The sequence below is a fragment of the Cupressus sempervirens genome, chromosome 4 (assembly GCF_028749045.1).
Source record: "Cupressus sempervirens isolate cs-2001-9-10 chromosome 4, ASM2874904v1, whole genome shotgun sequence".
Taxonomy (NCBI): domain Eukaryota; kingdom Viridiplantae; phylum Streptophyta; class Pinopsida; order Cupressales; family Cupressaceae; genus Cupressus; species Cupressus sempervirens.
In genome coordinates, this window is record NC_143121.1 from 463,212,107 (window position 1) to 463,284,195 (window position 72,089).

General features: G+C 34.3%; 1 pseudogene; it reads left to right on the forward strand.

Moving 5' to 3' along the window:
- Positions 1-12,894: 12,894 nt before the first annotated feature.
- On the forward strand, positions 12,895-41,615 carry LOC149561987 (CBL-interacting protein kinase 2-like; annotated as a pseudogene).
- The last annotated feature ends 30,474 nt before the right edge of the window (positions 41,616-72,089 follow it).

Sequence of the window (72,089 nt, forward strand, 5' to 3'; positions counted from 1 at the left end):
GTCTCAAAATATCACACCAAAAGAACAATATTTTTGTATTTTCTATTTTTCAATGAATGCAACTCTAACAATGTAGCTAATATGAGGTCCTACTCTAACAGGGGGGTTAGGAAAGCAAATAATGAAACTAAAAGAAAATAACATGAAATCAAATAACTTGAAAGTGAAATTCCTAAACGGACATATGCCACAAAACATAACACGCTACAAGTTAAACCTTTGAAGAAATTGATAGGAAACCAATGAAAAAAGGAGTAGCACTTCCTAGAATCCACTGATGCAATCATCGGTGAGAATCTTTAACAAATCAAATGATGTTTCACTTTTCATCAAATCGCAAGGCCACAAAAAGTGCGCTCATGCGAGACAAAAAGCTATGTAGACACAATCGGGTGATCTCTTCTCAAGCTCGTTATGTCAATAGAATTCATATATCTGTAGCAAACACCAGAACTAAAAGATCACACAACCAGAAACAACGCAATAAACCTTTGGCTCAATCACAATTTCATGAATAAAATCAATAAAACAATGACACATCCAGGCAAGAATAACTACACTCCGAATGCTAGCACCAAAAGCATAATTTTATTACATAATAATAGTGACCCATTTTACATTTTACAATGGGGTATTTATAAGAAATCGTCTCCTCAATTTTTGTTGAGAGTGAGAGATATCTTAATGCAATAAAATGCTTTTTAAAAGATTAAAACAAACTAAATATATACAAACTGGTAATCTAACTAGTGCTTACAGGGACTCCATCCATATTTTATTCATTAATTGGATGCATGAGCCCTTTACATGTCAAAAACAATGAAAGTATGAGAGAAAAAGTAGGAGGAAGCCATCAGTCGAAGTAGAAGTGCATGGAGACACCCAAAATAGAAGTTGGCCCTTCACTGGATGTGTGTCAGAGTTAACTTGCCATCAAAATGTGTTTCCATTGCATGGAAAGTGCTATTTTTGAAATTGGTAGTCAACTATTGGTGCACCTCTAAATTACAAAGCTTCATGAAAATGTGGAGCTACAGAGCTGCAGAGCTGCGGACCTCGACTAAGTCAAAAACCTCAAAAAATTTCTAAGTGTCAAAATTGAAATTCTGGCATCTGAGTTTTGTTCATCTTCATCCTACAGATATGTTTGGATATTTTCCCTTGAATTTCTCTATAATCTCAGTAATCTTAGTAGCATCGAGAAGATCCAAAGCCTCATACTTATCTTTATCCTTATGTCTTTAGTTGTCCACCTCAATTCGAGTTTTTGCAAAATCCCCAAGTTTGGTATCCAACTCTAACAATGCTTCTTCTGTCCTGAAGGCTTGTTTGATGTCTTCATCACTGGATGCTTCCTCTAATGTCTTTCTAAAGTTCTCTACAACTACCTCAACTGATAAAAGCTTCTCTCGTTCTTCATCTTCAAAAATATCCAAGCATGCATCACTATATTACTTTTCTGCTTCCAAAATTTGCTCTCGAGCTTGGTCCTTGAGCCAATGTATCTCATCATGCAATGTTTCCATCACTTTATTTCCTTCTGCAATCTTTTCTATCCAATCATCTATCATGTCTAGTTCTTTTCCAATATATACATCAATCAAAATGTGGTACCTTTGTCCTTTTATGGCCTATAGAATTTATAAATCCTTGCTCCAAACCCATACCTCATCCATAATGCTAAAGTCCTACCTCAAAATTTCCACGATCTTATCAACATTGTCTTGTGTAGCATGCAATAATTTCAAACTTCCTATAATTATAGTGATACCCCTATCCTCAAGGTTTTCTTACCAATCCTGACAAGCTCTCAAAAATGGATTGAGCCATACACCTTCCCCTTCTTTAAGAATGGTAGTCAAAGTCTCCTCGAGGCATTCAGAATCAAGAGGAATAATAACTTTAGCTAGATATCCTTTCAAGATCTCAACTTGCCTTCGAAGTGCTCTGATTTCAATCTCATCATGCTCCATGTGGTTAAGAACCTCTTTGACTCCCATAGTCATCATTTTTCAAGAATTATCCCATGTAGGTTTCCCTAACGTGATATCCTTTACTTCATAGTCCCGAAGGCTAACAGCTTCTTCATCTGTACCTTTTGGGGGATGAGCCACTTGTGCAAATAGGTATCGATTCTGAGTAGTAATAATGAATGCAAATGGTGTTGCATCCTATAATGGAGAGTCAGGCTTGCTCAAAATCTTTTCAATGTCACAGATATCATCCTCTGAAACAAGGAATTGATGCTTAACACTTCTCATTATTTCCTACCAGAACCATCTCGGGATATGTCTTTCTTCAACCTTAGCTCTAGATGATGAAGGGATGTGTTCAGCTACCTCCTTCCCTTTGTCAATTTTGCTTGGAGTTTCCTATTGTGAGGGTTCTTCTTCTATAGTCTCAATTTTTGTAGACCCTGTAGTTTGATCCTCAATTTCTTGGGAAGGTTGTTGTATACATTCCGTTACCTGTGCCTCTTTTGGTGGCTCATTAGTCCTTGGTTCTGGTTCTCCTTGTAATGATGATTCTTTTTGAACATGTTCCTATAAACTTAGAGGTGGAGCTGTCACTAAAACCTTATCTACCATCATAGACTGAGGTGAAGATGGGGGCGTTGGATGAGGATCTTGTGTCTCAGGTACTATCTGCGTCCAATCTTGCTGTTGAAATTCACCTGTAGGAGTATCTCTAATCTTATCTCCAACCAATTATGTACCTACTGGCATGAAATAAAAATCTAGAATGGATAGAATATCATCACCTAGCTCTCTTTGCTCATTCACCCATCGTTGTACTTTGTCTTCCGACGAAGAGAACTCTACTATTTCAACTTGGGTGGGTGGTGGGGTATTTGTGACATTCTTCTTTCTTTCCAATTCTGTAGCTTTGGCAAGTTAGGTTCTCCCTTGTAGAGGCACTTGCTCTTCCTCCCCATCTAACTCTATTTCATCCTCATCTAATTCTTCCTCGAGAATGGTTTCAGGAACAAATGGATTAGGCACTAATCTTTTATGAACTCTCTACCTCTTGTTCATTCTAACCTTGACCCTCCTTTTCTTCTGTGGAACCATAGGAGAAACGATCTCTTGATGCATTAGAGGAATAGATGTCTCTAGAATCTCTCCCTCCTCTTGTTGGCTTGACAAAATAGGAGGTAATGGAACATCAACCTGGATATGAGAAATCCTAGTGTCGTGGGGGTCCTGGGGAGTAGATTCACGTTGCTGCAAAGGGGCCTGTTCTTCAACATGCTTTGTCTGGATCCTCTGAGGAGAGGCTCTCTTCCTCTTTTCTTTCTTCTTCTTTGGTGGATGGTAATATCCCACTAGACGATCAAGCTGGTAGACCATTTTTGGCCTGATAGGAGACTGGAGCACAAAGATAGGAACTGTGACTTTCCTCCCCTTTACCTTTTCTGGGCAAGCATGTATATGGAATATCACTGTATTCAAAATTGGATCAAGTGGAAAGGGTTTCTTGATCAAACTCTTTGTCATTCTGATGACATGTCTTGCTCGATGATCAATATCATCTGCTTCCTCTCTATCAATTTTTGCATTCAGAATGGGCCTCTCGCCAACTTTATCTTTATTGAATAAGGGATCTAGTAGCTCCTGTGAATCTTGTAGCCTTATCTCATCTGGGATGGTCAAATGGAGAGCCTTCTCTTCTAAATACAAAGTCATTCTACAATAGTCCTTGATACAGACATCATAGTCATTTGTGGCATTCATCCAATGATCTTCAATGGCATCCTCGTGGTAGAACTCTTTTCCTGCCAAATTTTTCACTTTACCAACACTGTCAAAGAATGGTCGGGGAGAGTTATATTCCTCAAGAGGATAGTTCTCCCACTCTCACTCAAAAGTTGAGATATCCTACTTTCTTTTTACTTGGTATGCCCCTATTACAAAAGGCCAGTCCCAACAAGGCCTTTGTTGTTTCTTGATCCTCTCATAGGCTAACTCAATCTATCAAGAAATTTCCATCAGAACCAACTTGTCACTTGGGTACCTTGGGAGCTTCTTTGGATGGATAGATGCACCACCAATTTGAATGTATGTGAATGTCTAGAACTGGATAAAATATGCACTAAGAGCTGTGGTATGTGCCTTGGCCTCATCAGACAATCTCTTTCCATAGTCACCTTCGATGAATCAAATGATGGTAAAGATAAAGGCATCATTCATAATCTTGTACTCTTTGCTTTGCGGTGAGAGATTTTTCTTAAGTAGTTGAGGATAAACTATATATGGCCATGCGTTAGGATCCTACATACTACCCTTTTTGTACAACTCAAGATAGTCGATGGCTCTTGCTGCAAGTAGATATATCACATAAGAAGTCATATAGAACTTCTTCTTATCCTTTATTGTCTGCAACTGATCACACAAGTTCTCACTAAATGTGGTATCCCAATCCAGTGGCATCTTTGCATGTTTGATGGTTTCAATGAAGTTAACCATGAATGGAGCGAGATGACCTGCTGCAGGCAATCCGATAACTCTGCTAATGAGAATGATTGAATATCCAATGTCATCCCTCATATATCCTCGAGCCATATATACTTTGCTGATTTTCTTTCCTCGAGATGGCTTCTCAATGAAGTATGAGGAATATATGATGTCCATGGCCTCTTGGTGATGATCCTTATGCCACCTCTTAGTTGCTTCATATGAAAGCCTGATAAATTGATCAGCTCTAGCTAAGTGAAAGACTCTCTCGATATTATCAAGTCATAGATCCAACACTACTTTCCCAGTGACACTCTTTACCACCCTTTCCTCGAGAACAAAATGTCAGGATAAGGTCATAATCAATTCAACTGACTGAACAGTCCCAGGATGTGATGCTGCATTTACCAATCCAGACCGTATTAAGGTGAATCTCAAAGAAGATCTTTCAGTTGGGTTGTTACAAACCCTCAAAATTTCTTCCAAGTCTGTGTGTCCAAGTTCTGTGTCTTTGATCTCAGAGTGTTCATCGTGCAATTGTGACTTCGGGGTTACACCTTGGAACTTGTATACGACTAGATTTCTTATTGATCTGGATGTGGATGCCATTTGATTGTATTACCTACACGTCACAAAAAAAAGAAAAAACAATTAATTGTTGGATACATAAAACACATTAAAAAAATGATACTCAAAAACTAATTTTATTTTGCTTATGATTTTTTAATCTTTTTTTCTTTTTTTTTTTAATTTTTTTTTTTAAACTGATTTAAACGAGAATTTCTCCTTCTTTCAATTTTTGAACTATGAGCCCAGGAGTCGGAAGAAAGTAGGGGGTCCCCATTCCTAGTGAGGAATGGGGCATGTGTTGTGGATACCACAACAAATAGCCCCAAAAAAAGGAAGAAATGACCAAGGCATTTCTTCATCAGCAAACATTCTTTCACTGTGTGTCAAACACCAACCGAGTTTCGAACATCCCAAGCATCTTTTGGATGACTTTCTTAGTCCAAATCTCAAAACTGGAAACCTTCCAGCTCAGTGTGTGCATTGTGTATTCATTCCTTTTGATGTGTTAGGCTGCAGTCAATCAAAGTTTTTTAACAACTTGAAACAATCTTCCACTCATCCCAGCTCATTCATTTGGAATCTCCATGAAGACTCTTTATCAATCAATTGCTTACCAGATGAGAGAATTAGTTCGAGGGCTCTTAGCAGGATGTCATGTTCTTTTAATTTATGGCCTTTTGCATAATTGCTCCATGTCATTCAACATGTTACTTTTGATGAAACAGTACTTTTGAATATGAGACACTTTATTTTGCAACGTATTTTTAGCCATTTCAGATCTTTAGAATCCTTCAGTCTTAACACTGTCTTTTCTTTCTTTCTTTCTTTCTTTTCTAAATTTTTTTGAATTCTGTATCCTGACTATGCTTAGACTATCTAGCCAGAACATCAGTGTCATTTCTTGGATTCGATCTCTTATGAACATCCCTTGCATTCCTCTTTTAGAACTTTTTAGGAAACTCTCACGCCAAAAAATGATCTTAGTAACCTATCGAGGAGACCCCTCTTGCTTGAACTAGTCAGAGTTTGGATCATTTCTCGTCATCTTCGACTTGAAATTGAACAACATCTAACACACTCAAATCTTTAAATTTGCAAAGTGTTGAGAACTTGTTGGTCCAAACTTTTGATTTCCAGACTGAAAGTCCCCTATTTCCACAAGAAATGTCAGTTTCTCGGTTGGTATAAGACACATAATCATCCAAATGTTTTGACAAAGAAATACCTCTTCTTGAAATCAGAACCAAAGAGTGGTTAGTAAAGTCTTGAGAAAAATCCCAAGTACACCTTACCCCCTAGGGCAGACCTAACTTTAAAAGAAAACACATGACTGAAAGCAAACACACAACTTGAAAAAATGAAACACACTTGCAAAATTAAACACTCTCACCGAAATGAAAATTTAATCTACATGCGGAAATGAAACTTAACTAATTTTTTTTTCTCTTTTTTTTTTTTTTTTTTTCTAGGCTTCAAAATAATGTTTCAGAAATTTCCCATTTACAGGAAAAGGTAGAAACTACCCCTATAAGGAACTTAGCCTAAATGTGTTTTCTCTAAGAATTTTTGCAATCTGATATGGGCCTGTCCACAAGCATTGAAACTTAGTATGGCTTCCCGGCTTTTCTTTCGCCTTATCCCAAAGTAGGACTAGGTTAGAAATCCTAAAAGATTTTATGGTGGTCCTCTTGTCAAACCATCTCTTGACAATGGCTTGATGTTTAGCCATGTGTTCTAATGCAGTTGTTCATTTCTCCTCCATTTCCAAAAGATTCATCAATTGGATTTGTACTCTGTCAGTTTCATCTGCATGCCCACTCATGAATTTTAAAATAGGAATCTTAAGATTGAGCAGGAATACCAGTCCTTGCCTGTAAACAAGTAGATAGGGAGAAGTACCCAAGGCCTTTTTTACTCTAACCTGATCTATACACAAGGCGTATTTCAATTGTGTATGCCAATCCCTAGGGTTCTCCTTTAGCAGTCATTTTATCATAGTGATCAAATTTTTGTTCGTAGACTCTACTACCCCATTTCCTTGTGAGTAGTAATTTGAAGAGAATTTGATGATGACTTTGTTTTCAAATGCCCATTGTGTCAAAAATGCAAATGCAAATGCAGATCCATTGTTGCATACAAGAGAAAATGACATTCCAAATCTGGTAACAATATGTTCTTCCAAAAAGCCTGTCACCACCTTAGCAGTGCAATTTCTAAAAGTCTTAGCCTCCATCCATCATGTGCAGTAATCAGTAGCTATAAGGATGAATGTGTGTCTAGTTGATGATGGTGGCTTTACTGGACCAATAAAATCCAGTCCCCACTTTGCGAAAGGGTGCACCTCCGTATACTGGTTGGAGTGGCATTCTTGGGTGCCTCTCTTTGTTAGCACTAGTCTGGCATGTATGAAAAGAATGCACATGTTTGAAAGTATCCTTGAATATTGAAGGCCAAAAATAACCCGATCTTAAAATCATGTATGCTGTGGCTTCTGCTGAACTGTGTCTCGTACCATACTTATCATGAAACTGTTCCAGGACATCCTTAGCTTCTTTACATCCTAAGCATTTCAAATAAATCCCCTCATAGTTCCTTTTATACAACTTATTACCAAGTAACTTGTAAGACTTGCATTTCATCTTAAGTCCCCTACATTGCGAACTGTTCATCCACTTGGGGCATTGGTGTTGTAGGAGATAATAGACAATATCCTAGTACCACACATCTGTCACCACACCTTGATTGATATCAACTTGTGATACAACCATCTTCTTTTGATCATCTTCATCAGTTTCATAATCAAATTTTAATTCTATTTGACTTCCTTCTTGGTTGTCAGCGATCATTTTGGATAATCCTTGGCCTCTAACTAATCGCATAGGTTGAATCTCTAGATTGAATTCTTGAAGTATTGCCATCCACTTTCCTCTTCTTTCACCAAGTTCATTCTGCATCAAAAGCATTTTTACTACTGGGTTAGGTACAATTGCATACACCTTACTTCTAAGTATGTAGTGATGGAACTTCTTTACTGCCTTGATTAACACAAAGGACTATTTATCAAGATTTGAATATTTTAACTCAGTGTTCTTTAGAGGAGTGTAGACACCTAAAATTTTCCAAATCACGTGTCTTGACCAATTAAATAAATATTTATTATTTATTTAATTCCCTTACCTTTAATTAAATAAATTTTACATTTATTTAATTATGTTCACCTTTTCTTGATTTAAACAAACTAAGGTTTATTTAAATCCTAACACATCCCCTTTAATTAAGTATGTCATTTACTTAATTAATTCCCTCCTAATCCCACTAGGAATTAAACATTGCATTTAATCATATTTGAGCACATGGCTCCTACCTTTAACCCTCACCTAACCTCACTTCCCTAACCTAACCCATCCTTCTAACTTAGGTCAATCCACTTATCCACTAATTAAACCTAGTTTCCCATCTAATCACATCATTAATCATTTGCACAATCCTAATCAAAGGATTAGCAAACCCTAGCCACATGTGACATGTGACTCTTACATCTCTTACAACCTTGTCCCCCTTCACATGTGAATCAAGGTGTCTCACACATGTGTGAGAAACTTTGAGCCCCAACCCTCTTACACATGCCATTGACCCATCACTTTCAAAGGTGTCTCACACATGTGTGAGGAAACATGATCGTACACACCTCTTACACCTGTCATTGACATGTCACCATCAAAGGTTGCTCACACATGTGTGAGCATATTTCCCCCTTTGAATGGTCAAAACCCTAATCCACATGGAGTCTACTTGGCCTCCACCTCATGGACACCTCATTGATCCTGAGAGATCCTAGCCATCCATCTTGCATTCAATCTTAGCCATCCATTGCTTCCATTTTCCTATAAAAGGAGAGCCCTCTTCTCATTTTCACAAGCACTATCTACCTCATTGTTATGCTGCTAGATTTGTGAGCAACCACATCCCACAACAATGAAATCATCTACACTTGATGATTTCATGAGGTTTACATTAGTAGTTTGAGTCATTGTAATTTCATGTTGTCTTTATGTTACATGTTTATCTTCCATATTTTGAGGTTTGTATGATAATGTAGGAATGTGCATTAGTTGCTTAGTGTTATTTCCTTAGTTACATTTTTATGCAACACATTTTTGGCACGATACAAATGATTTTAAATGATTTTTGAAAAACAAAAATGCACAACTACAATAAAATAAAATAACTCCCACTTCTCTCTTTTTTTCAAACAATTTATATATTAACAAAAGGGGAGCATTTTTTTTCTCTTTTAGTTGTGCGTTTTTGTTTTTCAAAAATTATTTAAAATCATTTGTATTTATCAATTTTTTTTTTTTAAAAAACAAGAGGAGGGCTTAGCATTTGTAATACATAAAATTATTTGTTAGCATTTTTGTATATAAAATATCAAAAAAATTTAAAACAAAAAAAAATTAAAATTAAAAAAAAAAAAAAACAAGAGAGCTTAGCATTTGTAATACATAAAATTATTTGTTAGCATTTTTGTATATAAAATATCAAAAAAATTAAAAACAAAAAAGAAAAATTTAAAAAGAAAAAAAATATGCTCCCCTTTTGTTAATATATAAATTGTTTGGAAAAAAAAAGAAAAAAGTGGGAGTTATTTTATTTTATTGTAGTTGTGCATTTTTGTTTTTCAAAAATCATTTAAAATCATTTCTATTTATCAAATTTTAAAAAAAAAAAAAAATTGGAGGAAGAACTTTGGGTGATTGGCTCTCTTTATTTTGTATTTTACATTTAGCCAATAATGATGAGAAAAACCCCTTACAAGGTCGGGATGATGTTTTTGGAGGAATAGGATGAGGATCGTGGGAAGGTGTAACTATGGTTAAGGGATTGCATGGAGGGTGGGGGTTGGATGGGACATGAGGACTATGATCTTCGAAACATGGGGGAAGAGGACACATGGCATGGAAGGCGGCCTCTTGTTGTTGGCTTGCCAAGAGATAATTCTTTAATTGTTCCATTTCCATGGCAAGGTCATTTGTGTTGGAGGAAGTGTGTGGGCTATGAATGGAAGCATATGTGGATGAAGGATAATGAGGTGGATTTCCCTTGTCAAAGGTAGAAGAATAATGAACATGAGATGGATTAGATTTGGATATGAAGTGTGAAGGGTGGATTTGATATGTAGGTTGAACGGGAGGTATAACTCCATATTGTCTTTGAAGATTGTCAACCATTTGATTAAGAAAATTCAAATCCATAGATGCTAGAAGAAGAGTGATGAAAGATTTGATGATGGAAGAAAATATGAACCTAGGACTAGGAGCTTTGGACTTTGCGTTGATTTGAATTGGATTTGAATTTGACTCGATATTGATTGGATTTGATTTGATATTGAATTTTATTTGATATGATTGGATGAGGGTTTGTTTTGATTTGATAAAAACCCTATGATATGGAAAACAAGTGAATGTTGGATTTGAATTAAAGTCCAATGTTAATGATAATGCTTCTATGACCAAAGTAGAAAATGTGATGCAAATTTGAATTAGAAGAAGGCTTGAATGAAATTAGGAAGATGGATGATGGAGGAATATGTAAATGGATTAAATTAGAAATTGATTAGAAATGAATGAATTTGACAAGGGATTGGATTAGAAGAATGATGACGTGAAGGATTGAATTATGAATGCATTATGAGATTGGTGGAGGAAATTGGATCTAGATGATGATGAAGCATGACTAGGATGAAGATTATGGAATTAGATTGAATGACAAGGAAATGATGTGGTCAAATGGAGATGATTAATATGTGGAGGAATGATGTGAATGATGAAGACAAGAGATGTATGAGGGTGATGAATGTGATGGAAGGAAGAAGTGACGTGGAAGTGATGTGGATAGATTGACAAAGAGGACCTAAACCAAGACTTTCTTTTGTTGTTTTTGAGATTTTTGATTTTTTTTTTTTTTGGATTTTTGAAGTTTTATGATTTTTTTGGATTTTTATGTTTTATGATGTTTTTGGATTTTTATGTTTTATGGTGTTTTTGGGTTTTTATGTTTTAAGATGCAAAATATATACAATGAAATATGTACAAGGCAAGTGTGTTTCAAACACTCAAGAACGTCAAACACACCAACAAACCTATAAGGTTGCAACTAGGCTGTACAAGGATCAACTAGAGGGTGTCCTCGATATATGCAAGGTACGTGAGGCCCAAATCTGTAGATGAAAGAAAATATTGCCACACAGCCGGGGGGAGACAGTAACCCAAATCTCCTCCTTCACTTCCCAAAGGTATAAATTTCTTTGGGGCTTAGCCAAGAGTGACAATATTTTGCTTCTAAGAGAGGTGTCTTTCGATTCACCTCCCAATTTTTATACTCCACCAGAACGCTGGAGTTGAGGTCGTCCCAAGGGGTGATGAAATCTCCAAGCAAGCCTCCTAAAAAGAAAACAAGACCACTTATTTCTAGATCACCTGAAGGCGCAAGGGAAGAGAATACGTAAGTGGCCTTGGGGTTCAAAAAGACGCGTTATTTTCCAATGAAGCTTTAAGTTATGTAATCTACTTGAAGACACACATCTTTATAACATACAAGATTCTTTCCAATTTGAAATAGTGCCAACATAAATGAAAAAGCGAATTCGTCAACAAGAAAGTAAATCGAGCGTGTACATAAGCAAAATTGCTGAAAATGAAATCAATTTCCCTTAAGGCATTCAAGATTGTGTAAGTTTGTTTTAAGCACCAATTCTAAATTTTTGCTAGCCTAACATACATTTCCATTCCCTTAAGGCATTCAAGATTGAATTTGATTATTTTAGCGTGTAACCATGCATTCAAAGATGAATGTTTATGCATACAAGCTCATTTCAAAAATAAAATTAAGGCAAAATTTGCAAGAAATATGATTAGTGATAAGATATCCCTGCAAAAACATAAGTTAATACAGCAAAAATGTAGGAAAAACATGAAACAACCCTGCAATGAAAAGGTTAGCACAAAGTTTGAATTTTGATAGAAAAAATAGAGACCTAAACTGCATCAAAATTTCATGAAACCAAGATCATCATGATGGGCTCAGAATCATCTTTTCGGCAATATTTCATTTTGCAAAAACAGAGTTTGTATGCTCAAGTTATGAGCAAAAACGTGAAGGCTACTCCTTATGGCTTAGAAAGGCATGAAATGCTGATGCAGTGCTGACATCAGCGACCTACAAGAAAAAAATTTGACCGTTAGGAGAAAGTCAAGCAAAATTTTTTTTTTTTTTGAATTGTTGTGTTTTTGGTTGTTTGGTCTTGAGTTTTTAATCATGAAAAATAATAAAATGAAATCTCTTTTTTTAAAAAAATGAAAAAAGGAAATGGGTGGCAGAGGGATGGCGGAGGAGGGTTTGAGTGGCATGAGGGTTTGAAGTGGTGGAAGAGATGTGCAGGGAATGGAGGCGTAAGCCGCGGGCGGAGGCGGCGGTTGCTTGGGCGGCAGAGGCTGCACGTGGGCCGAGCGAGGCTGCGAATGTGACGTTGATGATGGTAGTTACGAGTCGCGGTGGGAAGATCTTGCGAGGTGCAGTGGAGGGAAGTCGAGCGAAGACTGCAGGGAGGGGCAGAGGAAGTCACGGCCGCGAGAGGAATGGAGGAAGTCGGCACCGCGCAGGGTTTGAGCTGCGACCGTGGTTGGGAGGAGGTGGCGATGTTTTGGCTACAGGAAGGTAGTGGCAGAGGGTTTTGAATCAGAAGCAGGCACGGGAGGAAGCATAGGAAAGGCTAGGAGATGCAGAGCAGCCGCGACAAGAATTGCAAAGTGTTTCGGTGATGACTGCGCCGCTTGCGGGTGGCGCCCCACTGGGTTAGGGTTGGTCGGCAATGGTAGAATTACGGCAGGGATGGGTGGCAGTGGTGGAGGAAGGGGGAGCTGCCAGAGGAAGAAGGAGAGCTGAGGGGGCCGCAGCAGCGGGTGCGCCACTCGCGGGTGCTGCCGCGGGTGGTGCAGTGGCGGCCGCCACCCTACGGTTTAAAAAAGGAAAAGAAAACACTTGTTAAAACGCTTTCTTTTTTCTTTTTTTCATGATATTTTATATACAAAAATGCTAACAAATAATTTTATGTATTACAAATGCTAAGCCCTCCTTTTTGACCTACAAGCTTGAACACTCACAAAACACTCAAAAACACATTAGATCATTAGTTCGAACCCGTGAAGTGGGTCTCACCGGGCGTGCCAAAAATGTGTTGCATAAAAATGTAACTAAGGAAATAACACTAAGCAACTAATGCACATTCCTACATTATCATGCAAACCTCAAAATATGGAAGATAAACATGTAACATAAAGACAACATGAAATTACAATGACTCAAACTACTAACGCAAACCTCATGAAATCATCAAGTGTAGATGATTTCTTTGTTTTGGGATGTGGTTGCTCACAAATCCAATAGCATAACAATGAGGTAGATAGTGCTTGTGAAAATAAAGAGAGGGCTCTCCTTTTATAGGAAAATGGATGCAATGAATGGCTAAGATTGAATGCAAGATGGATGGCTAGGATCTCTCAGGATCAATGAGGTGTCCATGAGGTAGAGGCCAAGTAGACTCCATGTGGATTAGGGTTTTGACCATTCAAAGGGGGCAATATTCTCACACATGTGTGAGAAACCTTTGATGGTAACATGTCAATGACAGGTGTAAGAGGTGTGTAAGATCATGTTTCCTCACACGTGTGAGACACCTTTGAAAGTGATGGGTCAATGGCATGTGTAAGAGGGTTGGGGCTCAAGGTTTCTCACACATGTGTGAGACACCTTGATTCACATGTGAAGGGGGACAAGGTTGTAAGAGATGTAAGAGCCACATAAAGCATGTCACTATAGATTCCTCTTCTCCTCTAGATCCGAGCATTTATCCATCCCATCCTTCTCCTGTCCCTCAAGATCCATTTACCCTTCTTAGTCCATCTCATGATTCCCTTCCTAACCAAGATCAAGACATTCCATGTACCACGCACCTTACCAATTCCATGCCATCTCAAGAGTTAGCCTCCATAGATTCTCCACTTCATACTGAAGTTCCTTCCACTCCATCCACTGATATTCCTCCATGTCAAGATCAAATCACCCCATCTTGTGGTTCCATTCCCTCCACTCCATTCAATGATCTTATTCCATCTCATGATCCACACATTCCATTTCATGATCCTCTTCTAAGTCAAGATCAAATCTCCCCTTCATTTTCCTTTCATGAACCCACCCCATCCCAAGATCCTATTATCCCTCGTGATCCCCCTTGTGATCCTAATCCTCCATATGATCGTATCATGCCTATCCCATCCACTCATGTACCCCATCCACATGGACTCACATCTTGTGTCAAAAATGATAAATATCCCATTAATGAAAGAATGGCTCAAGATGTTGGTATACCTTCCACTTCTTCCAACTCCAAATTTCCTCCATCCACACCCAAAGCTTCCCATCATTCCTCTTCCAAGTCCATTTTGGGACCTTATATCCATCTTCCCATTCCTTCCTCACTTTCATCCATTCTAGGTCCTTATATTCCACTGCCAAACCTTCATCCCTTCCATCCATTTTGGGTCCCTATGTACATCCATCCACTTTATCCCCTCATGCTCCTAAAGATCAACAAAGGCACACATCCTTGACTTCCTTCCAATGTTCACCATCCATACGCTCTTCTTCATGCACCCATACCATATCCAATGGAAGAAAATTAGATGCCAAAGAAAATGCAAATGAAGCAAAAAATCCACAAAAATCAAAGGATCAACATGTCCCCTCTAAACGACATGTTCAAGAAAAGAAAAATTTAATCCAAAGCAAAATAAAAAAGCCACAAAGGCTCAAAATCAAAAATGAAAAAATTTTGTGGATACCAAAGATACTTAATGTAGCAATGAATCTCAAAGAAAAATTCCAAATGACATCCAATTTGGCTAATCCAAAGGCTTCCACATCCATTTTGGGTCCTTATATACCCATGTCCATCATTCCAAACCCATCATCTCCTTCATCTATTTTGGGTCCCTATATCCCAAAATTCAAACTTTCTCCTACCTATCCTCCACAATTTCCTCCTTTCCATCACCCTTTGAGGTGTGTGTCAATGAAGATCTTTTTGCTTCCCTCATGAATAAGGAATATGATCTTAGCATCCAGTAGTTTTTTGACTTCTTTCATAATCAGTGGTTCAATTATTGAATTTACCGTTCGTTGTCTTTGTCGAAAAGGTTTAGCATCTGGTTTCAACGGGATGTCATGTGCGATAATCTCAGGATCATAAGTTTTTAATTCTTCATAGCTCCAAGCAATGACATCTTTGTACTCGATGAGAAACTTGAGCATGTCTTCCTATTCCTTTTGGTTGCATGCTTTTCCTATTTGCACCATTTTTGGTTCTTCATCAGTGCCTAAATTGTATGAGTCACATTCTTCGATTCCTTTCTCTTGAGTTTCCCTTTTATGGAGTGGTGATTTGTCATGGTTGAAGATGTGTTCAAGTTCAATCATCCCTTTTAGAATGTTGTTGGTTTTCAAATTAAGGATTCCATCACCATCCTCAAGCTCATCATCTTCGAGCTTGTCTCCAAGTGTATCATCAATCTCTTGTCCTTGGAAATGGTGACTACACATAATAAACTTGAGTATATGTTGATCATCTTGAAAGACTTGAAAGTTCATGATATTGTCGAGAATGGCAGGAATGGGAACTAATTCAACTGAGAATCTTTTCAACTTTTTTCTTTCTACTGGTTGTAAAGCATTGGCTAAAATTGCAAGGGCATCTGCTACCACATTCTTTCTTCTTAGAATGGATTTGATGTTCAGAGATTCAAAGTCATCCATTATATCCCATACCCTTTTCCTGTAAGCGATTAATCTTTTGTCGTTGCATGAGTATATGGATTTTACTTGTCTTATCACTAGTTGAGAATCCCCTTCGACTATAAGAGAAGTAACTCCTTTTTCCAATGCAAAGAGAAGTCCTCGAATCAAGGCTTCATATTATGACCATTATTAGTACATCTAAACTGCAATTGATATGCGGCATAGAAAGACCTACCTTTTGGGTTGATTAGTTCAATACCTGCACTGACTCCTAATTTGCATCTAGACCCATCGAAGTGGAGTGTCCAAACTGTATTTTCCTTGGGTTTTTTGACTTTGTGCTTGTTTTCCCTTAACTTTTATTTTACTTGATCTTAGAATGACTGTTTCTTGGGCACCCATTGTAACTTTTCTTGTGTAGGGCTTGATGAATCTCCTTCATATCCCATGGATAGAGGAAGAGTGTTTTTTTCTTGCTTCTCCTAAATTTTCCCTATTAGCTGATTGATTTGTTCAACTTTAGGTTCAAGATGAATGACTACTGAAGTCTATCCTTTACCTTTGACATATCGTCGTCTTCTCTAAACTTTAATTATCCTAGGAGGAGGAGAAGATAAACCTCCACCATCTGAAGAGGTATTGTTGTATGATACATTTAGGTCTTCACTTTCCTCCTTAGTTTGTTCAATAAGGTTGGATGAATTTGCTAAATCTCGACTTTCAATAATTTCATCACTTGAGGTCTTTGTATTTTTGTTTTCGATTATTTGTGTCAAAACCTTTGCTACTGCTTCTTAGCATGCTAAACATTCAAAATCTGAATGACTAACTTTGTGCAACCGAAAAAATCCTGGAAGGAGGAGGATACTAGGGTCAGCTTCCTCTCCTAAACATTCTAGATTAGTCACCAAACTTTCTATGAATTGTGTCACGATCTCACTTTTGGGTACCGACACCTTAGGTTCTTCATTTTGATCTTGAGATTTCTTGTTTGAGACCATATTCAATAGCATCACTTTGTATGACCCCAAGTCAGATTGTAAGAATGCTAGCTCATTCAGGGCATTGTAATCTGTGATCATTGTTTTCAGTTTGGGCTCAACATTTATCTTGATTTGGTTTTTCAAACCTTTCCATGCCAACCATAATTGAGTGAAATCTATAGAGAACCATCCTCTCAGACATTTTTTCCATTCTTTGCTAAGGAGTAATCCATATGTCTCTGGGATGTCAACCACATGTATGTCAACAATATCCTAGATTCGAGGATCAACTGTTAGTTGTATCTGCACATCTTTCAATACTCCAATGACTTTTACCTTTGTTTTATCCAACTGTATTACCACTCAAATAGAGAGTTGAGGATTATCTCCTAGCCTTTGAGCTATTGATAATGGCATCACATTACAAGAAGCTCCCAAATCATTAAGACAATTGTGTAGATTCTTTCCATATATCCTTATGCTCAACAAAAATGGGGGTACCTCGACTTTGTCTTTGAACATAGTAGGCATTGCTTCTGCAGTATTTACTTGTTGTGGCACCATCTTTTGGGGAACATTATTCATATTATGGGAAACCTTTGTATTATCCAATGTCTTCATGAGTGCTTCTCTTTGTTGTGGACAATTCTACAACATGTCAAACATGGACATATTGACTTTTGTTTTCTTTAGGTCTTCAACTGCATTATATTTTTCAGTAGACCAAGTAGGGTTCCTCAGTATTGTCGGTATGTTTACTTGATTCTAATACTATGGTCCTCCTTGGGCTGGTCCTATCGGTGGTGGATTTTTTCTTGCTCTAGGATGAGGTGGGGTTGGTTGCAAACTAGGAGGAATTCCATCAGTCAAGGGATCCTTTTTGTTTCTGAGATTATATGTGTTTCGATTATCATTTCGAAAGGCAAACATCTCATCATGTTGAAGATCAAGTTCTTGACTAAGAGGGAACAAGAATTCTTCATTTTCTTGTTGTTCCACTTGTACATTCTGGGTAGAATCATAAGATTCTAATAGCATTGCGTTAAATTGAATAGGAGGCAGATTATCATTCATTAGTGGGTTTTGATTCACATCCTAATTACCATTGTAGTATGCACCATCATTGCTAGGCATATTTTGGCTATCATCATATTGATTAATGTCAGCATACTAAATGTTGTTGTTATCGGTAGGAATGCTTCCATTATTTGGTCTAGTGTTCCATTGTTGATTTTTTCTTTCGAAGCCATTGTTGCGATCAAGAGGATTGAAATTGTTTCCTCCCCCTTTGTTTCCTGCGTTGTTGTTGCCGTTATTGTTGAAGTTCCTGTTGTAATTTTGACCAAAATTGTTGTTGTAGGGGCCAACATTGTTTCTCTGGAAGTTGTTATTTTGTCCTTGAGACAATCTAAGATGCGTCAATTCGTTGTTCATTTGTGACATGGTTTTCTTCATCTGACCAACTTTCGACAGGAGATTGTTATCTTCTTCCACAGGAACCATCGCCTTTTTTTCAAAGAAGGCTATTTTTGGGGGCTCATACCCTGGATATGTTATCGCTTGAGTTTGTGGAGCTGGTACCTATTGTAATGGAATTGGGTTCATAGGTATGAACTGACTAGGTACAGTGGGTGTTCCCACAGGAACCGTTGGCATTGTAGGGTCTGCCTGTGTAGAAAGCATCATTCCTCCTCCATTAGGATTAGCTTTCTTTGTGAACATAATTGCTTCTGCAAAGACTTTGTCCAATGTGTCAATATTTTCTGTAGGGAGTCTCCTTAGAAAAATTGCAGTAAGATGATCCATGGCTTTGAAATAAACTTGGATGGAAGCTTCAAGTGGAATGGTGTACTGTGTCTCCAAATTGTAGTAGGCCATATGAAAATGATGATTGATGCGTGAAACCATTTCAGCTAGGTCCCTTTTTATTGATATGGATTGTTGATGTATCACTGTTGGATTGATGAATGTTTTGAATTATTCCAAAAATGATTTTTCAAAAGTGTCCCAGTCTCCAATACATCCTAGTGGTAGGTTTACATACCAATTGAAGGAAATTTCCCCCAGAGAGTAGGGAAATAAACAAAGAACCACATCTTCATTAGCAATTTGCTTTCGGTTGCAAATTTCCTTAAAAATCTTGACATGATCTTCGGCGGTTCTTGTTTCTCCATAAATAAACCTTGGACAAAATTTCTCAAGATTCTTAGGGAGGTCATGGAGGGAACCTCTCAAGATAAGGGGTGAATCAACTACATTTGCAAAAAAGGCCATTGGAGGATTTTGTGGACCTAAAGGTAGGTGGAAAGGTGATGGGAGTGTTGGAATATGTGGAGGTCCACCTGGTGGTTGAATGGGTGGTGGAGTAGAAGAAGATGATGAAATGTCAAATGGAAGTGGTTGAATTCAGGGTATTCCTCTGTCACTACGTGGCTTACGAAAATGAGTAAGCTCTAGAAATTCTTGGGCACTTGGTGAAGATCTCAATGCTCACTGGAATGGGGATCTAGGATCAATATCTTCCAGCTTGTATCAATCCTGGGAAAAGTGCACCTCTACAGAAGCACACTTCCTCAATTCTTCTGAATTTTGCGGACCACAAAATTTTGCAGAGCTGCGGACCTGAATTTCTGAAAATTTCAGAAGTGATTTCTAAACTTTTTATGTAGTGTAGAATTATTGCAAGGGTGCAAAATTTTTGAAACTTGATCAAATATTTCTTGTTTTCAATAGTATGTTCTTTTTAGGGGCCCTCCTTCTAGCGCCACTTCTGTTGGGCATTTGTTTTACATGAGGTCAATGTTAGGAATCCATAGTGTAATTCCTCTCTTGAAAAGAAAATCTTTTAAAGGATCCACTCCAAGGTTCAGTGTTTGTCTTGCGACGTACCAAAATTTGCTCAGTAGAAGATAAATGTGAATGTTCACGAGGAGGCCTTTGCTAGTTCCAAAAACTCTTTTACCTTGGAATCAAGTAAAATCTATTCGCTGTCTCAAAATATCACACCAAAAGAACAATATTTTTATATTTTCTATTTTTCAATGAATGCAACTCTAACAATGCAGCTAATATGAGGTCCTACTCTAACAGGGGGGTTAGCAAAGCAAATAACGAAACTGAAAGCAAATAACATGAAATCAAATAACTTGAAAGTGAAATTCCTAAACGGACATAAGCCACAGATAACAACACGTTGTGAGTTAAACCTTTGAAGAAATCAGTAGAAAACCAATGAAAATAGGAGCAGCGCTTCCTAGAATCCACTGATGCAATCGTCAGTGAGAATCTTTAACAAATCGAATGATGTTTCACTTTTCATCAAATCGCAAGGCCACAAAAAGTGTGCTCATGTGAGACAAAAAGCTATGTAGACACAATTGAGTGATCTCTTCTCAAGCTCGTTATGTCAACAAAATTCATATATCTGTAGCAAACACCAGAACTAAAAGATCGCACAACCAAAAACAACGCAATAAACCTTTGGCTAAATCACAATTTCATGAATAAAATCCATAAAACAATGACACATCCAGGAAAGAATAACTACACTCTGAATGCTAACACCAAAAGCATAATTTTATTGCATAATAACGGCAGCCCTTTTTACATTTTACAATGGGGTGTTTATAAGAAATCATCTCCTCAATTTGTGTTGAGAGTGAGAGATATCTTAATGCAATAAAATGCTTTTTAAAACATTAAAACAAACTAAATATATACAAACTGGTAATCTAACTATTGCTTACAGGGACTCCATCCATATTTTATTCATTAATTGGATGCATGAGCCCTTTACATGTCAAAAACAATGAAAGCATGAGAGAGAAAGTAGGAGGAAGCCATCAGTCAAAGTAGAAGTGCATGGAGACACCCAAAATAGAAGCTGGCCCTTCACTAGATGTGTGTCAGAGTTAACTTGCCATCAAAATGTGTTTCCAATGCATGGAAAGTGTTATTTTTGAAACTGGTAGTCAAGTGTCCACGCACCTCTAAATCATGGAGCTTCATGAAAATGTGGAGCTGCGGACCTACAGAGCTGCAGAGTTGCGGAGCTACAGACCTCGACTGAGTCAAAAACCTCAAAAAATTTCTAAGTGTCAAAATTGAAATTCTGGCATCTGGGTTTTGTTCATCTTCATCCTAAAGATATGTTTGGATATTTTCCCTTGAATTTCTCTATAATATCAATAATCTTAGCAGCATCGAAAGATCCAAAGCCTCATACTTATCTTTAACCTTCTATCTATAGTTGTCCACCTCAATTCGAGTTTCTGCAAAATCCCCAAGTTTGGTATCCAACTCTAACAATGCTTCTTCTGTCCTGAAGGCTTGTCTGATGTCTTCATCATTGGATGCTTCCTCTAATGTATTTTTGAATTTTTCTACAACTACCTCAACTGATAAAAGATTCTCTCAGTCTTCATCTTCAAAAATATCCAAGCATGCATCACTATATAGCTTTTCTGCTTCCAAAATTTGCTCTCGAGCTTGGTCCTTGAGCCAATGTATCTCATCATGCAATGTTTCCATCACTTTATTTCCTTTTGCACTCTTTTCTATCCAATCATCTATCATGTCTAGCTCTTCGCTAGTATATACATCAATCAAAATGCGGTACCTTTGTCCTTTTATGGCCTGTAGAATTTGCAAATCCTTGCTCCACACCCGTACCTCATCCATAATCTTGAAGTCCTACCTCAAAATTACCATGATCTTATCAACATTTTCTTGTGTAGCATGCAATAATTTCAAACTTCCTGTAATTATAGTGATACCCCTATCCTCAAGGTTGTCTCACCAATCCTGACAAGCTCTTAAAAATGGATTGAGCCATACACCTTCCCCTTCTTTAAGAATGGTAGTCAAAGTCTCCTCGGGGTGTTCAGAATCAAGAGGACCAATAACTTCAGCTAGATATCCTTTCAAGATCTCAACTTGCCTTCGAAGTGCTCTGATTTCAATCTCATCACGCTCCATGTGGTTAAGAACCTCTTTGACTCCCATAGTCATCATTTGTCAAGAAGTATCCTGTGTAGGTTTCCCTAACATGATATCCTTTACTTCATATTCCTAAAGGCTAACAGCTTCTTCATCTATACCTTTCGGGGGATGAGCCACTTGTGCAAATAGGTCCTAATTCTGAGTAGTAGTAATGAATGCAAATGGTGTTGCATCCTATAATGGAGAGTCAAGCTTGCTCAAAATCTTTGCAAGGTCACAGATATCATCCTCTGAAGCAAGGAATTGATGCTTAGCACTTCTCATTATTTCCTTCAAGAACCATCTCAGGATATGTCTTTCTTCAACCTTAGCTCTAGATGAGGAAGGGATGTGTTCAGCTACCTCCTTCCCTTTGTCATTTTTGCTTAGAGTTTCTTGTTGTGAGAGTTCTTCTTCTATAGTCTCAGTTTCCATAGATCCCGTAGTTTGATCCTCAATTTCCTAGGAAGGCTGTTGTATACATTCTGTTACCTGTGCCTCTTTTGGTGGCTCATTAGTCCTTGGTTCTAGTTCTCCTTGTAATGATGATTCTTTCTAAATATGTTCCTTTGAACTCGGAGGTGGAGCTATCACTAAAACCTTATCTACCATCATAGACTGAGGTGAAGATGGGGGCATTGGATGAGGACCTTGTGTCTCAGGTGGCATCTAAGTCAAATCTTTCTATTGAAATTCACCTATAGGAGTATCTCTAATCTTATCTCCAACCAATTATGTACCTACTGGCATGAAATCAAAATTTGAATGGAGAGAATATCATCACCTAGCTCTCTTTTCTCATTCACCCATCGGTGTACTTCATCTTCCGACGAAGAGAGCTCTACTATTTTAGCTTGGGTGGGTGGTGGGGTATTTGTGACATTCTTCTTTCTTTCCAATTTTGTAGCTTTGGCAAGTCAGGTTCTCCCTTGTAGAGGCACTTGCTCTTCCTCCCCATCTAACTTTGTTTCATCCTCATCTGATTCTTCCTCTGGAATAGTTTTAGGAACAGATGGATTAGGCACTAATCTTTTATGAACTCTCTACCTCTTGTTCATTCTAACCTTGACCCTCCTTTTCTTCTGTGGAACCATAGGAGAAATGAGCTCTTGATGCATCAAAGGAATGGATGTCTCTGGAATCTCTCCCTCCTCTTGCTGGCTTGACAAAATAGGAGGTAATGGAACATCAACCTGGATATGAGAAATCCCAGAGTCATGGGGGTCCTGGGGAGTAGATTCATGTTGTTGCAAAGGGGCCTATTCTTCAACATGCTTTGTTTAGATCCTCTAAGGAGAGGCTCTCTTCCTCTTTTCTTTCTTCTTCTCTGGTGGATGGTAATATCCCATTGGAGGATCAAGCTGGTAGACCATTTTTTGGCCTAATAGGAGACTAGAGCGCAAAGATAGGAACTGTGACTTTCCTCCCCTTTACCTTTTCTGGGCGAGCATGTATATGGAATATCATTGTATTCAAAATTGGATCAAGTGGAAAGGGTTTCTTGATCCAACTCTTTGTCATTGTGATGACATGTCTTGCTCGATAATTAATATCATCTGCTTCCTCTCTCTCAATTTTTGCATTCAGAATGGGCCTCTCACCAACTTTATTTGTATTGAATAAGGGATCTAGTAGCTCCTGTGAATCTTGTAGCCTTATCTCATTCAGGATGGTCAAATGGAGAGCCTTCTCTGCTACATACAAATCCATTCTACAATAGTCCCTGATACAAACATCATAGTCATTTGTGGCATTCATCCAATGATCTTCAATGGTGTCCTCATGGTAGAACTCTTTTCTTTCCAAATTTTTCACTTTACCAACACTGTCAAAGAACGGTCGGGGAGAGTTATATTCCTCAAGAGGATAGTTCTCCCACTCCCACTCGAAAGTCAAGATATCTTGCTTTCTCTTTACTTGGTATGCCCCTATTACAAAAGGCCAATCCCAATAAGGCCTTTGTTGTTTCTTGATCCTCTCATAGGCTGACTCGATCTGTCAAGAAATTTCCATCAGAACCAACTTGTCACTTAGGTACCTTTGGAGCTTCTTTGGATGGATAGATGCACCACCAACCTGAATGTATGTGAATGTTCTAAATTGGATAAAATATGCACTGAGAGCTGTGATCTGTGCCTTGGCCTCATTAGACAATCTCTTTCCATAGTCACCTTCGATGAATCGAATGATGGAAAAGATAAAGGCATCATTCACAATCTTGTACTCTTTGCTTTGCAGTGAGAGATTTTTCTTAACTAGCTGAGGATAAACTATATACGGCCATGCGTTAGGATCCTGCATACTGCCCTTTTTGTACAACCCAGGATAGTTGGTGGCTCTTGCTACAAGTAGATATATCACATAAGAAGTCATATAGAACTTCTTCTTGTCCTTTACTGTCTGCAACTGATCACACAAGTTCTCACTAAGTGTGGTAGCTCAATCCAGTGGCATCTTTGCATGTCTGATGGTTTCAATGAAGTTAACCATGAATGGAGCGAGATGACCTGCTGCCGGCAATCCCATAACTCTACTCAAGAGAATGATTGAATATCCAATGTCATCCCTCATATATCCTTGAGCCATATCTACTTTTCTGATTGTCTTTCCTCAAGATGGCTTCTCAATGAAGTATGAGGAATATATGATGTCCATGGCCTCCTGGTGATGATACTTATGCCACCTCTCAGCTACTTCATTTGAAAGATTGATAAACTGATCAGCTCTAGGTAAGTGAAAGACTCTTGATATTATCAGGTCGTAGATCCAAGACTACTTCTCCAGTGACACTCTTTACCACCCTTTCCTCAGGAACAAAATGTCTAAATAAGGTCATAATCAATTCAACTAACTGAACAGTCCCAGGATGTGATGTTACATTTGCCAATCTAGACCGTATTAAGGCGAATCTTAAAGAAGATCTTTCAGTTGGGTTGTTACAAACCCTCAAAAATTCTCCCAAGTCTGTGTGTCCAAGTTCTGTGTCTTTGATCTTAGAGTGTTCATTGTGCAATCGTGACTTCGGGGTTACGCCTTGGAACTTGTATACGACTGGCTTTGCTATTGATCTAGATGTGGATGCCATTTGATTGTATTACCTGCACGTCACAAAAAAAAAAAGAAAAAAACAATTAATTACTTGATACATAAAACACATTAAAAAAAATGATACTCAAAAACCAATTTTATTTTACTTATGATTTTTTAATCTTTTTTTTTTTTAATTTTTTTTTTTAAATTATGTTTTTTTAAAACTGATTTAAATGAGAATTTCTCCTTCTTCCAATTTTTGAACTATGAGCCTGGGAGTCGAAAGAAAGTAGGGGGTCCCCATTCCTAGTGAGGAATGGAGTGTGTGTTGTGGATACCACAACAAAACCCTAAAGGAAAGGAAAGTCATGAGGTCCAGCTCATCAATAATGAGGTCAAACAACCCAAGTTTAGGCCAATCCCTGAAGTCACCTACAGAAATGACCCTGCTAGTATGTTGTCCATTATTCCACCAAAGGTTGTTATTCCACAAACTATTTGATAAAAAAAATCTAAATGACAAATTTCAAATAGTTGAGAAGAAGGGTTTAACACATGCCCTAGTTTATGCTACAGGTTTCAAAATAGAATGGATATAGATTGTCCTTAGCTAAATTCACAATGGATGTTTGTGGTTGGAAATAGGACTAGTGAAAATTACCAAGAGGATAGTCCATAAGGTTATGGGCTTTCCAACCCTAGATCGACATAAAACTTTAAGAAGTGACTCAAAAGAGGTAATTGAAAAGAACACAGAGGCTAAATTGAATAAAAGAGGCATGTCAATTGACACAATCATAGATCCCCTTCTAGACTTTGCTATGAGAATCATTTCTTATAAGTTCTACCAATCCAGAAAATTAAATAGTGTACCATGCATTGCTATGGATGTAGCCTATAAGTTTGTGAAGATAGATCACACATATGATCTATCAGAACTGATGTTGTAGCAGATAAATGAGAACCTAGGAGCAATTAGAAGGTCAAAAGGTGCTCAATGCAAGTTTGGTTTAGTTCTTATGTGCGTATTCTTTTATGCCATGGAAGAGTTTCCTTCTATTCGAAAGGTGAATTAGAACCCAAACAAAACTGCAATCACACAAATTAATGAGTTCATTGATTAGATGGGTGATAATTTTGAAGCCCAAATGACAAGCTACTTTGAAGATTTTAAGAAATCCATGAAGCAAAGGGTAAGAATACTAGTTTCCCTAGTGGAAAAACACATCAATGACATATGCTTTTTGGTTGATATTGACTAAGACCATTAGGATAAGAACTTGATCTAGATGAAGCCTCAATAGCAATCACAGCATTGCTTACAGAAGAGATAGATAAGGAGGCACCTCATTTTGGTACATTAGATGTTAGCAAATCCAAAGTTGAAACAAAATTAAAGACAACCTCTATAATTAAGAGGAAAGATAAATCAGTGAAGAAGATAAAGAAGAAATTTGGTGCAAACATTGAAGGGGAAGCAGGTGCTGAAGAGGAAGAAGAAGAAGAAGGTGAGAGTGAAGAAGAAGAACAAGGGCAAGGTCAAATGGAGTTGACCCAAGGGTCAGGAGAAGATAAGGAGGAAGGTGCAGAGGAAGAAGAAGTTGAGTCAAAGAAAAGAAATGCTAAAACTTAGCCTCTAGCTAAACCCAAACTCAAGAAGGTGACCAAGCCTACACAAGCCAAGGCAGCACTAGCAACAAGAGCTAGCACAAGGGCCTCTACTCAAAAGGCCAAAGAGGCAAAAAAAGAGAAGAAAAAGGCCACTAAATAGAATGATCAAATTCAAAAGAAAAGAAGAAAGTATGTGGCATAGCTAGACACTGATGATGAGGAGAGAATAGAATAGGAGGATATCAGCCAATTCAAAGTGGTAAGCCATCCTGCCAAATTTTCCATAGATAAGATTTGTGAAAATATTAAGAATACAGATTTGAATGATTTGAAAAGTCTTGATTTCAATAAGCTAAGTAGAGAAGAGTAAAATAAAATAGAGGAATCAGTATATGCCATGATGACTGAATTCAAAAACACACCTCTCGAGCTAGACAATACCATGCCTAAAGAGCTATATGAGATAATAGAAAACAAATGGCATTATTTTCTAAAAATGAAAAATGAGATCAGAGAATCTACCTTAGCACAAGTGATGCCTGACCTAACAAGAGGTAAAATAATAAAGACTAATAAGAAACATGGTGGAAAATTTGCACCTAAATATAGAGCCTTCAACATCCTACAAAATAAAATTGAGGATGTAGTAAATAAATCCACACAATTGTGGAAAACAATCTACAATATATCTGATGACAAGGATGAAGAAGCAAATAAGGTAGAGACTAGTGCCAAGGAGAAGATAGAGGAAAAGAAAGTGGATGAGAAGCAAGAAGAAGAGAAGGAGGAAGAGAAAGGAGAAGAAGAAAAGGATGAGGAAGGAGATAAAGAAAAAGGTAAGAAGGAGGAAACACGTGAGGGAGAAGATATGGTAATAGTTGAACAGTAGCAGCAAGAGGAACAGAGTGTCTAAGACACACAAATGCCACCTCCTAGCACTCCTCATGTAACCATCACACTTGCAGATACAATAACTATCAAGCATGTTCCTGACAATTCAGCTCAGAACATCAATCACTTAATTGCAGAGGATCTCTCAAAGATCATTCACCAATCTACTCTATAGGTACAGTTATGCACAAACCCTATATTGGTGAGTGTAGATGAGCTATAGAAGGTAGTAGTAGAACCAAAAAGAGACAAGGTGAAACCATAGGAACCACCTTTTACCTATATAGCTGCTAGCACTAAAATTTTAATGCTTCCACCACCAATAACAATAGGTGATACCATTCAAAAGCCCAGTGTAGAAGAAGGGAAATCTGATGTGAAAGAGGGAACATCAAAGGAAGATGAGTAGGCCACTATTCAAACATTGGTAGAACTACCAAAAAAAGGCACTCCTACAAAGACTCCTCAGAAGCTGGGCACTGAAGCCATACCTTTGTAAATCTCCACACCAGGCTCGAGTTCAACCAAGGTGTCCAGGGTACTTCATTATGGAGACCTTGAGTTAGATGAAGAGATAATCATTCCTTCTTATGACTCAAAGACTATCACAATGGAGCAAATTATATAAATGCAAAATGCATTAAATATGAGGCAAAGGTAGGAAATACTTAGAAAAGAGTATAAAAGAAAGCACTACATGAAATTAAGGACATCTTTATGGATGCCTTCAGCTTGCAGTCACTAGATGAGTCAAAGCCCATAATGGAACAATTATCTGATTTAGTTGACTAGATGACTAGTGAAGACTAGGACACAAATGTTAAACTTATGAAATGGTCTAGAAGGAAGTTTCAAGGGAAGGAAAATGATAAAATATCTAGTGGTATAGCACTTGAACAGGTAGAATTGGCTAAGAAAATTGAAAAAGTCCAAATTGCACTTGAGAATATTTTCTCACTATATAAAAAGTTGTCTAGTTTTTCCAACTTAACACAAGAGACAAGCCAAAGGATAATGAGCTTGGAGAGAAATTTGAAGATTTCGAGCATGTAATTGCCAAGGGATCTAGCTCAAAGCGAGAAGCATTTTTCCCAATCGCTTCACACTCAAAGAGAGTTAGTTGCACTAACAAGTGAAGAGGCTAATATAAAGGCCAAATTAATGTAGATTCAATCCTCCATAACCCCACATTTGGAGGTCCTCCACAAAGAACAAGTCTATGTTAAAACTATCTTAAAGAAAGATACTAATCTTTCTACATTAGATGGACTTGTACATCTTGCTGGAGAGACTACCATCCAGCACAAGTCACTAGACATTGCTTTGGAGAATTGGGATGTAGCCCTGAAAATGATAATGGAGGTAAACAACACATTTTTGGCTAAATATGGTATTACTCCTTAGAACCCTTTGACATAAGTGTCAAAAAGGGGGAGAAATAATACAAGGAGAGGGGGAGAGATAATAATAAGGAAGATATGACTAAGGGGGAGATAAGACTTAATGTGTAAATAGTATGGGGGAGAAATAATGTTTTGAGGGAGAAAATAATAGGAACAGGGCAAAGGCAAGTAATATTAGGTACATCAACACAAGAATTTTGGTTGCAAGAATGGAATGGCACAATCAGCTCAAGGGGAGTTATAATAATTTTTAAGGTATTTTGAACAAATTTTGAAATTTTGTACATATGTAGAGTAGATTGGGTAGGGTACTCATAAGGTTAGAATAGTAATTTTTAGTTAAGTGTTTTTGACACTCATGCAAAAGGGGGAGATTTTTGGCCTTAGTTTGGTTTTGACAATTGAGTGTTAACACACTTAACCACTTTTCATATAAGAGTCGAATACACTATGCATGTCGAGCTACAATATGTGATGAGCCAAAATTCCAACAGGTGTTGAGTGATATATAGGTGTCAAGTCATAGTTGATGCTAAGAAAATTGGAACATTTCATATGCCAACAAAGCTAGGGTCATACATGTGCCGAGCAAGATAGAATGCAATAGGTGTTGAGCAAAGTAGGATAGCATATGTGTCGAGCACTAGTAGTCCAGTATGTGTCGAGTAACACAAAATCAGCATATGATTTTGTGCCTTCATAAACTTAGATGTACATCATTTTTAGAGCTAACATAGGAGGATTTTTAAGGATAACAAGGATAAGAATGAATCTTTTATACTTCCTATGCAATTAGCATGCAACCAATCAGAAAAATGGAGAAGGCATGCAACCAATGAGAAAAATGCAAGGAATGAGCGAGAATTCAAGATTCAATATGGATCATAGATTTGTACCTAACTCTAAATCTATGAAGTCTTTATAAGAAGGCTTAGACCCCATGATTTTAAGTTTCCAAAGAGAAGTTAAGGAAGTTGCTAAGTAGATGAGCAAAAATTTGCAAAATAGGGCAAACAGCAGGGGCATTACAAACTTAGTGAATTGAGAAGCAATTACACTTCCACTTAATCATAATAGTACAAGAGATACAAATAGATATCAGATCAAATAAGGGATCACATCAAAAATGAGTAGATCAAGTGCTTGAATTTAGTAATTAAAGTTTGTAAGAAATCAAGATAAATATTTCTAATACTCTCTAGCAATTGTATTAGATAGTGAAAACCCTATGATGATAGGTTAGCTTAATAGCTATTTTGAAGAGGTGGCTAAATCCTTTAACAGGGTGGCACTTCATGTAAAGTTTTTATAAATCCTTTAACCAGGTCATTATTGACACACTGTAAAGCCTTTAATAGGGCATACCATCAAAAGTGGTCAAACAATTATTGTTGCAGTGATTTTGTGGGTATCATCCCCTCCCCAATTTTACCTTCTTATTCCTAGAGGGTTTCTGGGTTACCAAATTTAGTGTTTTGTGTGTTGATGCATATGTTTATTTTATGTTCATTTAATATGTTTACATGCATATAGTTTATTTTTAGTTATTTGTTTTAAAGGGCTTGAAAAGGTTAAAGTGTGGTACTTCTAATTCACACCCCCCCCCCCCATTCTCAGAAGTACTCTTCCCATTTGAATATTCCAACAATATGTTGATGATACTAATATGTGTTAGCCTTATGGGCTTGATAGATTAGAGGAGTTCCAAAAACACATTGATAACTTAGTGCCTTGTATTTCCTTTACCAAGGAGCTAGAGTTGGAAAATTGATTGCCTCTCCTTGATGTTCTTCTCATCAAAAAACTTGACAACTCCCTTTGTCATCTATTATAAATTCTTTAGAATAACTAGGGAGTGGGGGAGGGGAGGGGGGGAGGGGGTGAATCAGTTATTCAAGGTCCAAATTTCCTATTCAAACTTTTCACTAAGTATAGTGAGCCCATTCAATCATTCATTCATCCAAGCATTAACTTTTCTCATCAACAAGTTACTGTAAATCAACATGCAAGCATAATACATAAAAGTTCAACACATAACACAGTGATTTATGTGAAAACCCAATTTGGGAAAAACCACCAGTAACATGCTACTCAATTCTCACTCTTCTAAAGTGATGCCCTGTGAAAGGCCTACCCTATTAAAGGCTTACAACACACTATTAAATGTGACCTTGTTAGAGGATTTAACCACCTTGTTAGAAGTGGGCCTAGTTAGAGGACTTTAGAACATTCACTTGGAATGCCACCCTATTAAAGGATTTACAAATGGCTATTAGGCCAACCTAAGTCCATAGGATTTTCCTTCTATCCTAATTGATATAATTGCTAAAGATTAACAATTAGGGATTTTGACCTGATTGCAGAATATAACTTAACTTGTAGATCTTAGATCACCTCTCAACTCATACCATTGCCTAGCCTTCAATCACTGCAACTCTAATAGCTTGCCCCTACTTTCAAGCTTAGTCTTCTTGAGTCTCCATGCTCAATGTACCAGTGCAATCATCTCTTCATGACCACTTATAGAAGTAGAGCCTCTATGCTCTTCCTTCTTCTAGATGTCTTCTCCTTGACACCCTTCTAACCACTTCGCAATTTGGCTCTTTAGCAGTAGCAACATCAACAATATTTACTTCTTGGTCTATGACTCCTTAAATATAATTCTTGGAGTTCTTTTCCTGCTTGATTCTTCCATCCTTTAATTTCAATTCGTATGGATTAGGTAGGATTCATTGCATCTAACGCATATTTTGTTTCCTCTAGAAAGTTCTTGAATAATCCTCTTGAATTTTCCTAAAAATGGTTAACATAGAATTTTGTGCCACCAGTTCATCATCCTTACCTTCCAACTAGTTCAAAAAATTCAAGGTAACCACTTTGTCAGCTTAGATTTGGGAAATCTTTGTTATTTGAAATAATGCAACAACTCGACACTATTGAAATATTGGTGCTCAGCACATACTGTGTTACTCGACATCAACTATGTTTTTCCTGATGCTTGTCACCTGAAGATCACTTGGAACACATTGGAATTTCTTGTTACTCAGCTCCAACTGAGAATTTTCTCAGCTTCAACTAACTTGCTCAATACCCGCTAATGATCTTAGTTTAAGCTTTGCAGTCAACCTTGTTCCTTCAATGTTTCTAAGTGTGACCAACATCTGTATCTTTGGGTATGTTATCAATACATCATTTAATCATCATCTTAACTAATCTTTGCACTTCATTACAACATTATAACTCAACCTTTCCTTTAGGTGTTGTTGTTACATCTTGTTGATCAAATCCTCTTCATCAATCAACTAAGTGATAGTACTTGGATCTTATAAGCAAATATCATTCCTACAAATAGTAGGTTTGACATCAATGACAAAATAATGATTGAAAACATTCTTTTAACAACAATCTTCCTTCTTTGCAACAATCTCCTTCTTTGATCTTCAACAATGAGCTTTTCAATCAAATTTCCAACATAACCATGTGTTTAGAAAGGAAACTCACATAGACTTGTACATACACTCCTCCTTCCACCACCATCCAAGCCAAAATTTGGGCATTCTTAAGACCCTTGCATTGAGAGCCTATAGAATTTGTGATAATGATTATTGAAGCCTTGAGCTCGACCCCCTTTGCCAAGTCTTTAGGCTTAATAGATATTCTCCTAGACAAATATCTAGGGCTCTTAACCAAGCCAAGTCCTTCCACCATTCTCTCTCGATTCCCAAACCTTCTCTACCCACTCTTGTGTTGAATGTCTCTCTCCCTTTGTGGAAGGTCTTTCCCAAAAAATCTCCAAGATCTTGACCAAGAAAGGTTTGTGCATAGCCTTCAAACCCCTCTCTGAGCTTAGAGACCATGTTCCATCCATCAAGGACTCTAGAGATGCTTTTTTTAACTTAGGGGTCTACAAAGTGGTTTTCTCCTATGGCACACCTTATATTGGTGAAATGGATCGCTCATTCCACACTCAAATCAAAGAGCACATTTTCAACATTAGACACAATAGAGTGTGCAAATCAGCCTTAGTTGAGCACTCCTTCTCGACCAAGCATCACATTTTCTTGGAAGATACATGGGTCCTTCCCAATGAGGAAAAATACTTCAAAAGGAAACTCAAAGAAGCTGTCAAGATTTACAACCACCCCATCAACCTTAATTGTAATGATTGTTGGATCCTTAACCCCTCTTGGAAGCCAATGTTGGCCTTGTAAGATAGAGACCAACATTACAAAAGGTGACCTTCCTCTTTCTCCCCCCTCTCCTTCCTACTTGATTGCTCCCCCTCCACCAATTGAGTTTCATGTTCTCTCTTTGTTCTTATTCCTTTGTGCTTTGGTTGGCTCACACCTCGCCTTCCACCTTGTTGGTGGTTTTTTTCCCTTTGTGATTCTTCTTTTCTTTTTGGTTCTTTTGTTTGTTGTGGCTCTTCTTGATTGTATTGGATTGGTATTTCTAGGTGTATAGGTTCAGTTTGATGCTTAGTAATCCCTCTAGCTCCTACGGGTGCACTTCTCACACACCAACTTTTGGTTGGCTTGGGCTTGGGTGTTCTTCTAGTGTTCAAGTTTTTTTTGTTTTTTTGATTTCTTTCTTTTTTTTTTTCAATCTTTTCATTTCCTCCTTTTTTCTTTGCCTCATCTTGTTTTCTTAATTTTGTTCACACTACATATTAAACACACACTTATATTGTATGTATATTAATATATAGAGTTATGTACATGCGCACACACATATATATACATGTATGTATATATATATTATATATATGTATGTATACATTTATTTATTTATTTATTTATACATACATGTGTGTGTTTGTGTGTGTGTGTGTGTGTGTGTGTGTGTGTGTGTGTACACACACACATATATATGCTCATACACAATATAAATACACACACTCACACATAGTATTAACAACATACACACACATATATATTAAATGTTTAGATTATACATACATACATATATACATACATACATACATATATATATATATATATATATATATATATAAACAAACATGTATATATCATCTTTGTCCATTTCATATCTTGTGCTTATATATATATGATATATTCTATTATATTCTTGATATCTTTTGTCAATATATAATTTAGTGTACACTTTTAGTTATATCATATATTATATGTTCTTATATATGATATTATCACATATTAATAATTTAAAAAATCCAACACTTTATTCAGTTGGTGCTCATTTTTAGTGTCTAATTCTTTTTCAATTTGTCCTTGGAATGTGTTCCTTGTGGCCCCTTTTCCTTCTGTCTACTCTATTATTGTATCTTTTTTTTTAATTTTTTATTTGTTATTCTTCAACCTTAGTGTGTGTACAATCTTTATTGCCTTGGTTAGGCTTGAAAGATTGTATACACACTAAGGTTGAAGAATAAAAAATAAAAAGAATAAAAAAAAGAAACAATAATAGAGTAGACAAAAGGAAAAGAGGCCACAAGGAACACATTCCAAGGACAAACCAAAAAAGAATTAGACACTAAAAATGAGCACAAACTGAATAAAGTGTTGAATTTTTTTAATATATTAATATGTGATAATATCATATATAAGAACATATAATATATGATATAACTAAAAGTGTACACTAAATTATATATTGACAAAAGATATCAAGAATATAATAGAATATATCATATATATATATATATATATATATATATATATATAAGCACAAGATATGAAATGGACAAAGATGATATATACATGTTTGTTTATATATACACACACACACACACACACACTCACACATAGTATTAAAAACATACACACACATATATATTAAATGTTTAGATTATACATACATACATACATACATACATATATATTTAGTGTACACTTTTAGTTATATCATATATTATATGTTCTTATATATGATATTATCACATATTAATATATTAAAAAATTCAACACTTTATTCAGTTCGTGCTCATTTTTAGTGTCTAATTCTTTTCTAGTTTGTCCTTGGAATGTGTTCCTTGTGGCCCTTTGTCCTTCTGTCTACTCTATTATTGTTTCTTTTTTTTCTTTTTTTAATTTTTAATTCTTCAACCTCAGTGTGTGTACAATCTTTCTTTCCTTGGTCCCTAAATCCATAAACATATCAATACAATTATTAGATAATTGAGGGGTGGGGGGTGAATCAGTTACCTCCAATTATCCTATGGTCCCTTCAAACACTTTAGTACTAATTAATCTTCATAAACTTCAATAGAAATCACTCAGTGGTCTTTTTCAACTTCATCATCAACATTTAATAATTATCAAATCCAAATTATTAATTCATTGTCCATTACTTTACTAAATATCAATATTATAAATTTATTGTTACCTAGTTGTTTTTGAGACGCAATAAAAAGTAAATACCATGAAAATTAACTTGCAACATAACAATAATCACTAATTTGACACCAATATTTTTATTATGGAAACCCTACAAAGGTAAAAACCACCTAAGACCAACAACTCAAATAATTTCAATCTTCTAAAGTGAGCTTTGCTAGGAGTCAACCTTGTTAAAGGTTTACATACACATTGTTAATGTGACCTAGTTAGAGGATTTACACCAAAAGATCATCTAGACCTTATCACTCCTTGATCCTACCTAAAGAGTGGCCTAATCTAAAGAACTTATAAACACCACTAATTAATATTACCAAATAGTATTTCATAGACTTTTTAGGTTAGTTAAGAAGTTTTTCTACTAAAATTGTTCATTTTTTAGGTTTAGCACTACCACTACTACATTTGGACCCAAATTGTGAAGACATGCCATCATTATTGTGATGCTTGTACCTCTTGCTCAAGTGACAAAATCATAAATTGGCTCTTGTTAGATGGGTGTCAGAATTTTTTTGTCACAAATTGCGATGGTGAGGGCATCCATCATAATAGCGATGAATAAAATTGACATAACTTGGAAGAAGGAAGGGACAAGAATTCATGTTCATGATGTTATAATTGTGATAGTACATCATCATAATTATGAAATCTTAAGCCTCCAAATCCACCATCATAATTATGACATTGATGCAATAGTTGAGTTGTGGAGGCGATGTTCATTCGTCAAGACTATCCATCGTAATTGCTATAGTTGTATTGTACAAGTGATAGCTAGCTATCGAAATAGGTCATCGTAATTGTGATAACTAGTCAAATTATTAATTTTTAAATGTTACTTGTAATGCCTAGGTTGTTTCTATTGTCAAAGAGGCTTAAAGCTCTATCTCACATGGAGTTATGTCTTAGAGTTCTCTTTCTAGAAGGGAATAGGTGACATGGAGAAATGTGACATTGAAAGGAAAACTTCAATAAAAAGAAATTTCATTGTAGAATTGGGTCAGCATGGTTTAAGTGAGTCAATTGTAGTTAATAATAAGCCTTCCAATCAATTTGGACTATAGTCTAGTTTGGGAGAAGATTGTTCGTGTGAGGTTGAAATCGATAGAGTCTTGCCATAGGTTTTCCTCAATAAGAAATGTTGTTGATTCAACTAGTCATGACAATCCTTTTCCAAGCACAAGATTATCATCCCTACATGAAATAGAAATATCACAGGGATTCAAAATGGGGAAGACTTACACAATACTAGGAAAGCCTATAGAGTGTCAAAAAATGGATAACCTTGTGAATAGGGATAAGGAAGCTACAGATTTTCATAATGCTCTTCACTCATTCACTCTAGTAAATAAAATGTTGAAGTGTAGAAATTACACACCATCAAATGTGTAATGGGTTTATCTTTCTTAGACTCTAGTGATCACTTCGAAAAATCCATCAAATGTTGGTGGATAGAATATCCATAAGAGATTGAGCATTTAGATTCATTTACCCTTGTAGGTGGAATGTTATTTAATAGAACTATAACAAATTCCTTGGATAGACTCCAACTTGTTTGCAAAGCAAGTTCAAGAGCAGACTAGATATTTTCCTATTGAGGAGGAAAGCCTAATTGAGGAGGATAATATGGATTATCATGATACAATGAATAAAACTCAAAAAATATTTAGCTCATTGACTAAGAAAAACATTCTTAGTACCAAGAAATTATGATAGACTCAGCAAAACATAATTCACCCATAGCTAGTCCTCCAACTAGAAGTTTCTTTAAAAGGATCATCACCAACTCCACAAAAAACAAAAAAAAAAACAAATTTGTTAAAGAAGAAAGCTTTGCAAGACCCAAATTCAATTCTATTAATCTTGGAGGGTAGGCTTCTGTAAAAGAAAATCTAAGTGAGTTGCAAAATAGATATGGTTCATCAGTCGGAAAGAAGGATTCAAAAACACTCAATGTAAGAACTAGTAGCAACTTTGCAAGCTAGATTTCACCAAGGATAAGTCAAAAAACAAGAAATATATTATGAAATGTGAAATCATTTATTCCATTATTTTAGAAAAAATAGCAGTAGCATGAGTTATGATAGGTAAATTCTTGTCAGATCTAAGAAGATAGTTTGTGTTTTATCATATGCATTCATTATTGTTAATGTATTGAACAAAACATATTTTCCATTATTTTTTGACTTCTCTTAGTGTAACAGGGATTCTTTTGAATCACTTAAATTCCATTATTTTAAATCATTTTCTCATTTAGCTTTGAACTTCATGTGATACTATTGTCCTACAATAGTGACTTATCACCGTTTTCAGTTTTGTTTACACTGTCACTTCATTTTGTAACTAGGAAAATCATTATTTTTCTCATTATTTGGTTTTCCTTCTCCATTTCTTTCTACTCATAGTCTTCCATAACTCATGAATTTGACAACAACATTATCACTATTCATTTTATCATCTACTAGTCATGTAAACAACTCTTTTAAATGTACTTACAAGAAAAATGAAAAGTCATACATTAAGATTAGACTGGTCAAGCATCCCAACATCGTACAACTATTTGAATTCATGGAAAGATATACCAAAATCTATTTTGATATGGAATACATTATAGGAAAAGTCTTCAATAAAGTTGGCAAAGGAAAGATAAAGGAGAATGTAGCAAGGAAATACTTCCAACAACTTACGATATGGTGGACTTTTTTGATAGCATAGGAGCTTATTACAGAGATTTGAAACTAAAAAAGTTGAGTCTAGATCATAGTACCAATCTAAATATCTTAGACTTTGGATTAAGTTCAATGACTTGCTGTGATTTCACAATGCATGCCCCATTTCTCCTAGAAATGGGGACCCCCTAATATTTTTTAGTCTCCCAAACACCTAGTCCTAGGCTTGGGTCAATTTGGAACTCTTCTTGAGTTTGGATCAAGTCCTAGTCTCTAACTAGACAAACATAGGCTGTCAAAAATAAGAAAAATTGGAAGATTTTAAGTGTTTTAGTGCATAAATGCACCCTCATGTACTAGCGCACATGTGCACCTATCCAAGATGCATAGGTGCATTGAATGCATGAGTGTGCACTTATCTTCCTTTAGAGATGCACAACTATACACATGCATAGGTGTGAACCTCCAAAGGCTTTGTGTTGGGTCCAAAATGAAAAAACCCAAGGAAAGGTGTGCATGTGCACACCTCCCCAAGGTATGTACATGTGCACCTTTCTCTTAAAAACAATAAAGGCATATATAAGGGTGCACACATTCACACCCCATCAAGGTGCACATGTGCACATCCTTTGTGCACATAAAAACATTGGAACAAGTTTCCCCCCTTCACACTTGCTTCACACATGTTCACCTCACCAACTTATGTAGGTGTGCAACTGCACAACTATGCTAAAATGATTATTGTGGAACCATTTGAGTGCACCCTGTGCACCTGTGAAGGTGTGAAAGGTGCACTTTTTTTCATTCTAGGGCTATTGGGGTGGATTGAACTAGTTTTCCACTATTTTAGTGTTTTGGGTTAGATTTTCAACTCTTCAGACTAATGTTTGCATCTTTGTGCAGATAAAAAGGCATCCTTAACTTTTTGGGGTTATAACTTTTGACCTAGAGCTCAAGATTCAAAATCATTTACACCATTGGAAAGAACTAAAAATCTAATTTTAATCCCTAAAACATTGAGACTTAGGCTACCTAGTTTTAGGAACCAATGAAATTTTCAACTTGAAATTTTGAGCAGAAGACCTCCAAAAAACCAATTAAAAATGCCTAGAAAAAGTTTGTTAAAAAAAATATGAAATTTTTTCAAACATTTGATCATTTTGGATAATCTAGATCACCCAGTCTCTCACCAAGAAGAATTAGGAAGTAGGAGAGAACAAAAAAATCAAGGAATAGACTTCACAATGCATGAAGATATGTGCATAACATGAAGGTGTAGCTTATAACATGCAAGTGCATAGATTATCATAGCATCTTCTTTATTAGTAGCAATAAAGATCTCACTTAAGCTAGTAACCTTCACCTTCAAAGGAGTTACACATAAATTTTGATTCATTAATTTACACTATAGATCAAAGGTACAGAGGTTGGACACATGAACTAGAACAAGTTCCTCATCTTATGAAACTATTAATGATAAGATTCAACACAAGTGCCTTGAGATTTGAGATAGAAGAAGTGGAAGGAGTTCAAGTCTATAAAAAATTTTGGCTATAAAGAGGGTTAAATCATTAAAAAAGGAAAAATAAGTACACAAGAGTGTTTCCAGACCTCGTCTAAGAAAAACCTAGAAACCATTTTCAAAATAGAGAATTTTGATTTTTTGGTGAACTGGGCACCTTACACAAATTCCCTGCAGGTGCGCTATTCCAAAGGTGCACCAAAAATTTGAAGAAGTCAGTAGTTAATTGCCAATTCTAAATTTAGAGTTTTCTATGCACAATAAATGCATTCTAACAATAGTTTAGCTCCTTTAAAATGTTAAGAGAAGCCCAAGCTTCCATTTTTAAAGCTGCCAGTGACTCCCAAATCCTCTTACATCTTTGTTCTTCTTATCTACTACTTCTTTCTTTGTTTTGAGACATGTAAAGGCTCATGCACCCATTAAATAATATAAACAAGGGTGGAGTCCTACTTTAACACTATTTAGAGAGTCAGTTTATACATAATTAGATTTTTTTATTAGTTTTAAGCATATATTTGTATGAAGAGATCTCTCACTCTCAACACAAATTGAGGAGACAATTTCTTATAAATTGAAGAATGTAACATGTATTCTAAGCTGTTATTTTGATGAAATAATATATGCTATTGGTGCTCTCATTTTGAGTGTAGTTATTCTTGTCAAAGTGTGTTATTTTTAAGTATTCTTGTTCATGATAATAATGGATCCAATGGTTTTGTTTTATTGATTTGATTATGTGATATTTTAGTTCTAGTGTTTTCTATGTGTTGATCAATTTCACTAATGTATTGAGTTGGAGAAGAGATCAACCTATTGCTTCTACATAGCTTCTTGTCTCACATGAGTGCACTTTCCATGGCCTTGTGATTTGATAAGAAGTGAAACATCTTTCAATTTTACTAAATTCCCATCAACAATTGCATCAGTGGATTTTACGAAGTGCTTCTCCTATTTTCATTGGTTTCCTACCCAATCTTTTCAACAATTTAACTCTCCAATGTGTTGTTACCATGGTTTATGTCCATTAGGAATTTCCCTTTCATGTTATTTACTTTCATCTCTCATTAACTTATCTTTGTTATTTTCTTTTCTAACCCTTGGTTAAATTAAGAATTCATATAGTTGCATTGTTATATTGCATTCATTTAAAAGTAGAAAATACCAAAAAAAATCTCTTTTTGTGGTTAATTTTGAAATAGTAAATAGACCGATCATCTTATTTGAAATTGGTTCAAACTAACAAAGGCCTCTTTGTGAACAATACATTTATCTTCAACTAAGTGGATTTTAGTAGGTCACAAGATCGCTCGAAACCTTGGAGTTGATTCCAGATTATCTTTTCAAGAGAGGAATTTGAAAGGATTCCTGTCATTAAGCATAATGCAAAATGGCAGCTCAACATAACTCAACAACTCAAGCACGATGGTCTATTAAATACAACTTTTGGTACTCCTACATATTTTTCACAAGAGATAATTACAAGAAAAGGCTATGATGATGTCAAGGTAGATGTATGGTCATGAGGGGCTATTTTGTTTGTTTTGATGGCTAGTTGTCTACCTTTTCAAGATCTCAATCTAATGGTCATGTACAATAAGATATACAATTGATAAATTAAATTTACATCTTATTTTCATATATACAATATTAGAAGGATAATGAACATGTTATTAGATCCCCATCCTAAAACTTGACTCACTATTCCCTAGTTGATGGAAGTTCCATTATTCAAAATACAATGCAAGCCTTTACATTTTGAGATAGAGGATATGACCTTATTAGCAAAATTTTTGACAAAGAGAGCTTCAAGATGAGTCAAATTCATCCCCTTATAACACCCACATAAAGAGGTTATCAAGCTTAAAATGTATTTGATGTCATTTATTTTTCTCATGGCTTCATCTATTACACCTACTTGAAGAGATAAACATAGCAAAAAGTGAGAAGCACTTTACATCTACTCAATCATTTTCTAGTATATGCAACAATCTTGAGGAAGCAACTAAACTTTTCAAATAGATTGCATAATCAAGATGCAAGGAAATAAGAATGGAAGAAAAGGTAACTTGGTATCTTTTGCAAAGATTTTCGAGGTGACACCTTTGTTATTTGTAGTGGAGTTGAGAAAAGGAAATGGAGATACAATATAATTTGAAAAATTATGTAATCAATAGCTTAAATTTTCTCTCAAAGATATGGGTTTGGCAAGATGATGATCATACTTTGGGACTTGGGTCATTCTTAAGGAAGAAGCTGAAATTGTTAAGTAAAATTTGAAGAAACTAGATTACAAAATCATGATGTTGGGATAAATGGCTTGTACATTTGAAACCATAAAAATTATATTTGAAATCATTAATCCTTGTGAATAATCATTTTCTTCAGCATAAAAAGTTGTAATGAGAATGTAATAATAAAATTCACATGCCCAATTCTTTTTAAAAAGTTAACTTGTCCACAATTTCAAAGAATTGATGACCCCAATCTAAATATTAATGAAAAGGGAGAAATAAGAGCAATAAATGGTTATTTTTGAGTTATTAATCACACAAACACTTCAATATTGATTTTGGAGTCTAATAAAAATGTTGACTAAGACATTAATTTAAACATAAAAGTGTTGATGAGAAATGAAGGTTAATCATCAAAATCATTTCAAACAATTTGTAGCGGTTATTAATTTTGCACAAGTTAACAACAAAGTTTACTTTAGCATTAACTGGCCCTTTCAAAGAAGTTTATAATGACTATAAAAATCAATGATCAAAGGAATGATAGTGTTCCTAGTACTCAGATGTTAGTTATTAACTCCACTGAAATGTCAATGAAGGGAAATTGTAAGCTACTTGTGAGGTTATGAATCGCATTGCATGCCTAGAGATTTGATAGTAGTTATTATAACTATTTTAAGAATAAATACTATCTCCTAAGACTTGAAAGTAAATGAATATAATTATTATTATAACTACTTTCAGAATTAATACTTACAAGAAGGCTAGAAGACATGCTTGCAAATATAAAAGAGAAGACATAAAAAATCTAAATCAATGAATGAACATCCTAAAAAAATTGACCTGATAGATTTGTACTCAAAGTACAAAGACATAGACATGAACAAGAATAATGATATCTAAACTATTCAAACAAGACACCCTAAAGAGATGTAATATCAATGATGATATAGCATGAAGTGTGATACAAAATATTGATTCAAAAAGTTCTACACAATCTAACCTAGAGATATTGTAGCATAGAACCATGAATTGTTAAAATATGATATTTATGTAATCTCATTGATCATAATACTTCCCAAAAAAAAAAAAAGATATTAGTACACGTGCTTAATGTGATTTAAAGTCCTACACTTACCCATTGAACTAGAGATGCTCATTTAATTATCAACCAAGGACATATATTCTTGGATGATGTTGGTACTATATGTGCAGCCAAGAACTCTCTAAACCACCTATCAATTACATGAAGAAAATGAAGTTCGATAGTTGACTAAGACAAAACAATGCTAAAATATGAAGTATGTCAACATAATAGTGGCTAAAAGTAGAGATGAGTAGTGAATGTATTACAATTAATCTCTAATTCTAACTAATAACTTCATTACTAAATTATATCACTTAAGAAGTATAAGTATAATAGTTATTTAATGGAAGAAAATAAAAATTCTAACTATTTCTTAATTAAATGAAACTAACTACAAGAGAATTGCGTTGCCTCAAGTGGTCATTGTTTAAGGAGATGTAACCTTAGACTCACAAGTAAAATTAACACATCATCAAGTCATTCACTTTATTCCTCTAAAATAGTAGATAATAGTAAAACATTTTAGCTAATCAAAAAACTAGAAAGAATTTAAGCATATCACATGTGCATTGGTTGATCGCCCAACTATAGGCAAAACCAAAATTTATATATAGTTCGAGAGAGTGGACCCAATTACATCTTAAATTCTAATGATATTATTTGGTTTCAAATGACCATCATAGACATGATATTTGCATGGTTGTTTATGGTGGCTTTCTTAAATGAGCAGTTTGTGCAACAATAATATTTGTTCAAAATCAAGTAATGTTGTGGTTTGAGTCATAAATTTAGGAGAAGCCTAAGTGTCGATGGTAGAACCTTTAACATCACATAGAATATTCCATCATTTATTCTTAATCTAACTTATAGATTAAAACTTATATTCTTAATCATTATGTCTATAATAGTTTCTTAGTCTGGTTTAGTTTTTTACCATCAATTCTAGTTGTATAAACTTGTCTAGTGATGTATTTTGACAAGCACCAATCATACTAGACTAACATTAGACTTCTTCAAGCACATAAAAGATATAGCTTCTATTAAATATTATAATATTTTCTTCTTCCATTTAAAACCTTCTTACCTCTTTCATTTAATGATATGTGTATGCTTTAGGGAATGTAGCTTCTAGCAGTGTGCCAAAAGGTCTCACATTTTAGATTCTTAATTGATAAAATATCTCTCATACATTTAGATCTCAAAATCTTTGGATATTTCTTCATCATAATTGTTGGGAAAAAACTATGATCAAAGAATTGGAAGTGGTCTAATCTAAATAGAAATCTTCATAAATATATTGCAAAGGTGGAAGTCTTAAACTTTTGAGTTATAAACATGTGTTAAATTGGTTATTCTAAGCACCTTCTTCTAGTCCCTTATTTATGCAATTATTGGTTCTTGTGTAATGAAAAATAGTCTTCTTTAATTTATTTATACTAGAATACACATATACCATAAGTAATAGACTCATAAGCATAGTTCACTAGACATTCAAGACCTTGCTTGAAAGTAATAACCATATGATCTCTTAGCTAAAGCAACCCATATTTTAGTGTAGTAAACTCTTAAATTCTATCTATAGAATTCATCATTTATATAGATTATCAATGTGCCAAATACTACATACCTTGCTACATATGTTTATGCAATCCTAGTAAACTTGTTTACATTAAATTTGGAAAGCACAATCCATTTATCCACATCAACAAACACTAAAGCAGAAAAATTTGCTTTTCAATGGTAGATCAAAACTAAATATAATTCTCCATTAATATCTTGAAAAGATGGTAGTCTTAAAACTTATGAGATGTCCATATGTATTAAATTGATTATTCTAGTCCCTTATTTCTATAATGAGAGATTCTTGTGGAAGGAAAAGAATCTTCCTTAAGTTATTTAGACTAGAATATGCATGTACCATAAGTCATAAGCACAGTTTACCAAACATTCAAGACCTCACTTGAAAGTAATAACCTTATGATCTCTTACTAATGTAACCCATATTTAAGCATAATGAACTCTTAAAAATTCTATTTATAGATTTCATTATCTATATATATATATATATTAGAAAAGTATCAAATACTACATACCTCACTTCATATTTTGATGCAATCCTAATAAACTTGTTTGCATTGTATCTATCAAGCACAGTCCATTTTTCACCACCAACAAACATTGGAGCAAAAAAATATAATGTTAGAAAATTTCCATAGTTAAAAAAGTTGACATAAGTTTACCTAATGAGGGATCATGAATTCTGAGAAAATATTCTACAACATGAAGAGAGGTCTTCTTGTAACTACAACAACATTATGTTATGGGTGATTACCATAGTCATCATTCCAAAGAATATGAAGTACATGAAAATAAAATACATGAAGAAGAAATGCCAAAATACATTCCTCACTGACCACTTAAAGGAAACCATGGAGTAAATGATCACTTAATAGATGACTAATTGGAGTAGTATGTATGAAAATTCTATTGCCCTCTACTTGCATTTCAATATTGTTAGGCCACAATGATATATAAAATAGATTATTTCCATTATTTCTCCTCATTAGCAAATGACTAGTATATTTTGCAACACCTAGCATGAAGACATACACTGCTTCCTCCAACAAACATCCTATGTGAGATACACTTCTATACTCATAGCCAAACATTTGATCTCAGAAATTGAACTCAGATATTTGATCTTAAACACTTTTTCCATGGAGATTAAACCTATATCTAGATATAAGTTTTTATTAGATGCATGAACATTTTCATTAGGTTACTGATGTTCAATACTAAGGTTTCTTACATATTTGATCTCACAATTTATAGAGTTCTCATACCAAGTATTATTTTTCCTCTGTTGACTGATTGTTGATCCAAATTTATGTTGTTGGCTAATGTTGAAAATATATGTAAAATGATATTATTAATAGGCTATCTAATGTGGAAATGTGTACACAAATATGATGAGACTGTGCTTTGTAGTTTAATATTAAATTATTCAATATAAAATGTGTGTATCATCTTCTATGCTTTAAACAATAATAACAGTTTAATTTTAAACTATTTTTGTTTTAGTATTTTACAGAGTGAATACAACTAAGTAGACACACCACACTTCTAAAACTTGACATCTTAGGATGAATCTGGGTTAAAATAATTCTTGCATAGCTATTTAGCATGTTTAGGACAATGCATTTATTATTTTTCTATGATGGTTATAATCTATAATTCTCTATTGACACTACCAAAAATGCATCAACTATAGCCAGTTGTGTAGAGGAGAAGGAAAAGGCACAATAGACTTCTTTAACAAATCCATTGACTATAAGGTCAATTTTTCTATTAGTGACTCAACGCTTAGTCAATTGGTTACATTTCCACTAAGCTCTATAGTTGCTACCAATCTTATCATTCACTCGATAGTGTTAACCAAGTAATTTGGTTACTCCCAAGCCAAGTACTCAAAATATAGTCTACCGAGCACCTAAGTTAGTTTTCAGTATTTTCCAAGCTACACAGTGTTTTCTAAGCTTCAAAGACTATGTATAGTGCAAATTGAGTGAATTAGATGCTATTGAGCTATTTAGTAGAATTGAAGAAAACATTAGCATTAACTAAGCTGTAGTATGTTAACCAAGTTCTACTATATCTACCAAGCTCATAGTGTTAGCAATGTGAATGAAGTATTGACCAAGTCATGTAATGTCAACTAAGTGATTCAGCTACTACCGAGTTTCTCAGTGTTCACCAAGTCACACAATGTTGACCAAGTTTGAGCTACTTGGAAGTGATTAGTATGGACCAAGCTTCAAGTTCAACTGAGTGACAAATTTTTTCGAGCATTGATAGTTTTTTTTCATGTATCAAAACATCACCGAGTTATAGTAGGTGGACCAACTTTTTCTATTATGGTGAAATTGGTATTGTAGCTAACTCTAGTAAGTTGTTACTTGGATTAGTATATATGAAATGAATTGTATCATATCCAAAAATAAAATAGAAGAAGAATATAAATTACATCAGAGAAAATTGAAGAAGGCTACAAGTAGTATAAGGGACGTCAAAGATTTATCTATCACAGTCAGGTGACCATCGCAATACAAGGAATCTCAACCAATAAATTAGAGTTGAACATCAAAGATCAGCCATTGATTCATCCTAATAGGTGCATTTGTCAAATCCTTTAATAGGGTAGACTTAACAGTCTTTTGCTAAATCACTTAACCAAGTGCATACTTAATTATATGTTTGTAAATCCTTTAGCAAGGTGGACCTAAGAGTCCTTATTGCTCCTAATAGGGTAGATCACTAGAAGTGGTCAATAGTAAGCCTTAATAGGTTAAATTTATACTACAAAACTAAATCTTGTGGGTATCATCCCTACCCCATTTTTACTTTCTAACTGGAAGGTTTATGGGTCACCATATCTTGTGTCAAAGTGTTATGAATGTTTTATTGCTTTCATTCTTTTATGCATGCAATTAGATCAAAATTTTATTTGAAGGATTAATTAGTGAAATAAGATAAATTTTTATTGGTTTCTGATTCACCCCTCCGTTCTCAGTAACCTAGTCCACCTTATATTTCCAACAATTGGTATCAGAGCCAAGTTCTCACATCAGAAGTTTAAAATCTTGAGATAAGAGCAAAGGCAATGGAGATATACATGCTAGATAAAGCTATTTAGAATGAAAATTTGGATCTAGAGTTAGCCATTGGACAACTAAAGAAAGAAAAGGAGCAACTCTTTCAATCATTGAAAAGAAGGAAAGATCTTGCAGGACAATCTCTATAGTGAAAGTACAATTGAAGACTTATGTTGTTAAAGAAATTCAAATGAAGATGATGTAGCAATCAAAGACATATTGGAGAATAATTCTAATCTTCAAGAAGAAGTTAGAAAGCTGAAAAGAGAGCAAGAGATCCAATCGGTTAGATTATATGAAGTCATAGAAAATACAAAGCCAAAGAAGTTATAGAAGAAAAGGATAATGAAATTCAACAACTATCCCTTCAACAAGTAGACTTTATTGATCAACTCACTGGTGCAAGTGAGGAACTCATGAATCTAAGATCAGAGAATGAAAAATTGTAGAATGATCTTAGCATTGAAAAGAAAACCAATGAAAGAATGATGAGATCTTAGGAAAGCATGAATCTATTGAATGAGAAAAATCAATATAGAGAAAAAGGAAAAGATGGATTGGGATATATAGAATAAGGTGAATCATCATGGTAAGGAGCTAAAAAGAACAAAAGGCCTACTTGCAATCATTGAGGTAAGATAGGTCATACATCAAAAAAATGTTGGAGCAATGGTAAAGAAAAATTAAATGGAAACCTAAGTTTGAAGGAAAGTGTCACAATTACAAGAAATAAGGACACAAATCTTTAGAGTGCAAAACCAAGAAGTGGAACCTAGCATAACAAATTGTGAAAGCAATATTTGGATGATATTACAATAGATAGTGTAGATGTCACTATTATGGTGAATTTGGGCACATTAGAGAAAACTCTGTGAAACATCACATGAGGAAAAGAGATACTACAAAGAGATGTTTTATTTGTACAGAACTTGGACATCTTGCCAAGAATTGTATGAACACAAGAAGAATTAAAGATGAAAAGAAATCCAAATCTGAAAATATTATAAAATAAATGAGGCAAAAATGGGTACCAAAATCTCCACTAAATGCAATCCAAGATGATGAAGTGAATGACACTCAATTCAATGAGTTTGGTGGCACAATCATTTCAACTTAGTTCCCTATGGAGATTACTGGAACTATGATTCAAAATAAGTCATCCAACATCAATTCCAGCTAGTAATTAGAATGATCCAATCAACATTTAATATATTTAAGGATCACTAAGTGATGGTGGAAATTCATGACCTTACTGAGCTAGTTCAAGTTGCAAGACCTTACAGAGCAAGGTTGAGATACACTAGAACATTGGATGCAGACGTCAAGTTGTTGGTAACTCTAGCAAGCTATGAATGTCTCCCTAGCATTAAAAGCCATACTAGGTGGAGAAGAGTCTATCACCAAGAAAGTATATGTAGAAAGCATTAATGGTGATTGAAAAGAGGAAATTTGCTAAAAGGAAGAAATTGAATGCATTATTTCACTACAAATTTCAATAGCTATTTGTGAGAAAAGAATTCAGAGTCCCTAAGTGATTTGAGTATTTGTTTTTGAAGAATTCTTAATTTTTTAGAAACTCTATCAAGCATGGCATCTTCAAGTAGCAAAGAAAATAAATTTTCTAAAATGTTAGTTTGAGGAATTGACTACAAGGCACCTACATTCAAGTTGAGTCTAGTGATTGTAGAGGTGCTCGACCTAGCAAGCAATCAATCTCAAATTCTACCCAAGGTATTACTCATGCATGACATCCATTCATTTTACCACTATTTTATTCAGGAACTCAAAACCCTAGAAATGAATGAGGCATTCAATGAATTATGTGTGGATGGTGTATTGAAACCCGAGCATCAATATTTTAAAACGAAAGGTTTGACACAGATTTCAAATATGCCAAGGGATTTTCAAGTCAAATGGATCATACTTATTCTAAGTTATTTTTATAATGGTAAATTATGGTTGGATCAACCCATTCAATTAACAAATTAAAAAATTCACAGAATCATAGGACTACCAATGCTAAACAAAGAAAAGATGACCAAAACCCTAGGTTGGGTTGAATTGGGTAAGTGAACTCTTGCCAAGTGGGATAGAAGAGGCATGAAGTTGAGTGATATAATAGACATGGAGTTGAAGCTTGGCATACATGTGATTGCACACAAAATCTATAGCTCAAGTTGATTGAGCAACATGTCATGTAAAGTTTTTGATCTTGAATACAAAGTGGTAAAGAATAATCTATCCTTTGAACTTGTTGAGTTGTTGTTGAACCAAATCAAAAAGAACATGGAGAGCATCAAAATGTTAAAGAATAACCCATGTAATTTCAGTTCCTTTTTGACATGTCTATTCTTCTTTGTTCAAAAATTTTTCTCTTCCAAAGGTTCTTTAGTATGGAGGAAGGATGTTCTAGTTCTATATCAAATCAATGAATATACAGCAAAAATGGGTGAGAATACTGATAGCATCATGGATAATTATTTTGAAACATTCAAAGAAAATATGAAAAATAGGTTTAGGATACCTAGGAAACTTGTGGAAGACTATGACAAAGATATCTATTTCATGGTTGACTTTGACAAAGTATATATTCAGGGAGTCAAAACTAGAGTGGCATGGGTTAAACCTTTAGATTATGAGGTTAACATTGATGAAACTAAGGATATCATTGAAGCTTTTCTAAATGAGCCTATGGATTCTAAATCTACCTATGTCAAAACATGTGATGAATCAAAGGCAAGAATTGAGCTTGAGATCAAGCTACCTCAAGCAGTGAACAAAGGAAGGAGGAGGACAGAAAAGTTAATGAAAAACACAAAGAAAGAAGGTTCTACTCTCATACTGATAGAAGGAAAAGGAGATGATGTAAAGGATGATGATGAAGAGGATGAAGTAGAAGAATTTGAATCTAAGAAGGAAGAGCCTCCAAAGAATAAGGGGAAGTTCATCATAACTAGATCTACCAAATCCTCCCCTAGTGTATTCACAAGAAGGGCAGCCTAAAGATGAAGCCAAACATATTATCATTAAAATATTTGTACCTACACTCTAAGAAAGATTGAATAAAATGGAAGAAGGAAATGACATGGCATGTTTTAAGTTTCTCAAGTATAAGACAAGGAATGAAGAAGAGAAAAAGAAGATAGAAGATACACTTGTGACAAAATTGGGAAAATGGAAGTATTCACCAGATGATCTTTCATAATAAATTCCTAATGAAATTATGGAGGCATTAAAACCTAGATGGGAAAATGCAAAGAAAACTACAAAGCATATCTTTGAACAAACTTTGAGGAAACTCATGCTAAGTCTTCATGAGAAGGAAGTGAAGGAATCCTTGAAGCAAAATGAGAAGAAGTTCACTTTCAAATTAAACACATGTATGATATTTCTTAAGGATATTGAATCTATGGTGAAGACAACTACTACTACATGGAAAAAAATCTATCAATTGCATCAACCTAGTAACTTTTTTGTGTACATTGATGACAATGATGATAGGAAGAAGAAGTAGAAATAAAAGATGATGAGATAGATGATGTCAATATTGATGATGAGGAGGAAGAATAGGACAATACTGGAGGAAGCCTTCTAGAGATACAAAGAATGGAGGAAATAGATGTAGAGAAAATTATAGTAGCATTCATGGCTTCATTTCCTCACTCTCTAAGCATAGCCTTAGTGCAATCTAGCTTAGAGAAAGCTTGTGCCAAGTTGGTTGTAGATACCACTACTACACCAAGCACCCAAAAAAGCTCTGGATCTATTCAAATGAGTGTTACATTAATTGAAGTGCCCAACACTTCATCTAGTGAGTAGCAAGTTCCTCCATCATCAGCCTTGACTGAGCAACAACAAGGTAGTCCTAGTGTCATTTCTATATATTTTGCTAGTCCATCAATTTCTACAATTATTTCTATTCCAAGTGTATCCATAGCTAGTGAAGTGATAGTTGAGAACTAGTCTTAACTAAGCACTGAAGTCTTAGATAAGAGTAAACAAATTATTTCTAACATTCTAAAAGAAAAGGGTAAAGAAGAGGAAATTGATCTGGACATATTTATTCCAAATTGGAACGTCTCTGTCATCACCCCTGATTAAATGAATAGCCTAGGTGAACTATTATAGAAGAGAGCTAAGAAACATAAGCCTAAAGAAGAAAATAAGAAGATAAATCAAGTCCTTGAGGACATAAAGAGAATTTTTTTGATGCTTTGAGTATTGAGGTTGATCATACACAACCTATTCTTGATCAGCTAACTGAAATTATCCACAAATTCAATGAAGCTCTAAATGGATAGGATAAACTACTGCAAAGAGCTGAAAGAAAATTTGAAAACAAAGTATTGGAACAAGTTGCACATAAATTTGAAATAGATCAAGTAGGGTTATCTACTACTCTTTCTTCATTGGAAACATCTATAAATAATGTTATTTCATTATTTTTCAAATTGAGTGGCACATATATCCTCACAAAGGAGATCAAGTTATTAAGTAAAGAAGCCAAAATTAGGGCCATACTTGCACTTTCAGGGTATGATTCTTCCAAACATGGATGCATTGCAAAAACACATTATAGATGCAAAGACTCTCATCCATGAAATCTTCTCCATAGTTGATCACATGATGGAATTATCAGTAGAAGTTTAGATTACCTTGCATGCAAGTAAGTTATTACAAGAGAATTGGGACAAGTCTATGGTACTAATTCTAAAGGTACATTCTAATTTCTTGTCACATTTTGGTATTAACATATAGATATTATTCATCTTTGGCATCTATGTCAAAAATCAAGAGAAGTAAATATGTTTAATATAAAAAGGAGAAGAAGATATAAGATATTGTATATTGATAAAAATAGGATAACATTACTATACTCTAGATGTATGTATAAAGGAGAGAGATATATATGGGGGAGTAGTATAGTGTATTATGTAGATACTTGTACAAATAAGAAAAATATTTTTACAAAAGAAATTTTGAAAAATTAGAAAAATAGATTATGTTACCAAGCTACAGCTACAGGAAGTCAAAACTAAGTTAAAAACTCAAAATGATAATAAGGGAAGTTTTTGACTTATAGTTTTGAATGTTTAGATTTCTAGTTTGATAAGTATTTTACCACTAATTCCAAAGGGAGATATTGTTGACATTAAGGTCAATTTTTCTATCAATGATTCAATGCTTAGTCAATTGGTTGCATTGCTACTGAGCTCTATAGTTTCTACCCATCTTATCATTCACTCAGTAGTGTTAACCAAGTGATTCAGTTGCTCCTAAGCTAAGTATTCAAAATGCAGTGTCTACTAAGCACCTAAGTCAGTTTTTAGTATTTTCCAAGCTATATAGTGTTTTTTGAGATTCAAAGACTATGTACAGTGCAAACCGAGTGAAGCAGAGGCTACCAAGCTATTCAGCAGAATTGAAGAAGATTGTAGTGCTAACTGAGCTCTAGTATTTTAACAAATTTTTATTATGTCTACCAAGCTCATAGTTTTTAATATGAATCTAGTGTTGACTGAGTCATGCAATGTCAATCAAGGTATTTAGTTGCTACTGATTTTCTCAGTGTTCACCAAGTCACACAGTGTTGATCTAGTTTGAGCTACTTGGAAGTGATTAGTATGGACTGGGCTTCAAGTTCAACTAAGTGCCAAAGTTTTTTGAGTGTTGATAGTATTTTTCATGTATCAAAACATCACTGAGTTTGTCTTCAAAACCCAAGTTACAATAGTTGGGTAGACTTTGTGTATTATGATGAAATTAGTATTGTAATTGACTACAATAAGTTATTTTTTGGATTAGTATATATGAAATGAATTGTATCATATCCAAAAATGAAATAGAAGAAGAATATAAAGTACATGAGTATAAATTGAAGAAGGCTACAAGCAATATAAGGGATAATAGATATTTATCTTTCATAGTCAGGTGATCATTGCAATACAAGAAATCTCAATTAGTAAATCAAAATTGTAGATCAGATATCAACCACTAGTTCATCCTAATAGGTGCACTAGTCAAATCCTTTAACAGGGTAGACTTAATAGTCTTTTGCTAAATCTCTTAACCAAGCACGCATACTTCATTGTATGTTTGTAAATCCTTTAACAAAGTGGACCTCATAGTCCTTATTGCTCCTAATAGGGTAGATCACCAGAAGTGGTCAATTGTAAGCCTTAACAAGTTAACTTTATACTATAGTACTAAAGCTTTTGGGTATCATTGCCACCCTAGTTTTACTTTCTAATTGGAAGGTTTATGGTTCACCATATCTTGTGTTAAAGTGTTATGAATGTTTTATTGCTTTCATTGTTTCATGCATTCAATTAGATCAAAATATTATTTGAAGGATTAATTGGTGAAATAAGGTAAATTTTTATTGGTTCCTAATTCACCCCTTCCCTCTCAGTAACCTATCCTACCTTATATTTCTAACAAGATCTTTGTACACTTCAAAACCAAAATTTCACATACAAGAAAAGAAGTAGTGATAATTTTTAATAACAAAACAATATTGACATAACACTCAAATAATTTGTATGCACCCAAAATATTATCCAACAATTAATGTAAGACAATTGTGACCTTAATTTAGAGTTAAATCCATATCATATGAAAAGTACAAGCTAGGTGTTTTCTCTATAGTCCTCAAATGCTTAGTAAACTCTTCCTTAGTTTTTTCTATTAAACCATTAGTTCATAATACATATAGTTGAGAACCTACATTGACATGTCAAAATTCAAAAATTACATAGAATTTATGTTTACCTCTTGCATTGTTGACTTTTGCAAAGAAAAATTACAAGGTAGGAATCACATATCTTGAATCCTAAAAATGGGATGGTTCCTATAAGATCCAACACATTCATGAGAAGTAATTGCCAAAATATATGCCCATGTACATTACATTATCCACCTGATGTTGTATGCATATGAATTGAGATTTCATATTGAACTATGACCTCCTACATTGCCTAAAACCAAGAGATTCACAGAGTTAGTTGTCATGCAATCATAGGTTCTCTACTAATCAAGGCCAACCATGTGAAGATGGAACCATTTGGCCCCACCCCTCACCCCCCACTAACATCTAAATTCCTTGTTAGCATATAAAATTCATTCATTATATCAATAAAATGTAACATTCATGAATTATCACATAATAGAATTAATTAACACATAAGTTTCATTATAACATTCACATTAACATTAAAACATAATATTCATTAGAACATTCACATGAATATTGAATAGAACATAAATAAAACATCTAGACTTAAACATCAGTCATTATCAAATAAGTTACATAAATGAGAATCTTTTCTTTTTTGTCTTTTTCTTTTTTTGTCCTTTCCTATATTGTTTCAAAGGCATATCCATGTTGTCATTGACATTTCTTCTCACCCGTGGACATGATCTCGCTATCATTTACAAAGGTGGGTCCTCTATAATAACAAATAAAAGGGTTGAATTTAAAAAATTTAGCATTTAAAGGCTTTAAAGAACATTGTAATGCTCTTTACCTTTTGCAACCACATCATCTTTTGCTTGATGACTTGAACCTCAACAAGCTCATCAAAAACAACCTCTACATCCCCTGCAACTACAATACAAGATGTTTTCTTAATCCCAACACATATTATAGGTAAATCTATATTACTACAAAAAATTCATTTTAAAATGTTTACCTGTATTAATAATTTAGAAATTAAAAATTGAATAGAGAATAGATACCTTCAGTACTATGATGCACATTCAAACCGATGCCTCCATGGTGCTCGACTGGTGTATCAGGATTGGTCAGTTACAATCCAACGTAGATAATTAGTGTAATTAGTGCATTTATCAACAATATATATATATATATATATATATATATATATATATATATATACAAGAAAAATACTGAGAAATGTTAATCATTCATTTTAATACATATAAATATATTCACTTTAAAGTTTTAAACAAATATATAATCATTGTTTCCTTACTTAAAACAAATATACCAACTTATATTTTTAGAATTTAATATCAAATATAGTAATTGCTAAAGTATTCAATTTGAAATTAAAATAAATTGACTTATTTACCTCATCAAAAGATCTAGTAGAAGAACCTTGTGCACTCATTTCTTGGAGCCTTTCAACCACAACTGTAAAGCCTTTTCTGTAGGCTAATTTCTTGTCCTCTTTAGGAGTTTTTTTTTTAAACTCCAAGGCCTACATTTTTTCTTGGTATCATGATTTTTTTTTTTTGTAATCAATTTTACCAAGACCAAATTGTGAACAACATATAAATGTTTGCATATAATTTTTCATTTACTTATACTTACAATTCATGCAGCAAGTTTTGTATATCCACCCAAGTCGAGCTTGTGTTGCCCATGCTTCTATTTTCTTGCTTTGGTTGCCTTTGATGTGTCAGGAAACCTATGTGAAGTTTGAAATATATTAGATCACATAAGTATTAGGATTAATTACTACATAATTTCATTCTTAATATTATGACATACCTTCTTTCCTCGGGTAATATTATTTCTCCACCATGTCTTGCACTTTTCTCAGTGGCATCCCTTTTAAGATTCTCCCACTCAATAATAGGAATATAGGGGGGACGCTCATAAAAAAGTGTTGGTTTGCATTTGGGTCTTGTAGTCATACCTAATATACTTCAAAGCTTGTCCCTCTTTCTCAAGGATCCTAAGTCTTTGAAAGATGTGTTCAAAAACTATTGTCATGGTATCAATGAGTTTATCCTTTAACTCTTTAGTTTTTAAATTCCACCTTTTAATAAAAGAAAAAATTGTTAGATTCATAAGTGAATTGAAGCTACCTTTTAACTTACTTGAAGAAATTGATCTAAGGAAACATGATCTAGCAATGAAATTAAAATATGATACCCTGTACGTATGGTCGACCCAAATATGTGCAAACATTCATCATTAAGTTTTTCATAAAATAGATTATTCCCTACAAAATAATAATGAGATTAGTAGTTATTGCAAGGGACTACATTGGAGGTTAGTACATTTTATTATGAGTATAAGATAGTATAATAAAAGAAAGTATCAATATTTGAAGTACCTAGAAGTTGGGCTACTCTCAAGGGAAGTCCATCTTCATTGCTCATGGGCAATTGATCACAATTATTTAGTGTTCATGTACATCTAACACGGGTACACCCAAGAATGTCCTCATCATCTCCAACATAAATTGAATCCAATATTACAAAATTCCCCCTAAGAAATAATAGTTCAAGTGAAATAAACACATAAAAAATGTGAGAAAAAAAGAGGAATCTACTTACGAATAGACATTATCATCGCATCTATGGCCATGCTACATGTTTCCAACATTGCATTCAACATTACCTCTTCAGTTATGTTCCTTGTAGTAGGAAGCATAGTGAACATAGGATCAATGGTAGGAGCTAAAAAATGATATTGTTAGAGCACAATAAATTAATATTGTTAGAGCTATTTAAAAAAAAATTGTTCTAGCAAAACACAAGTGTAGGATAGAACATGTGATGTACTTGAACCACCTAAAGTATCATCCTCTAGGGCATCACCCTTGAACCTCTTCAACATCCTCTATAAAAGTAACCCATTCATTTTATTTAATGACATAAATAAAAGATTATACTATAAAAACCATTATTGAACTTTTGTTATAATTAAAAACTACATTAATACTTATTGTATATGTCTCAACTAGGTGCATCAATTCATCCTCCCTCTGTTGTATTTTAGGAGTCTAAGGTCAAAGTGATGCCAATTGCTTTAACCTTCTTGATAAATCACAAAGCACCTTTTGCACTGCAACCATAGGATTAGTGGTTGATGCAAAATTAATCATGAATTCATCCTTCTCATCATGTGGCTTCTCATGGACTACTTTTTCATTTCCCTTTTCATGATCAACACTCATTTGTGAGAAATATATTATATGCACTATATTTAAAATCAATCCAAAATAGTAGTGAAGAATAAAACATAATAATAAAATATGCATTAACATATTTATTGTATCTAATTTGTACAAAAAAATGAGTTTTACTTGTTGGGAAGAAGAAGTCTCATGAGAACCATCATCGTCATGAGTATCCTATAGTTGTTGATCCATACAATAGCCTTATATTTCAAAAAAAATCATTGAGATGTGTTAAAAAATGTGTCATTATTCTAAATTAGCAAAAATAAATAAAAATTTTGTGTTGGATTCACTTATTGGAGTTGATTTTAAATGTGCATAGTACATACCACCTCATCCATGATAGTGTCTTTGTTTTTATCTATGTCATTCAAATTGTAATCAATAAGAAGATTTTATCTTCCATGTATTGATTTTATCACACATATAAATACTTGATTTCCCTCGCGTGCCTCAAATATGCAATCAAGTCACTTCTTAGTTGATGCAAATCATGTACTATTTATAAAACTTGCAATATTCCCTAATTCTTTTGGTCTTCCATCAATGTATATAGCTATTGTTTTACTTTTTTAACTAACTTTTTGTTGTATATAATTTTTCATGAGTGCATACCTACACATACTTTTTTTACCTAACAATATACATCTAACTACTGTAATCATAGCAAAGTCGGACATATTCCATCAATTCAACAACCTTGTTCTAAGAGACCTTTATGCCATCTATGGAAAATAGGCCCAAACCATGTAATGAGGATGGTTTTATGTGATATATCCTCTCTCCAACACAAAAATTAGTGTTTCTTGGAGGAAGTTCATTGGGGATCCATTATTTCTATAGATGTTTCTATCTAAAGGTCACATTAGATTTTCCTTCACTCTTATTATCATAAGAACATGACACTCCTTGAGCAAGTAAAAATTTAATGGGCTTCTTAAATTTCTTTCTGATATTTTGACCTTGAGTTGATGTCCTTAATTTAGACATATTAAATGTCTCACTTTCTTCTTCAATTCCTATAGTTTCCTCACTCAAGGAAGACAAATCTACCAAATACATATTCACTAGTACATGCACTCTACAAAATTAGAGAGATAGGTGGCAATGAGAGAGATACTTTACAAATGGTAAAAGACATTAATCTCTATATGGTGTACTGACTTATACCTTATGATCCATGAGACTGTGTGGGATTCTCATGAAAGGGCTTCAGGTTTCTTCATATATAAATCAATTGTCTTATTTTAGCATAAAAATCATGATACATATACATATGAATTTAAAGAAATAAAAGGTACATGGCAAGTTAATCAAATTAATCATTGATCTATCAAGAACTCAATATTGAATAGCATAGAAATTGATCACATAACTATACATTTCATTCTTGTCATTAATAACCAAAACCCCCTTCAATGTTATCTAATAAACCTCCCCTAATATTATTCTTCATCCATCTCATCATTAGGATCATCGATGTCATTGGCATCATCAACACCACTATGGTGGTCATCTTCGTCATTGTCATCATCATCATCATCATTACCATCACCATCATCATCATCAGAAGCATCATCATTGTGATCAATAGCAGCATTAGAAGCATCATCCACTAACTCTTGATCATGATCCACTTCTTCCTCTTCCTCAGTATCTTCTTCTTCCATCACATTATACTTTATCAACTTTCCTCTTGGATCATGTCTAACAAAAAATAACCAACCCAATTTATGTCAAACCTCTGAGTAAGATACCTACTCACATTGGCTTGAAATAACATAAGGCTCATCCCCAGCTGGCTTAAACAACCTTGTATTAATCACTGGAAATCTATTCTCATGCTTAATAACAATTCTATCAAGATTGAGTCATAGCCTGTACCATTTGATAACAAAGAGAATTTATTTGAATGAATTAAATTCACAATCAATTATATCAATGAAAATGCCATAGTATCAATTTTGACATTATCAAGGATGTAAGTCATTTCTAGATGAAATATTGGTCACCTAGAAGACTACACTTATCCCAAAATCACAAGTTCTCTTTATGTCATCAAATTTTTTGATGCAAAATTTATAACCATTTCATAATATAGCCTTGTGGTGTTTCACCTATAATAATTTCAAATATGTTTAAATTATTACATCACGAGTTCAAAAATATACGGTTGATTAACAAACTTATAAGTACCTAAAGATCTATTAAACCATATGCTAAATATATTCCCTTTTGTGTAACATTAAGATCTCCATTACAATGAGCTTGTATAACTAATGAAGACACAGGTTCCCATTTTAATATATGACCAAAATTTTGACATCATTCAATCTATATTGTCATCCAATCTTGATTGTTTGCAATAAACAAATGTATTACATCTCACTCTTTAACAACTATACAAAAGTAAATAGATTACTTACAAAAAAATTATTTTGAAGATTAATAATTAATTAACGCATAATTTATTACCTTTTACTTTCCTAAATCTATTGTTTCCCACCAAGTACTCCCCTCCAAAAATTTAATGGGGTTGAGATCCCAAATGCAACCTATATGGGTCTTTGCTACAATATTGGGAAGATATTGAGTAACGTACACCATCATTCGGTATACCATATATCCCTCAACCATAGAACCCTCAAGATGTGTTCTTTTTGAACCTAACCCTTCAAAAAAATTAAGTGTCTCTCAACCATCCACGTTGACCTAGATTGTACAAGTCCACACAATTCAATCTCCTCAACTTGATGTATGAGGTAGTGTTCATGTGCATTGAAAAAAGTTAAAGATAAACACTTTTTCATTTCACACATTAGTGGAATAATGGGGATATAATGAAGAACTTGCGAGGCATATTTTTTGTCACTTGATCATCTCAATATCTGCTTGTGTTGCATTTGGGAAATTTTGTTACATTTTTGTGTTCTTTATGATAAATAACATGATCTTTAGGACAAGTATTTATTTCTTGATACTCCAATATGTTTCATAGTGGCACATTATGCTTGGTACAAGTGAGGGAGAACATTTGATGGTGGTAACAAATAGTCACCTATCAATTTATAATAAAAAATATAAGTCATTAGTCTAAACAATCTTAATGGTACACATTTCTCCTTTCATAGACTATAATGATGTGTATGAAAAACCTTAGCATACGTGATATTGTTATGTTGGATAAACCATCCATAACCTTTAAATTCACCAACAATAATACAATAGCGAGAAGAGTTGATTGGATCCATCGTAAAGGGTCATTTTTTCCTTCTCAAATAGAGGTATATCATGGATGGGCTCAATTTCATCCTCATCATAATCATCATCATCAGCAGCACCAAAAAAAAATGTGTCATGGATCAATGCATTCGTACTATCATCTTCAATTTTTTTTTTCTAGTGCATGATTGTTATCTTCCATGGGATCATGATCTTCTCCTTCAATACTCACACCTCCACATTCCTCCATGTTCCTCCATATTGACACCTTCATGATCCTTTGAGATGTGGAAGTCCATATCACATACTACCATGGGGAGATCAACCTATATAAAAATGATGATAATCAAACCCCTCTCCAATGTGATAACCAAACCCCCATTATGTGGTTCATATGTATATTAATTATGAAAAAAATATAACAAACAACTTACCAATGGATGATAATCAAACCCCCCTTCAATGTGACCATTCCCCCTACAATGTCTCTTAGTTTTTTTTTTATTATTCTTCTTTCCTTTAATTCATTACAACCCTTACAAGGATGATAACATTTTTCGTCGCCTTCTCTTTGAAATTTAGAAAACAATCTAGTGATTGTCTTCCTATTTTGATCAAATTCCCTTATATTATCTAACACAATCCTTATTTGTAGGAATAACTTATTCTTGTACTCTTATTGAGTTGGTTTTGAAAGAAAAAATTTGGTGTACTTATTGTGTATATCTGCAAAAAAAAATTGGACATATTGTACTTAATGTTTATATCTGCACGTATGGATTTGAAAGAAAAACACTAGTCTAATTAATGTGTATATCTACAAAAATATTGGACATGTACTTCATTTTTATATCTACACATATGGTTTTGAAAGAAAAAATTGGTGTAATTAATGTGTATATCTACAAAAATATTGGACATGTACTTAATATTTATATCTGCACATGCAGTTTTGAAGATGTTAGAATTATTGAACAAGGTATTTCTTCACTAAATTGCATTAAAATCATCATGTATTTCTTTAATGAACTACATTAAAATGTGCCTATGGGCTGCAGGGCACCTAACATATAAATACAATTTGACCATACAGTATCATTTGAGTGCTTTTTTGTTGAAAATATATTTTGTTTTTTGAATCCCAATAAGTAAGTTGGAAAACTTTATATAAAGATGAAATATATTTTTCGTAAACACTATATGTGTTGTCTACTATAAACAAATGATAACTACAAAAACTATCATTTTTCATTTTTCTTCTTCTTAAGCACTCTTTCTTCTTCACATTTCTCACCCATTGATCCCATCTCACCCCTATAAATATGCTCCATTTATATCTCCATCTACCGCATCAACACAACTCCCATTTCATATTTATTACTTATTTGGACTTTCTTTCTTCCATTCATATCCCCTCACACATTTGGTCATTTGGGAAAATAAACTATTTTATTCCTTCTTGTATTCTTAAGGAAGGTCTTATTCGATTTTATTATTGTATGAACTATATGTGGAGATTTTTAATGTGCAAATCATTCATAGAATTGTCAGAGATTTTTGTGTTGGAATTTCTTTGTGTAAGTGTCTTAGTGTTCTTGTGTTTCTCAATTTTGTTATGCTAAATGTATTTACCTATTATGATTTATGCAGGACATAAACTATGTAAAGCTTTTGAATTTTCCTCCCTTTATGGGACTATGTGAGTACTATTCTATTCAAATATATTTCTCTATAATTCAATCACTAACCCCATAATCATATCCACATACCCCTCTCACCGAATAAAGTTATGCAAGTAGGTCTACTCTTTTCCAACTTTGGACCTTTGTGAATTCCATTTAAATTATATGGAATATTTTGGCTTTTAGTTTCAGGACTGGAAAGCTTTGCAATTAAAGTAGGTTATAGGAAGACTATGGCTAACTCCTCAAATAAATTATTAAATATTATATTACTCTATAGTTCTCTTCAAGAGTAGATATATGGTCTAAATTAATTCAACTAAAGTGCTTGAGATCAACCAACATTCTCACACTAGTCCTTAAACTAAACCAACTACCAATGATGCTTATTCTTACTTAACTGCAATTTACAAACCCGCATTCTTACATCAATCCTAGTGACTATCCTATTTGTTAGAGGCATTCACTCCTATCTGAGATACAATCTATAAGTATACATAAATAGGAATAGTCACATGCAAAAAAATAATAATTAATGAGGAGCCCAAGCTACTATCAAAGGAGACCATTTTAGACTTTAGCTAATAAACTGCCATCATCCAATAATTGAGTAAATTTTTCATTTGTCTTTTGGAAGTTTTCTTTTCTCTGTTCAAGGAAAGTGTGGTTTCATATCTCATGTGTCAACATTAATATTGTTGTCTCATGATCTAAGATTTTATGTTACCCTAGTTCAAATTATGAAGTTGCTTGCTATATCATCTCTGAATATAAAGCTAGATAGATAAATAGTCATACTTGAAAAATGGCTCTAACAATTAGTTTTATTATATATTTTTATATATTTTTATTTGTATCAATTTTTAAAAAAAAATTATTGTCCAATTTTCCATGGTTTAGTTGACTATGATGTTTGACTTTCATAGGGTTATTCATGGTTTAAGTTTGTGTTAGGATAATTAGATTTATGTTCAGGCTTGGAGATGATCTAGACAACCTATTTGTTGAATTGATTTCTCTACTCCAATAATGTATCATTGCAAGGAATATTATAAAAAATAATATTTTGAGAATCCCAATTTAAGTTAGTCAGGGAATTTAATGTTTGTACAAAGTCTAGCTTTGTTCCTCCTCTAGTGTATAAAATTTTGGGAATATCCAAGGATATAGTAGTGCGCATAGTGGTAGTTATATACTTCTCCTTTCCTCAATGCTTGGATATGAGGTTTCTCCCACAACTAATTTGGAGCTATATATACAACTGGCTTTGACTATAATATTTTTTGCTAGAATATTCCAAGCATCCTTGGGTATTTTTAGGTTGGAGCTAATAACATATACCTCCATTACTAATATGCAAGGTAAACAAGATAAGATTTCCCTACATGTCCAATTTTTCAAGTCTTATAAAAATTTTAGGGCACTCATGGTTACTACCTCCTATACCTCGATAGTCCTAAACTATGTTTATAGGAATGTGAAAGGAACTTGAATTTAGGAACAAGAAGTATGTAGTGAAGAGGCTTCTAAACATTAATAAGAATACTAAATCCTCCTAAATTTACAATATAAACTTCAATAGTTGTATTGAGGAAAAGAAGTTAACTTGAAAGGGATCAAATCAATAGGATAAAATTAAAGTCGTTAAAAATACAAATAAAATAAAATCACATTAACTAAAAAAAATATTATTAGGCAAGAGCCTATAGCACAATGTTAACTTGTAAGCCTCTCAAGAGGTCTTAGGTTTGAGTCTACTCAATCTTGACATATAATATAAAAGTTAATCTCAACAAATCAAGATAGTTAGCCTAGACTTTAACCTTTTACCTTTGATCTTTGGTCTTTTATAATGATATAATTTAAATGAATCTTGCAAAGGAATCATTGTTTTTCTTTACATATATTTTATGGGACCTTCCATCTATAAAATCTTTGTTTGATGTTTGGTGGCAAGATTATAAACAAGTGGTCATTCCAACTATATCATCAGTGGCTTCCTCATAACTTCAAGCTCTACTTATTAATTGCATCAATTTTAGATTTTCAAGGATCTATGATCCCTCTAGTGAGATTAAACCTAATGATCAAATTTTCCACAAACTATATAAGATCAATATAGATATATTTTATAAATTTAACCTGCACTATTAATATCAATGGTTTTAATTTTATTTTATTTTTTTGACCTTATCACTATTAGTATCAAACCTCTTCATTCTCCAAACAATATGAATCATTACTCATAAATCAATATGCTTAAACATATTTTATAGATTTGTTAAAATGAGAACATTCATGTCAATGAATGTTACTGTCAAATTTAAAATGTATACATATTGATCCATAAGAATATATAGAAAAGGTCAGCATATAGAAGAAATGATAATGTCATAAATAGTACATTTATCACATTGCTTTGAGTATGAAGCTATGACACCTCAGTTTCAGGTTTTCTTAACAATTGAATTGCTAATCTAATTTTATGTTTCCATTATTTTGAATGTCACATACTAAAACCTAATCATTACATGTCAAAGCCTAAATTTGACATGAGAGGGAAAAGGAGAAAACTATCTTTGCAAGAATACAAGAAATAATTAAATTAGGAATAGAATTAGATCTCTCATTATAGAATTAGAATAGAATGAGATGAATACCTAGTAAACACAAAAAAATACCTAATGTAGTAGGCAAGGGCATGGGCATGGAAAAGTAATGGCAGAGAAAGGGCACGGCAAGACCTTCAAGGGCACAGGCATGGAAAATGTGGCATTGGTCCAACTTATCTCTACTCTTCAGAGCTCTCCACTAATGTCTTCAATTCAAAACTCTCCAATATCATAATCGATCAAATTCATAATGATTTATGTTATGTTTTCTTTTTTGTTTGTTTATAATCATGTGAACGTCAGAATTGTGATACCAACATCAGTATTGCAATGGTATCAAGGATAATTAAAAAAAAAAATGAAAATCACCCACAAATTAACCTATCATCACAATTTGACACCAAATATTGTAGTCTACCTTACTTATTTAGATCCCTGTTCTACTTGGTCTTCTTCATGATATCTTTCTTTTGATCTCTTATTGGTTGATTCACACCTTGCTCTTTTACTTTGCACTTAACTCTACTTTGATCTTCTCTCTACTCTTCTTGGTTCTCCTAGCTTCTTCTAGCTTCTTCTTCTCCAAAAATAGTTCACATCCATTTAGCATTTAATGAAAAACCAAAAACTCACTCTGACTTCTCCACAAATAGTAGTCTCTCTACTTCAAATTCTTTCAAGTTTTTCCACTTAAACATAGTCGTCAATCTCAAATTCAATGTACTTAGTCACTTATAAAATAGAACTTTCATAGGAATTTGTGCTCATCCTTATCCTTCTTAAATATTCATCATCATATCTTCATTATATTATTCTATTTCTAAATCTTGTAACAAAATTTGACTTTAGCCTTTGAAATTATCAAACATTATTTATTTTCACCAAAAGTCAGCCTTAGATTCCATCTTTATAAGCTTGTTAGTCTGGCTATTACTTGGTGAACATAAAATTTCCCTTAGATAAAACATCACTATGTTAATACCTACTCAGTGAACACTAATCTTTCAACTTTCTTTGCCAACTTCTTGCTGACAACCATGGTCACTTGGTATAGCTTGTATAGCTCATTACATTACAAGATTAAATTATTGTAAAATTGAACTCATTCAAGTTCCCACTAAATACCATACCAAGCAACTTTGTCATCAATATACTTTCATCAATCGAATGGTATGGCACTCTACTGAAACTCTTAACGAGTGAACTCTTGTATCAACTCCACAAAGATATTTCTATTCATCCATGAATTGATGTAGCATGCATCTTTACTTAGTGAATTTTGGATAGGGAAGGATCACCAGTTTACCTCTTAGATACTCAAAAGAATCCTTAGGCAATGGCTTGGTAAATATGTTTGCAATTTTCTCTTTAGACATCACATATTCAAGCCTAACTTATTTCTCTTGTACTTTATCCCTCAAGTAGTGATACTTGATTGATATATGTTGTATCTTTCCATGAATCACGAGATTCTTTGATATATTTATTGCACTAGTGTTACTACAATAAATAGTAATAGCCTCAATTATCTCTTCTTTCTTACCTTCCAATAGTTTGTTAATCCAAACAATATTTTAACGATTGATTGCAACAACAACATATTCACTTCAGCAATAGATTGTGAAATGAATCTCTATTTCTTTATTAGTCATGTAATTAGTCTTCTCCTAAAAAGAAAGCTCCACAACTTGTGTTTTTTCTATCATCAACATTACTAACACAATCTATATTAATTTATACTTTAAGAGTAAAGTTTTCATCTTGTTTATATAATAGTGCAAAATCTTCAACTCCTTTTAGATATATGAATATTCTTTCCTTTGGATTAGATGAAAATTTTGGAACAATTCCAAAAAAATGTGCAATATATGGTCTAGTATGCATGACATATATATGTATTATGTTTCATTTACCTCTATTGTAGTGTCTTCCTTTGATAATTTCACTCAAGTCACTATAGGTGTATTTATTGGTCTTGACTCGTCCATTCCAAATGTCTTTAATATTTCATTTATATACTTAGATTGAGTCACATAGACATTATTATTTTTTTAATGAACTTGTAAACCAATAAAAAATTTGATCTCACCAAACATAGACATCTCAAATTCTTTACTAATTTAATTAGAAAATTATTTACATAGTAAGTCATTTCTAGAAAATATAATGTCATACACAAATATTTTAGAAATCAAAACCATACTTCTCAATTCACATTTTAAATATAGATTAATATTCTCAATTGTTCTATCAAATCCAATCTTCTCGAATGAGAATGTATCCTTTCATACCATTCTCTTGGTGCTTGTTTTAGTCCATACAATGCCTTGTTCAATTTGCAAACCATGCTCCTCTGATCAAGTTTAATGAATCCTTTTGGTTGTTCTATGTAGACTTCTTCTTCAAACATTAAATTAAAAAATGGATATTTGACATCCATTTGATATACTTTGAACTTCTTATAGATTGCATAGGACAAAAATATTCTTAAACCTTCCAATCTTGCTATGGGTATAAAATTCTTACCATGATCAATTCCTTCTTCTTTTTCAAAACCTTTGCAAACCTATCTTTCTCTATTTCTCACCACTTCTCAATTTTAATTCAAATTATTTATGAAAATCCATTTTGTGCCTATCACATTCTTGTCTACAATTATCAGTACTGGTGTCTATGTGTTGTTCTTCTCTATCTAAACAATCTCTTCATTCATAGCATTTATCGAACCCTCATTTTCCAGTGTAGTCTTAAGTATTATTGGTTCAAATTCAACTATAAAACACTTGTATTCTCTCTTAACTTACTTCTTGTCCACACTCCAATGCTTTATTTTCAAATGACTTTTTTGGGAGAATGATTCTTTCTCACATATTTGGCTAATACAAGTCTAGATCTATGATTATCAATATTTTCTTTACTCAGTTAAGGTTTAATTTGTTACTTAGGTTGTACTATCCAATGCTTGGGTAAGGAAGTTTGTAACTCAAATAATACTATTTGATGCTTGGTAGCTCTCTGTTGTAACTCAGGTAGTTTTTTTGGTGCCTCTTCATGCACATATACAAACATTTTGTAATCTTTAGGTTCTTACTTTCCACATTATTCTTGTCTACAAACTCATCAATTCTTACATTTAACATTTTTTTCACTTGCGATGTTGCAATAGCCTAAACTTTAACCATCATGTTGACCCTTCACACCATCACAACTTGAATTTCTCTAGGCCAAAACTAAGTCACAATCATGCATTCTTTAACCTTCGTTATTTCACAACTTGAAAATCTTTAACTCAATTATTACCTGAAAGTCATCCTTAACATTTGTAACATTGCAATGATTACATAGAAGACTATTTCCATCCATCACAACCTCGCAACCTGAAACCTTGACTCGTCTCCTAACCTTGTGAAGCCATGAATGCATACTTTTTCTCTGTTGCAATAATAGCCTCAAGTTAACTGATGAGGACACAACCCAAGACAAAAATGAACACAATAGGGAAAGGGGAATATTATTATTAGAAGTGATATGCTATTACATCTAGTAAAACAAAAATAGACTCCATGACATTCCCTATGGGCTTACAATGTTATTAGATTCTAGAGAAAACCTTTCTCACAGTACCTTCTCCCAAACTCCACCAAAAATTGCCTTTACAATGCCCGAAATGTCCTTAAGTAACTCAAATTTGGATTAGGGTTAGGAATAAATTTTAGAATATGCCATTTGGCATCCACCACCAAAATAGAAGGTTCTAGAAAACTTGTCAGAAGTCAGTGTAAAATTAGAAGAATCCAGAAATGGTAGTCCAACTTTTGAGAGGCATAACTTTAGATTCGAAACTCCAATTAACAAACTATTTACATTTCTAAAAATCTCTCTAAGTTCTCTATAGACCTATGGACCTAATTTTTTTGTCTTCCATTTTTCAAGCCCATATGAGGTCATTTAGTGCCTCAAATCTACCTTTGACGTGCTCTTAAGGGGTCTTCAGGCAACTTAAAACTGTAATAACTTTAAAACTGTAAAACCTTTTGACCTATTCTTTTTTTGGAGTGCTTTAAATTGCAAGTATAATCATCCCTCCAATTTACACCCTCTACCTCAATTATAAAATGACCTATTTTTTGCATTGGCACATATCCCAAGGTGCTCAAAAACTCTAACCCAAAAAACCAATAGTGGAGCTATGAGGATTAGAATCTTTATTTGACCCAAATGGGTATCCAAAAATAAAACACTTTAAATAGAAACTAACACTGAGCATATTTTTGGATGATTAAGGATTGCCCTTACACTATTGGATGCTCCTGCATTAGACACCTAGGGTAGATTGAAAAGTGACCCTGTCACTTTATAGCTTGTAGAGGAAAACCCAAATGGACAACCTCCATTGTGGATATCCAAGTTGAGTCTTCTATTGGTCATCCTTTCCACTTCACCAGGTATTCTTCATACTGCCTATTTCTGGTGCTCTGACCCCCACGACTATCCAAAATTTCTTCAATCTCTTCCTTGACAGAAGTAGGAATTGGACATGGCTCCAACATCAACTCCTCATTTGTACCATCATCATGATATTCTATTAAGTCAACAATATTGAAAATAGGAGAAATGTGGATCCCACCTGGGAGCTCCACCTCATATGCATTCCCTGAATCATGTGTCTTCAAAATTTTGCAAGTACTAAATTTCTTCATCTTTAACTTGTTGTAGGTACCCACTGGAAATCATTCATTCCTCAAGTACACCATAACCAAATCCCCAACTTGGAACTCCTTATGTCTCCTCTTTTGATCTACTCTAGCCTTATAATATAGGTTCATCTTGGTAATATGTGCATGTACCTCCTCATGTAGGTTCTTGACATGTTCAGTAAAGTCTTCTACTTCAACATTTGTCCTCTCCCCTTGCTCTATCTTCCTTGGTTCTAGTGTACTCCTTGGACTACTCCCATACACAATTTGGAATGGTGATTTACTAGTACTCCTATTCATAGAATTATTGTAAGCAAATTTTGCTTTTGGTAGAATCAAATCCCATCCCTTGGGCTTATCTCCTACTAAAAACCTCAGCAAAGTGCCCAGACTTATATTTACTACTTTTGTTTGTACATCAGTCTATGAATGATGTGCAGAACTAAACTTCAATTTTTTCTTCAACTTCTTCCACAAAGTCCTTCATAAATACCCAACAAATTTAGTATCTCTGTTAGAAAAAATACTTTTTGGGACACCATGTACCCTTACCACCTCTTTGAAAAACAAATTTTCAATATGCACTACATGATGAGTCTTGTGGTATGGAATGAGATGTACCATCTTGGAGAACCTATCAACCACCAAAAATATTGAGTCATTACCCCTTTGTTTCCTTGGCAACAAGAAAAACATCCATACTTGTGTCCTCCAAAGGGTTTAATATAATAGGAAATGGCTAATAGAGTCTAGTATTTTGACTAGATCCTTTGGTTGTTTGACATACTTGACAACTTTGCACATACTACTTCACATCCTATGATAATTGAGGCCAAAAATAAAGTATTCTAATAATAGAAATGGTCTTATCTTGACCAAAGTGTCTTTTCATCCCTCCACTATGCTTCTCCTTGATCAAGTTCTCCCTCATGGAAATCCTTGGAATACACAATTGACTTCCCTTAAAAAAACACCATCTTGAATCATGTAATCTAGCCACCTGGTCCTGTCTAGAGTAATAGGTTCTTAACAAGCCTTCCAAGCCTCTGCAATGTTAGGATCCTTAGGGTACAGATTCTTGAGTTCATCAAACCCAACAACTTCAACTTGCATTACTATCAATAATAACTATCTCCTACTTAATGTGTTTGCAACCCCATTAGACCTTCTGCTTCTATGTTTCAATACAAATGTATAGCTTTTCATGAACTCTACCCATTTCAAATGTCTTTGATTCAATTTACCTTGGCTATTTAGGTACTACAATGCCTAGTGATTATGTTGAGATAATGGGTGTTGCACACATTGCATAATATTATTATTTTATTATTTTATTTTATTATGTAATGTTGTGCCTAGATGGACGTGCAACATGTAAAGATTCCCATGAAATATTCTTGATAAGTTGTATTGTAACATTGTGATAATATTTCATGTAATTATTTAATATTGGGGGAAAAGAATTAAATGCCCAATATTAAATGTGGGGTCAATGGGTTAGGTAGCACATGGTTTATGTAATACCACTTGGTGGTTTTGTGGGACTTGCTACTATATAAGCAACCACAAGGGTAGTTGTTGTAGAGAGAGAGAGAGAGTGACAAGGAGAAGATAGAAGGCAAGAGTCGAGCGGGACAAGGCTTGACAGGTTAGCCAAGGGAGCATTTGTGAAGGTTGAAAGCATGGCATGGGATGTGTGGATTCATGCTTGTTCACATAGTTTGCTCGCTTGTGGCTATGGCCATGAAGGCTTCCATGGTTGTATGGCAATGGTTATTTTGCTGAATAATACATGGTGATGGATGCTTTTGAAGGCTGAGTTTTTTCCCTCAATGAGGGTTTCCCAGGGTATATCTTGTGTCACAATTTTTGTGGGTATGTTTTCTAATTCTCTTGCATGTGGATTTTAATTCCGTGTTTATTTTAGATCTATTATGGGTTATGTGGAAAAGGTTATATTCTTTTTTGCCAAGTTTCCTTACAAGTTGGTTGAGGATCATAGTTATTTAATTTTTTTTGAGGAGATCATGATGTGCACTTTGAGTTCTTTGATGGTTTGATGCCTTGGTTGATTCTCATGGTTAGAGGATGGTTTTTTCATCATGATGTCATGGATAGCTTGGATACATGGTTTAGTGGGAGCTTGTGACAGTGATGAAGTGACAATGCAGGATTAGTTCCTGGTTTGGTTTGGATCTTCATATAGAAGATGGATTTTATGATGCCATAGGTGACTTGGTACCACATTTGAGTGGGAGTTGTTGGCATTGATATATTTATTGAGTGTTTGTAGATGTTGGAATTTTGTCTTAGATCCTGTTGCTGCAGAAGCGTCTTTGACATTTTCATGGTGCACTTGTTATCTTCATGGTGTTTGAAGATGGTTAGATCTTGAGGACTCATGGAGTTCTTGGTTATCTTCATGGTATGTGGAGATGGTTCTTCCTGGAATGTGGAGATGGTTCTTCCTAGTTTGTGGAGATGGTTGCATCTTGAGGACTCACAGGGTTCTTGGCAAAGGTGTGGTTTATGCTTTTATTTGGCATGTTATCCTTGGTGTGAGGATGGTTTCATTATTATGTCATGGTATACTCTTGATACGCGTTTAGAGCTGTGACATGTTATGGTATGTT